The following is a 71,511-nucleotide window of genomic DNA, read 5'->3' as shown; positions in this document are numbered from 1 at the left end:
AACTCACGACCTCTTGTCTCGCGCGAGCTTTTCTTACCATTCCACCTATCCAACGCTTATGACTGGGTGAGAGATACATTTCTTTTGAAGTAACCCCTAGAGAAACATTTAGTACCGAGCCAAGCCACCGGCTGGTACTAAATGTCGCATAACACCGACCGGAGTACCGGCCGGTGGCTTGGCCCGGTACTAAAATAGTTATGGGGGCTTTCAAATTTGAACCCGGTACTAAAGTGGCGTCGAGACAACTTTAGTACCGGACCAAAACATGATCGGTACTAACGGCCGGGGACGAATCAGCCATTTTCTGGTAGTGCATAGAATTCAACTTTGAATGGAACTCATACTAGGCGGATGACCTTATACACTCTGTTCGGCTGGCTGCTGCTGGAGGCTGGTGCTGGTTTGTTGTGAGAGAAAATTACTGCTAGCTGGCTGGTGGCTGGTAGCTGGTGCTGGTTTGGTGTGAGAGAAAAATATTGTTGGCTGGTGCTGGTTTGGTGTGAAAGAAAAATATTATCGGCTGGTGCTGGAGCAGACCAGCAGAACAGAGTGATAAGGGCATGTCCAGTGTCTCAGCATTTTTACTCTGCCAAAACAGTAACATGTTAGTGTGTACATGTTCGTAGTGTACGCATCGGTATATGAGACCCGCCACTCAACAGATAGCCAACAAAAATATCATCTTCCGTATCCACGCGTCAGCTCTTTTGCTCATCCATGAAACTTAAAAGCGCCAGCTACTGGTTGGACTTTGTTCTCCCCTATGCTGCTGTGATTTTTAATCAAACTCGGTTCGACGCATCTGTAACATACATTTTTTGTTCTGATGCACACGATTCAACTCTCACAGTGTACACAGTTCGGTTTCGCAGCACAACGATTCGATTTTACCACGCGCTGGAGATGCCCTTAATATCGGATAAGACTATATTTTTTTAAAAAACACGTGCATAAATCATAGAAGTGCGCAAAATAATTGACGGGGTGGATGAAAGAAATTGACTCAAAATTTTTTAATTTATCCACTGCTAGCTGCTTCCAAAGGCTGAAGAACTAACAGAAGAATGGCGCTGTCAGCATGTAGAACACACGTCACAGAAGTTAGCTCGCCCGCTCGCCGAATGTGCAAGCAGCAGATCGGCAAACAGGGGGACCCATGCTGATGAGCAGCAGCAATGTGCCCACCACCGGTGAGCAAGTGTACTAGCTTTTCGTGTGGACTTCCAATTCAACCACGCAGGCAAAATGAAACCGATGGGAGCACGTCTTAAACCACTCCTGAAAGTGGAGTGTAGAATCAAACAATTTTAGTGGAGAACAATCTTTTCTGCTTGCTTAAATCTAAAGAAAGATGGATCGGAGAATAATTCGCTGCGCTTAGATGCTAAAAGAACCTGTAAAATTAAAGACGCAGAATAATTCGCTATGTTTAGATGCTAAACGAACATGTGATATCGATGATGGGAAATGTAAATCCACATGTGCTGATACCAAGCTCCTGTTTTGTTGGAGTTTTTTTTTCTCTCTTTTGAGAGCTTTAAGAGGGATCTATCACTACTGGAAACCGCTTATATGCCGAGTGCACTCGGCAGAGTTTTTGCCGAGTGCATTTAGGGGGTAGTGTGCTGGTGGGAGAGTTGACTATATATCAACCCACACAAAAAAAAATGTTCCGTCAGATTGTATCCAAATATCTGAAGAAGAAAAAATGTGAACTCAAAGAAAACTCCACACCACCAACTGCCAGTTCATGTTACGTGGTTGCAATTCAAGAGGAGGCCGGCCGGGAGTACAGAGGCGTTGCCAGGGAGAATCCGGCACGGGTGGTGTGACCCCAGTCCATTGGCTGTACGTGTCTGCCTTTTTCATGACACATTGAACAAGCAAGGGAGGTGCTTCCATGACAGCATAAGAGTACGACGAGACACCTGTTGAAAAACTTGGTCTTTTGCATGAGGACTATAAGTAACAGAAGAAGAAGTGTTCTGTAGCGGTAGTAATTTACCAAAACTTATTCTATACATGTATAGTACCTAAATTACATCAACCAGATACTGCTAGTAAGTACACTGGAAAGATGGTATCTGTACAGGAAGGACAACACCTGCTGGAGCATTCTCCTCGAGTATCCTAGCTACCCTCCCTCACAAACCACCAAGAGAAGCTCCACTGCTCTGCTACATGCCACCAAATCGAACTCCTAAAAAATCAAATCATATCCTATCTCCAAGAACAAAAAGACATCAAGTAGTAGAGAGTCTCTATAGACGATGACAGCATCCACCAAGAAACGCTCAACCCATAGGTGGTAGCAGTACCAGTACACTCTGAACCACATGATCGATCGAAATCTCACGCTCGTTCCAGGACCAGGAGATCGTCAGGCATGGCGCGGCGGCGTGGTGAGATCGATCGTCCGGGTGGAAGACGACGGAGCGATCGATCACCACCAGCCGTACACCACGCGGGAGCACTTACCCTTGATCCAGCTGACGCCGCGGCGCACCGACTCCCGGACCTTACCCTCCACGTCGTACGTCTTGTACACCACCAGCCGCTTCCGCCGCTGCAGCTCGGCGTCGTCCAGCGCCGCCGCCTTCTTGGCAGCAGGGACCGCGGCGGCCGGGGCGGCGGCGGCGGTGTCGTCCAGCGCGGCGAAGGACGGGGTGTACCCCCGGAGGTTCACGGACCGGCGGTTGGCGGAGGACCAGTTGGTGACGCTGCCGGAGCGCTTCAGCTGCCCGCCGGCGCCGTCGGCCGCGAGGGTGGGCCCGTAGGAGGCCGCGTAGGACGCGCTGTACGACCGCAGGTTCAGCCCCGGCGCCGGGCGGCCGGCGGCGACGCTCTTGGTGCTCCCGCTCCGCTGCACGTGCGGCGGCGGCACCGGGCGCGTCCACGAGCTCACGCTCCGGGCGCGCTGCACCCTCGACGCCGCCGGCGCCGGCCGCGCGTAGGAGGCGCTGTAGCTCCGGATGTCCGCCCCCGCCGCGCCGCCGTACATGCTTCCCCTCTCCGCGCACGACGCCGACCTCTCCATTGGCATCTCTCTCTCTCTCCCTCGCTCGCTCTGCTTCCCACGGCGCGCTCTGCTCGGCGACAAGCAGTGGCAATGGCGAGGACGCCGGCGCGGGAGGGGCGCCTCTTTATGGGCCAGCGCCGAGTGGCGTGGGGGCATATGCTCGGATCCGCTGCGGCCGCGGTACTGTGAGGTTCGCTGTGGGTGGTGAGCAACCCGTGCCGTTTTTCTCAGCTGTTGGATCGTGAAATTGACGGGTGGTGGCGATCCGTCCATGGAGGCTGTCGGATGTGAGAATTGACGGCTGAGATCGGGTGAGGGGCTCAATTTTCCTCGTCGCATTTATTGTGACACTAAGGCTGTCAATTTTGGGATCAAGGAGCTTGATGTGTGAGTGTCGCGGCTCAACGGCAGGGGACGTTAGGGTTGATTGTGCTTCAAGATGTGTGCAATGGACTGATGGTTTAACGAGAACACTGAATGAGGTAGCACAATTTTTGTGTTGTCTTGCTCCTAGATCTATATGTGGTTACATTCAAGTCCAGCATCCACAGAAGGGGCCTTTCTTCTCTTGGATGATGCTCTTTCGATCCATTTGGCGGATTCAGTAATTCGGGATAAAAATTCATTTTGTGGATCATGATGTCCTGCAGAACATAATCTCATTTTGTCCAATGATCAATAATCCAAGATCGCTAGAGGAACTATGCGGGTGGGTTTTTCAAAACATCTCAAATCGCAATAGAATTTTTGCAAATTTACCTTATATATTATATATCCTTATTCCCATAGTTATAGTACGTGTAGGCCTACAGTCATTGTCAATAAGGATGAGCCTTTTAACTTTTTAGGCTTGGGGGTAAGAGGCTGTGGTGGTTAGGAGCTTTGCTTGCTTTCTTTCTTTCTTTCTTCTCTCAAGTCGCAATAGAATTCTTTCTTCTCTCAAGAGGCTGTGGTGGTTAGGAGATTGCTTTCTTTCTTCTCTTGGTATTATTAGTAGTCTTTTAGCCTACTTCACTACTTGGGAGAGGATGGGCTTTGTTTTGTTTGTGAGTTGGTCAAAAAGGCCAAAAGAATGTTTCTCATCATTCTTACTATATTCATCACATCTATGAACGTGTTCTCTCATCAGATTCAGTGGTGGATGAAAAATAAAGGGAAAGGGAATGAACTTTTGACACTAGTAGTTTCATTTATGTTTTCAGAAGTGAAGGTAAAAATATTTCTCAACAGTACTTTGCTTTTGATAAACAGCCTCAGAGAACATAAAGTTGCCTTGTGATGTGTCATTTTAATCTAAAATGTGTCAAATTTCTCTAAAGGAAAAAATGTGACAAATCTGGATCAGAACAGTGAATGATGCAGAGACAAGATACAGGTCACGTATCAACCCTCCCTGCCTCTACCTGTAAGTCGTATGCTTCTTGCGACATCTTCATCTTACACTAGCCTTCCTCTTGTGTTCTTTAATTTGGTCTACTTCCGTATATATACGTAGTGATGAGATTTAATTATTTCAGCTGAAATGCTAGAGAATGCAGATCTAGGAGAAAGAAAAGTAGCTCACGCGAGATTTTGTATAATTTGCAGAACGGATGGTGATTGTATCTCTTCGCGGTACTTGCGCATCATAAAATGGCCTATCAGAGGATACAAGTTGTCTTGTAATGTCGTTTTGAGCTACAGATAACACAATTGGCGAAAACAAAGAAATGCTTCATTGAGAAATACAATTGGAGTATACTGTGCTACAAATTGACAAGTGCATATTTTCAATCTTCGGCATGAGTTATCTTTTCTGATTTAGATGCATCACAATAGCTATTACTAAGTAACTGCCTGTTCATGGTAATTGTTAAAAAAATGATTACACATCATTTTCAAACGAAATGTATGATAGGTAATTATTAAAAAATGATTACACATCATATTGCGGCCGGCTCCGGCGACGGCGCGGCGTCAGGGAGAGGAAGAGAGGGACGGCGGCGGCGGAGTGGGGGCGTCCGCCCGTGCCGCCCTGCGCGGGGGCGACTCGGGGGCTCTCCCTCAGTTGTCGGTACAACTACCCTGCAAAGCTAGCTTAGTAGCTTTTGGTTGCCGGTATACTACGAGAGGTCGCATCGGCATCGCATCGCACTCGGGGGCGTGGTTCAGCGCTCACCAGCGAGGCGACACCGGCCACCACGCGCGCGCGGCCGCCGGCCGTGTGCCTGTCGAGGCGAGGCATCATCAATGGAGCACGTACGTCGTGAGAGGACGAAAGGAGATGCCCGGCCGGCCGATAGGTGGAAAGCTAGCTACAGCCTTCAGCGCACGATGGACGGGAATGGATTCGTGTGGCGGAACCTGCAGCAGCGGCGCCGGGGAGCGCGACACACGTCTCGCCGGCCGGCCGGGGCGGTCACGGTCGGCGTGGCGTTGGGGCAAAGCGAACATGTGCCGTGGCAGCGCACCAACAGGAACGAGTCACTGCAGCTCTCCCTGGCCGATCTTCATAGCTTCTTGCTGTCGCGCCAGCTGGACACATGCATCCAACAGGAACATTCGGAAGAGAAGATAACTCGAGCTCGACCTCCTCGCCGCAAAGCGGTTCTAGCTGAAACAAATCAGATCAGATCAGATCGGATCGAATCGAATCGAACCCGCATCGTTTTCGCATGTTACGAGCACGAAACCCTGGCCATTTTAATTTTCCAAGCCCGCTTTTCCAGCAGTGGCTGTAGCTTTCCTGCTTTGTGACGAGAGGAAGGAGGAGCCAGCAGCGTGCAAACACGCACGCCTGCCTGCCTGCGCGTTGCGGGTTGCTTTGGCCGCGAAAGCGACGGAAGCCACCACGAATTCCCATCCCGGCTTCGGTTCTTCCTCAGCTGATGGCGACAGTGCCGCCGGAGCCACCAATGATCGCTGCTTGCTGGGGTGGCCACGGCGCATCGGCTGGCTGGGCTCGCACAATTCGCGAACCCAAATCAGCAGCCGGTACAGCGCTTACGAAGAAGTCCTCCCCTGCAGCGGCCATTATAGCTCGCTGGCCTGTCTGTCCTCATGCTCGATCGGCTGCCGACCTGGGTGGCGTCGGCAAAACCGGCGATGGCAGCCAGAACAAGACTGAACACTCATCAGTCAGAGGACTAGCTTTTTCGTCGATTTCCATCCGAGTAAGCTCAGTCACATCGATAATCTACCAACAACATTTCCAATTCGTTGGCGGTGTAGTGTGTGGTGGGGGTGGGGGGGGGGGGGGGTGAAAGCAATCAATCATGCACTGTCTTGTGTGATTGCCGGTCTGCGTCCTTGTTCATTGTTCTCGGCTCTGCCGACGTGTCTTGGCGCGGGACAAAACCGGCCGGCAGGGCGGCGACAGTGGCAGAGAGTGAACTGTGATCTCTAAAAAAAAAGTGTTTTTCTAAATCTGTATATGGAAATTTGTCGACACATCATCAATTTTGCTGACATGGCGAGAAAAGAGAAAGAGAGTTTCAAAGGAACAAGAGAGGAGTTTCATACCTTAACCGGCATAGTTACCCAGTTCTCAATCTTGATAATTGTGCTATGAAATTATAACTGAAACTAACCTCATATACCCATACTTTGTGTGGTAAAATCTACAAAACATCTTGTTTTTTGGATTGTATGTACAATAATATATCGTGTCCGATGGATTGTATGTACAACATATCGTGTCTGATACCGTCAAAAGACAAAGAGGTTTAAGACTTTAAGGTTTTTTGTGGTGGAAACTGTCCGCTCCGCTAGGTTCGAGTTCTTAACTTGGCACTGTTGCTCGTATTTTTCTGAATTTATTTCAGAATTTAACTGGCTCTATTTTTTCAGTGGTAGACGACGTGTCCGTCGATAGTGAGGTGCCAGCGGTGGCTTCATCAATTTTGAGAGTGTACCGGCTCAATCTTTCGGAAGTGCTCACAGAGATAGGATTGTGTGTATGTATTCATAAAGATGAGTGTACCTGTGTTTGTAAGCGTCTGCGTTTGTTATGTGTTTGAAAAAATTAGTCCCCTTCCCTCTCATTCTTTTTCTAATACTTATCTCTCTCTTATTCTTGGCGGCGAGCTGGCGGGTTCATTGTCTCTGATCTGCTGCCGACTTGGCGTGGGTGGGGACAAGACAAGACCGGTGAACTGTAGCCTGTAGGAGGAGAGCGATCGGTGCTAGCTAGTGAGCGAGTCCGTGGGCAGCGAATGTCCTCTATTGAAGCTGTAAACTAAACTGCGCCCGGTGCAGCCCCATCCTGAATTTACGACACGCGTCCGTCCAGTTGATCCGACGCTCGCGCGATCTGCAACTCCCAGGCATTTTTGAGCAAACCTACCCTCAGCTCCTCTACGCCCGGGCTCGGCTCGCCTTGCGGCGGCTCTCCGAACTGGACGCGCGGGCTAGCTGGGTGGTTCCCCATCTGCTGCCTCGCTTCGCCTCCGACGGCGACGGCCGGCGCTCCGTGCAAGGGGCAGCGTCCAGCTGTGAGGTCAAATTGTGACGGCCACTGGCCACGAGATGGAGCTCGGCCTCAGCCTGCCTGACAAGCTCCGAACCCACGACCATGGTGACCTCTTCTTGATGCTGTTGCTCACCTGCTACGGTTTCGTTTGGAGCTCGAGTTAGAGTTGTAGGCTGGTTGATTCGGTTCTGGTTAGGAATTTGAGTTCCTCGCATATGGATTTTGCTTCGTCAGATCAGAACTCAAAGCGCGGATTCAATTTTCCGTGCAGATTCAAACTGCTTGGTTTCTAGTTGAGAGGCTGCTCATGAAGTCATGAATTCCGCTTACGAGCCGCACCTACTACCTGATGCGGTGATGCCACACCCGGTGCGTACCCACCACGGGGACCAGGACGTCAAGTCGTCAATGATCTACACCGCAAAGGAGCAAATTGACATTCAGGAGAGCCGGAGAGCCGTCACGACGAGCGTGCGGCGACTGAGCCGAGCATAACACGCCTGGGAGCCGGAGACCGCGCGAGTGTCAGATCACGTGGACGGACGCGTGTTGTAAATCCAGGATGGGGCTGCACCAGGCGCAGTTTGCAGCCCGGCTGCAGAAGAAGGGGTCATCTTTTTTAGGATAGGAAAATCTCGTCTATTCTGGGATTTTTTTTCCGCTTGACGGGCCGGGGAGCTCGCTGTTTTCCGAACGCAATAAAACCACTTCCTGTGCGCTGAAAACGTTCGAGGCGATCCAACTGAAAACGGTCTAGGTCCCGTCGTCTCCAACTGCAACAGCCAACAGGCCGGGATGAAGTTCACACCTATCTAGTCAGACCACCATGAAATATCTTAGCAGAAGTAATTAAACCCAGCAGGGCCCACCATGATAGGGCTACGATCGATCCGTGTTCTTCAACCACATGCATGAATGCATCGCATCCTTCACGCGCACGCATGTCACCCGACCACGCGATGAACGAAATTAATGGAAGGCTGGAACAGCGAGTATTCTATTACTTATGTTCCAAATTATAGTTGGATTGAATATTTTGACTTTAAGTTTAATCACGTTCATCTTATTCAAAAATTTGTGCAAAATATCACTTTCTTGTGACTTGCTTTATCAATACAAGTTCTTAAAAAATAATTTAAATTTGACTATATTTGCACAAATTTTGAAACAGGCCTATAATTTAAAATGGAGGGAGTAACTCGAATCTGTCCATGGCTGTTCGGAGGGGTGCTACCTAGCTAAGGATGAAAACTGTCGGAAACGATCAGCAAAAGGCTCCATCACTTTCACTTTCATAATTTTTTTTATCAGAAACGAAAATGATACGATATTATCCGAAACAAAAACAGCATCGGTGTTATGGTAATTTTGGAAACAAAAATATACGATCGAGAATACATCGATAACGATTGAAACTCATTGAAACGATATTTTGGAAAACGATAAATATGTCAAACTATAGAGCACAACACTAACCATATGACTTGACACATTTCATTGGCAAGTAATGATTGTTAAGATATTAATCCAAGTATGCATTCATCCATGACATGTATCTCATTTCATAGTACTAAAAATTTAGATATTAATCTTGTCATCCATGAAACTATCCATAGTCTCATGAATTCAGATCATTAGGTTATGATTTAGAGTTAGGATGAATGAGTCATGACTCTCTAAAAATATGGATATGACATTTTAAAAATATAGATAGCAACGTGTGCTACTAATGTACATGAATACGGTATTTCTATCGGTAAAATACGGTAAAATACCACAAAAATACGATATTTCTCAAAAACGACCGGAAGATGCTCAAATCATTTTCGTTTTCACTTTCATATTACTTTACCATTTTTGTTTTTGTTTTTTTGGTTATTATTTTTATTTTCGTTTAGTTTTAAAAGTCGATAAAATTTTAAAAACGATTGTTGAAAATCGAAAACTATCATTTTCGTTTTCATCCCAATACCTAGCTATTATTCCCTGTGCATAACCGTTGGGGAGATTTTACACCTCCAAATAAAGGAGAGTAGTTGAGAGGTATATGAAGGGTAATAATTCCCCCACCAACGACAGCGACGTATCACGTATGCGTCGATAGATAGATATTTCTCAACACCAAATGAAATGCATGGTAGCTACATCGACATTCCAAAGAAAGAATGATTAGCTAATTGGCTTGTTATTAATTCGCGCTCAGCGGTTAGAACGTCCGGTGGTGGATCGATTGATGGAGTGGATGATCAATCCCGTCACGAAGCGTGGCCCGGCCCGGCCCGGTCGTTGCACGTTGACGGGATCGGAGCAGTGCCGTGCGTACCTATCCGCGGCCGGCGGAGGGAAGAAATACCTTTCGTTTTATGATCAAGTAACGTACTAGGAGTAGTACGTAGTACGGCAAGCAGTGATGTGCTGCATGTGCGGCAAAATTAGGTTCAAGGTCTTCATGGATTAATTAAGGAAAAAAAATTCGAATTACACCCTTAAACTATCATAGAAATTCAATTTTTAACTTTCAAGTTTCAATTATAAAACTAGATAACATAGGCCATCAAACCGTTGAAAACCGGATAAATTTGATCCTTGGGGTTGAAGCGTGGCCCGGCCCGGTCGTCATAATATTTGGTTGCTTATAATTATGTCTATTACTTTTGAATAATTAAATTCAAATAGAGCAAGAGTAGATAGGTTATATTTTTAGAAAGATTTTGATACTAGTTTCAAATTTTTCTAATTTAAAATGAATTAATTTTGATTTTTTATATCTAATTAGATCCAAATATTATGAAATACAAAAATTGGATATAAATAATTGAAAAATATCATGCAATAGATAGGCTATATTTTTAGAAAAGTTTTGATACCCGTTTCATATTTTTTCTAATTTAAAATATTTTTTATAATTTTTTAGGTTAAAATTGAATATTTCTAATTTTCATAAAATGGAAACCTATCTTCAAAACTAACTAAGAACTAAGAGGCAAAATTTGTCCGGTTTCAACAGTTGGATGACTTTTCCAATTCTGTAGTTAAAGGTTAAAAATTAAACTTTTATGATATTTCGAACGTGTAAACCGAACTTTCTCAATTAATTAATTAGTTTGGAGATCATCGATTTTACTATGCTGGGTTTCAATTTGCACTGGCTACAGCCGGCAATCATATCTCTCTTGTTCCATGTAGGTCGACCTCGCCTCCGAAGAGAGGTTGTCGGTCGGTGGCCCGGTGCCTGGCCACTGTTTCATCGCCGGCGAGTCGGCGACCCGGCCGGCGTCCTCCTTCACGCTAGCGGCGCCGTACCGCCGGCCGGATCTCATGTCGTGGCTTGTCGATCAGCACTGTTTAACCATCGTCCACCAAATGATCTGCTGCCTTTTCATCACACGCACCTGCAGGAAAATATCTTGGCATGGTATGGGGGGATGTACGGAGATCTTTATTTGTCCCAGTCACGCGCCGTCCATGCCAGATGCCGGCGGCCTGCCGGACGGCCGCCCACCGTGATGATGATCTAGAGTGCCAGGGTCAGGGCTGCCGCCGTGCGCGAAGGCAACGCTCGAGAGATCAAAGTAATTGCAAGTCCGGAGACGTACAGGTACCTGATCATCGCCTGGTTAGTAACTGACTATACTTGGCCAAACGGGCCGCCCAGTCATGGCACGGCAGTGCTGTCATGCTGTGCCATGCCCCTGGGCACGACAGCACCGCACAGCAGTGCTTAGCAGCGGGGCAGAGGCGGCCAACGCAGAGCATGGGGAGGAGGGGAAGCCGGATGATGGCGACGGCAGCCGCACAGGGCAACGGCGGCGGCCGGGGAGGCGGGGACGACATACGAAGACGGCAGCAGGGGGCGGCAGAGACGGCCGGCGCAGAGCATGGTGAGGAGGGGAGGCCCGATGACGGTGGCGGCGGCGGCCGGAGGAGGGGGGACGACCTGTGCTGGCGGCAACGATTGGAGGCAGGGCAGGGGTAAGTGCGGGTGAGTGGCAGGATCGGCGGCGGCGGCGGCGCATGAAGGGGGCGGCGGGGCTGCTGGTGGAGAGAGAAAGGGAGTGAAGAAGAATGAAGAATGTTAGGGTTTCTACGTTAATATGGGTTGTGGGCTGTTGATGGGTTAGATAGCTTTACGAGGTCTTTTTCATGCCTTTCCGTGCCAGCCCATTAAATGGGCATGTGCCGTGTGCCGCACATGCGGCCCAAACATGAGCACGGCATTGACCCGATTGGCCACGGGCCGGGCTGTTCTAGGACTGTGCTTTTTAAGGTTGTGCCAGCCCAGCAACCCATTTGGCCATCTATATAACTGACAGAGGTTAGCACGTCCAACATTTTTTTTATCGAGGGGAGACGTGCGACTGGATGAGTATGGGCCGTTTGACGGAATGCGTTATCGACCAGCTTCGCGACACCGGGCTCGTTTGCCTGATTGCCTCCATGGGATGCCTTTTTATTTCTATAATTATTTTAATCATTTTTTACAGAAATAGCCCCCTGGCGCCCCCGCCCTGGGTGACAGGCCCCCTGCCCTATAAAACCCCTTCTCCCCCTTTTTCCTACCTCATTTGCATCCACACGTGATTAGACATAGAGAGGTGAGGGGAGAAGGGGAAAGCAGCGAAGCTCTGCCGGAATATTTCCGTAGCACTTTCAGGTAATTATTTTTCACTTTCATATTTTATTTAGACTAAATATATAGTCATGGATGTAGTATTACTTTAATTAATAGAGTAGATTATTAATATAGTAGTATTTTAGTAATATTATTTTAATTAATACAGTAGATTATTATTTTAGTAGTATTACTTTAATTAATAGAGAGTAGATTATTATTTTAGTACTATTATTTTAATTAATAGAGTAGATTAAAATAATAGAGTAGATTACTATTACTTTACTTAATAGAGTAGATTATTAATATAGTTGTATTTTAGTATTTTAGTAATATTACTTTAATTAATACAGTAGATTATTATTTGAGTAGTATTATTTTAATTAATAGAGTTAATTGCTAAAAATAAAAAATGGATTTAGCTCTATAGAAAATAAAAATAATTAAAAATCTAGAAAATTCTCGGAAAACTCTAACGATGGATAGACACTTTTTAAAAGATATTCACATCCTAAAATTAAATATTTGGGGTGTGAAAAGGAGAGGGCTTGCCTAAAAAATGGGCCCATATCTCAGTGTGATTTCTTCCTTCTCGGATCTTAAGTGCTCACGTATAAATTTGGGTTTACCCTCTCTATTATTCTCTCTTCCCGGGTGTTCAAAACCACCATCGACATTCCAGCTCTGTACCTGCTGAGGTACCTACTATACTATGATTTTGCTGAACAATGTGCATTTGAAGGATCATCTATTTATGTGCAGCTCTTTTTAGTAAACTTTGAAGTTAGGATGGTCAGATGGTGGTGTGTGGTACCTGTATTCAACTTTATTATCATAAGTGATCGATGATTCAGAGTTCAAAAGTTAATTGGGGAGTCATCCAGTGATGCAATGATTTTACAAATCTATGCTTCAGGATAAGATCATCGGCTAGATAAATTCACTACTCTCATTATACAAATTGTCTCGTTCTCGCGAGTGACTTAAGAAGCATTCAAATAAGTTATGACATAGATAACAAGTCTTCAAAGGGTCGTGGCACTTGTGCTTCGAAATCAAGCCCAGCAAGCACCATGGCTTTCAACTGATCTCCGCAATGGTACGTGCTCGTTTCGCACAGATCCGGTGCGGATACTCTATGTTGGTCTGGCATATGGAAAATTGTTGTCTGTAAAGTGTACTGCCATGTAGTACTGGATTTCTGTGAGTTGCATGGTCGCCAGCCCCTACTTTCAATGTGATGCCCTCTTCACTATGTGTGTGGACGTATTAGGCTGATTTGTTTTGCTACAACATCTCACAACAACCATCAGGCACCACATACTAGTTGTGTAAAGGCCATTGAAACCATCAGACTCAAGAATATGGCTAACAAGATATGATCGTAGCTTCGCCGATCAACTTTATTTACATCGGAAGCATGCATTGTTCAACAAAATTTATAGTGACTGATGTTGTGTAGTGTAGCCACACTATATAAGCCAGGCAGATCATCCATTTTTGGTCCTGTGGTCATGCCTATATTGTTACGCTTGCACATCTATCTCATGCTAGAATTTCCGAGCAATGCTCCTTTGTATGAAAACTTACAAGGATCGTGAAGAAATATAGTAATTCGTTTTGCTTTTATTATCATTAATTTTATTGGGCGCACCATGCTGCCACAGCTCCACGCACATGCTCCGTCCCTGAAACCGGAGGAAGAGCTTTCATTGTGCCTACTTGTACAAACAGCACTAGTACTCTGTCTCCGGCTGACAGGATTCAGCGTGCAGGGGCGGAGCCAGGATGGCGTTTTTTTCATTGTTAGGGGGGGCCAACCATATAAATTTATCTAAAAATTTAATCAAAATTTAAATTTGCAGTGTAAATTTGGGGATGATAGGGGGGCCAGGCCCCTGCCCGCCCCCCCCTGTCTCCGCCCCTGTCAGCGTGTGTCGTTGCCTCTCATTTCCTCTCATAATACTAACAGTGACTTGTTCTTGAGTAGCTCAAGCAGCCATTCATAAAGATTACAGACTGCATACATTAAGTAACTGGGATTTAGGATCACCTTTCTCCACTGCCATTGCCACAATCAGAATATTTGGGAAGGGAAAGCGCTATGAGTTCATCTACGTTTCTCTCCCCGCTGCTGGGAAAGGTCACCGCGACCATCTTGCCCATGTTCACCTCTCGTCTGCTGCGCCTTCATTCCCAGCTACAAAGAAGTCAGAATTCCTGCCATTTTGTTTTTTTAGAAAAAAACTGACTTTGGTAGTAGGCACCAAACGGTCCTTAGATTCATGAATGCCCATGACAGTTGAATGACAAAATGTAGTTCATGTATGACTTCTGCAACGGCATTTGCATGCATGGTTAGAACCATGCGTATATGCCCCCGTACTTTGGATGCCACTCAAAGCGTTCCATAAGTTGGTTTTTAATCTTGGGAATTCTTCTGTTTTTGTTCATTTGGTCCACGGGGACACATACTCTGAAAGTCTCAATGGAGCATCGGAGGAAACAGGGGAACCGCAGTATTTGCGTAAGTCTTATTTCTGTGCGTTGTTTTGGTACAGATGGGTTTTGGTTGCACAATTTGGCTCAGGTGATGGATGTGATACGGCAGCCGGAACTGTGTGCCTCTATTGGGCTCGTCATACCGTACTCTGAAAGTGGTTAGCAATGCTTTTAGTCAGAGATCTCCTTAGGCTGTCTCCAAGGGTGTTACTCATCACTGTAGCGTGCATCAACGTAGCGTGAGGAGAGGGGTACTGTAGCTACACTGATTAACACTGTAGTAGACACTGTTTACAGAGTGGAGTTTGAAATGAGGATGAGGATGGGGAGTGTTGTTGGAGATAGCCTTATGGTTCGCCTAGTATACTCTTGTCTTCAAGCTGGTCACCCACAAAGTGTTAGTAACTCAGACTAGCTGCTGTCTCTTCCGAAAGAAATCAGTTGTGTAGATGATAACAGAGGTCTGCAGCAAGCCCATCAGCTGCCGCAGCAGTGACTTGGCGTGGTTCTGTGTGATGAGCTGATGATGTTCCCCAAGATCTGCATCCGGTTCCAGTCTGCAACGTTACATTGATGCGAACAATTCCTTACTTTAACCGTTGATCACAATTGATTCTCAACTTGCAATGCGTGGCGATCGAGTCCAAGATGCTTCCTTGGCAGTGAGGACGACTGACGAGCAGGGTGCCAGGGTGCGGTTCGCGGTGGCGGCCATGCGGAGCGCCCCCTTCAACCTGCCGTCGATGCCGTTCAGGGCGACCACCAAGCTGGGGTCGTGCATCCGGACGATGTCCCGTGCTGGCGTAGATGGTCTGCAGCTGCAGGACACGGGCACCTCGGAGCGCGACGGCCCGGACAGCGCGACGATGCCGAGGATGAAGATCTTGAACCGCCGGTCCTTGCACACCACCTTGGCCCACCTGAGCACCGTCGGCCTCCTCGTAGGGGCAGTGCCCGCCGCCGGACACGTCACACGACGATGAGGTACGCCTTGTGCCGGGCCGTGGCAGGCACTCTGAGTAGACATGGGCAAAAGTCGGGTCAAGTCGAGTTCGGATTGGGTCAAAGTCGGATCACGGGTTGCATATGACCATCCGTGTCCATCCCACGCCTAACACCAGGTCGGGTCGGGTTGGCCCATACATCCTCCATGGACGCGTCGGGTCGGGTTTTTTTTCGGGTTGGGTCGGGTTTTTTGGTCTTGGGTCAGGTTTTTATTGGGTTCGGTCGGGTTTTGGGTCAAAAATCATGGTCCACACCCGGCCCGTTGATTGTTGCGGGTCAAAAAATACGGCCCGCGCCTGCCCATTGCGTTGCTCGGGTCGGATCGGATCGTGTTTTTTTCAAGCAGGTTGGGTCAGGTTGGTCGGGTCGGGTGACCCATCCCTAAGAGAGCGATGCGGTGAGGTGAGGTGAGGTGAGGTGAGGTGAGGGGAGGCGCGGCGGCAATGCGAACGCGGAGGCAGACCAGATGTCAGATGACACCATGGGGAGATGCTTTGGATGCCGCCAACCGCGATCGCGACGGCGTGGCGAGCAGGAAAGCGCGCGCGGGAGGTTCGGGTTGGACGGTACCGTCACGGCCTGGGTTACGATGGGCCGTTGGATCAGGAGGGTGCGGCCACGATTCGACAAGACGGACTGAATAGTAGCATCGCCAAGGCCGGGCGGCGGCCCAGTTAGGTAAGCCCACCTTACCTTTTGTTGAGCACCATAGAGAGATCTGCCCAGTTAGGTAAGCCCACCTTACCTTTTTGTTGAGCCCCATAGAGAGATCTGCTGCTGGTTTGCAGCCGTCAATGAAATTTTTTTCCCACCTTCCAGTGTTTGAGATCAGTACAAACAGCTACAGCTATTGGATCTACATCCAAACCCTAGCTCCCTCTCTCCTTAACCTTTCTCTCCTCTCTCCCTCCTATGCCCGCCGCCGCTGCGCACTGGCCGCCGCCGCCGCGCACTGGCCGCCGCCGGCCGCCTCCTCATGCCGCACACCGCGGGGCCCACCGCCGCTGTGCTCGCCGCTGCTGCGCTCCGTGCCGCCGCCTCCAGCGCGGGCGTGCCGCCGCGGTTGGCTTGCCGGAGCTCCAGCGCTGCCAGCCGACACGCTCCTGCACAGGCCCGCCGGAGCTCCGGCGCCGCCACCCACCGCTCACCGCCGACGTCGGAGAAGATCGGAAAAAAATGTTGAACCTCAACATTTTTAAAATGTTGATTTAATATTTTCAAAATATTGATTCAACATTTTCAAAATATTAGTTTATCATTTTTTAGTAAAATATTGAACGAACCATCTGTTGGGTCTTGGTGGGCTTTATTGATGAGTTGGTTAACCATCCACCAATTGTATATATCTTCCGGAAGTTTTTTTCTTCCCCACCTTCTAGTGTTTGAGATTCATGCAATCATTTACTACCATTGAATCTACACACCCAAGCCCTAGCCCCTCCCGTGCTCCATTCCTCCCGTGCCCCGTCGCCACCCCACTAGGCCCGCAGCCGCCGCCCCTAGGCCACGGCCGTGCCGTGGCCGCCGCACACCTCCGCCCTTCGGTCGCCGCAGCGCCATTGCCGCCGCGCGCCTCCACCCTCGGCTATCACTGCACCATGGCCGTCATCCCCTGGCTGCCGCGCCGCCATGGTTGGGCCGCCACACGCCACCAGGTCGCCGGTGAAGAAGGAACCTAGGTGGTTCAACATTTTAATAATTTATCATTTTATCTTTTAATATTTACAATTTCAATATTTTATCTATATAGTTTCAACATTTTGAAGTCAAATATTGAACATGTTTAAGAAAAAATATTGAATATGTTTGCAGCATGTAATTGGACCAGATAAACTTTAAAGATAAATAGCTTATCTACCTTCCACAAGATGTATACAAGCGTCCTTAACCATCTTCCACCGGAGACATAGGAGCCTCCGTTTGCAGCTTACTGCCCCTCGCGCTCGTCGTCTTGGTCGTCGTCGACAAGCAGGCAAAGCCTCCGTGGTGCTTGGCGCGACCGTGCGCATGTGGGAGCACGAGAGGTCGACTGCGCAGCCTGCATGCGGCCAATGGACTACTCTTCTGACAACCGTAGTCACCGTCAATATTTTTTTTTTTGAAGACCAGGCGAAACTGCCCTGCTCCATTCCAAACGAGCAAATCCGAGCCCGGGAACGGCGTGGCGATTGTTAGAACAAGACTTGACTGTAGGTGTCCAAACGTTATTTGAATTCGATGAGTGCGCTCAGAAGACAGTAGTTCTTGTGTGACTTCAGCAACTTATTTTGCTTCCTCACCAAACGGGAATCAACACTCAGATAATGTCAAATTGCTGTGATGATAGATTATACAAGTTTAAATCTCATCGAACATAACTAGGATTGACTTCCAATATTTCTCACAGCATTTCCCGCTCAGTTGTTTCTAATTTATTCCGAAACATCTTTTAACACCATGCAGATTATTTATTAATTCCTAGCTGTGTGTTGAGCTTTGTTTATTCTTTTTCCTTCTTAGTTTATCATGTTTCGTAAGCCGCGGCTTACTCCTTGTAGTTGTAATCTTTCTATCCTCTTAATAAAAAACGTGCTAAGCACGATTGTAAAAAAAAAAATCCCTAGCTACCTCCTCATCGCTGTTCAGCTTGTCAGAATGCTCCTCGTTTTCCTTTGAGAATACATAAATTTAACATTAGATTTAGGAATGAAAGATATGGCTTAGAGCGAGCATTAAAAAAATGCCAGGTGGAATATTTGAGTGAAACTGAAGGAAACAGAAAAGGCAAATGTAAACATGCTACATGCCCAAAGTAAACATCGATAGCATGAATGTGTTTTCCCTTTAGCAATCAGAGCTTTTACATTGGAGATCTCTCTCTCAAAGAATATGCATGTAAGAAATCATTCATTCAGAAAACGTGACCCATTTTTAATATGATGTGCAGGAGCGTGCATGAGAAAAATGTGGTGATTAACAGTTAGAAGGTTCTCGCCCAGAGTTGGTTTGGTGATTAGGGTACCGATGGCATGAACCTTCTAATCCATGGCTTTGCACCTATTTGCCTGAAATACATCTCTACCAATTTATGAAGTTTTTCCTTTCAAGTTCATGCACATCCTAGGCATATATCCAACCAATCATTATTACCATATACTGTCCCCCGTACATCTAACCAAACATGATACATCTCTACCATGTTATCTGGAAAACCTTGTGTGCTTAGGCTGATGAATCCCATTCAACTTTGTACAACAACCTATGCACTGCCATCGATTCATATCGAATTTTCTCAAAGGTTTTAGTTGCCAATAACGTGGACGATACTACTACAATATAATAAACATTTGTACATGCGCCTCTTTTACTGCACAAGCGGTTAACATCAACCATCTATGATCCAAGTACACCAAGAGGGTCCCATTGACGCATGGACAGCGTCTAGAAATGTATTTCCCGAGGGGGCACACAAGCTTAAGCCCAACACCTCTCCTCTAGAAATAGAAATATTTTTAGAGGCATTTTCCATAAGCTAGAAATCTTCATATTTAGAGGCCAGTCGTCTTACGTCGGGCATGCAAATGCATTTTCAGGACTTGTTGATGAGGACCAGGGTGGTCACCCTTAGATGATGAGTGATTGACAACATTATGTGGATTTGATGTATCTCTTGGCTCATGATGTGCAGGTATAGGATGCGACATGGCGGTCGACGGCATGAGGTGAAGGTCAAGCGAAAGGTTCATACCGATGGATCAAGGGCGGTGAAGGGTGAACGCGAGTAGACTTTGACTGAGGGACCCGAGGAGTCCGGATAGAGTCATGGGCAGTCCACGTGGTGCACGGAAGAGTAAGAGTACATGGACATGATGAAGACGGCGTTGGCTAAGTTAGGGAGGAAGGCGATGGTGAGTTCGAGTAGCACTACTATAGAAATCTTTACCGAGGTGGTCAAAAAGCATTAACCGAGGCGGTTTTGCTGCCCGCCTCGGTTAATAAAAAAAAATTAAAAAAGAAAAAGCCCGCCGATTCCAACACGGGCCCACCGAGCCCATCCGCCGCCGCCGGATCCCGCCGATGCGTCCTGCCGGTCTGCTGCGCCCGCTCCATGAAGGAGGGCCGCTTCCGCCGCTCGCACAGGGCCGCCGCCGCTTCTCGCATGCCACCTCAACCTCGCCATGGAGGAGGAGGAGGAGCGCCCGCACGCCGCGTGCTGCGTGCCCGTGCCCGACGCGCCACCGGTGCTCCTCTTAGTTGGATCCGTCGCCACGGGCGTGCCTCCTGGCCGGATCCGCTGCCATAGGGGCCCTACCTGGTTGGATCCGCCGCCTTCGGGCCGCCGCGTGCGAAGTGCTGCCGCCGCGGCCGCCCACACCGCGCGCTCGGGCCCCACGCGCCGCCATGGGGACCGGAGCACCGCGCGGAGGAAGAAGGGGTGGCGTTGGGTGACGGAGAGAGAGGGGCCGCGCTGGTGGACGGAGAGGGAGGGGCGGCGGCACTGGCTGAGGGAGGCTGAGGGGGAGTGAGGAGAGGAATGAGTGTCACAAACCCTAAGGTCTTATGTGTGATATATATAAGCGCTCGTAATTGGGCCTTTTGGGCTAGGTTGGGCCTATTTTACCGAGGCGATTGAGTTACATTGCCCACCTCGGTTAACTATTAACCAAGGTTGTTACGTTAGGATGACCACCTCGGTTAATATATATTAACCGTGGTGGTCACTGTAAGAGTGCCCGCCTCGATTAATCAATTTTGCGAGATGTTTTTTGGTAACCGCTTCAGTTAATAAAAAATGACCGCCCGGTCCAGACATAACCGTGGCGGTTAAAAATCGTGCCCGCCTCCGAGGCCATTTTTAAAGGTTGCGGTTAATAGTTTTTGTAGTAATGTAGGCTGCCCATGCAGCCTGAGCGTGAAAGATCTTGAAGGCGTCGTGGCACTTGGCAGGAGATCAGACACATGTTGGCATTGGAGGCGGCAGGTTTACTGGTTTGGGTCTCAAAACCGGGCGCGGCCAGGTTTGCCGGTTTGGGCCTCAAAACCAAGGGCGCATCCGGTGCGGCCGAATGGCGGTTGCGAAGGGCACGTGGCGTCATCGCGATGATTACATCGAGGTGAAGCGAAGTTGTGAAGGCGGCACGTCCGTTCGGTGGTCTAGTAAAAGTTGGACGGTTTTACCCCTAGAGGGTATTTGGGTTGTGTGCTTCATGTAAGGGTGTTTTGGTCTTTTGGCCAGACGTGGTGGGGTGGGGAGGTGGCTGGCGCCTGCGGGTAGGGAGAGGGGGAGGGGGATTAGGGTTGGGGCATGGGTGGGTGCAGTTATATACGCCTGGGCCTGACTGGGCCTAATGGGCCAGACGTGGATGGGTGGGGGAGCTGGTTCGGTTGGACCAGCTCGCACGTCAACCCTACGGTCGGAGCTGGGGAGCACAGAGTGTAGGGTAGAAGTGCTAGGTGCGGTCAAAGTGCACGTTGAGTCGTTGAGGGTAGTAAAAATATACATTTTTCTTTTGAATTTGATGACACCCAAAATTGGCATAAGTCAGGTTTGCTAGGGAATCTGGGCAAAAATATACATTTTCCTTTTGAATTTGTTGACACCCAAAATTAGAATAAGTCAGGTTTGCTAGGCAATCTGGACAAACCGATCAAACCGGTCATATAAACCGGTCAGACTGGTCTTGAAAATATTGTCAAATTAATAATTGGACTGCACCATTGCGTAGATCTCGTTGAGATGATCGAAATCCAAATATAGAACGTCCAATTTGGAGTTCGGATGAGAAAGTTATGCCTTCATGAAGACTTGCACCTCGGTCTAACCGGTCAGACCGGTCCAGGGGCGGTCAGACCGGCTCAGGGACTGGTCAGACCGGTCCAAAATGCCCAATTTGAGTTAGGAGTTGTATTTTGACACGGGATTTATAAGGGTTTCAACTTCTAATGGGTACAGATCACCCCACCCTATAAATATAAAGGGTTACGGCCGATTGATGGTATCCCCGATCGAATCAACACATTTATCATACTTTTTATCTCTGAGGAATGTGCAGTACTCACTTCTGGTTGTGATGAGTGAATTGTCAGCCGTGCGGTATGATCGTGTGCTTGGTCTTTGGTTGCAGGTACACGGGCGTCGAGTGTCGACGGAGAGTTGCCGTGGAGGAGCTCAGGCCGGGCGGCAGCTGTGGCGTCCACTCCTGGATTGAGGACGCGAGCACCGACGGATGGCAGGTTTCTTGGTTTACACCACAAAACCAAGTAGGAGGGCGGTGGTCGAAGACGCCAAGTCGTGGAGGCACTGGCGTCGGTCTCGGGACTGACGGAGTCACGGACGTCGACTGCATCTAGGGCCTTACTACGGGCGAGGAGGTGACTGGCGTCGGGGGGCGTCTAGGGCCGTCAGCAAGCCGAGGCGGGAACGGCGTCAAGGGCCACGGCGTGGAGGCAGGAATCTTCTCACGCGTGGAGTTTTTGCAGTTTTCACAAAACTGGCCACCTCACCGGGTTTCGCGGACCCTCCAAAACCGCAGATCAGATCTGCATCGACGTGGCGGCATCGCGGAGAAGGCTTTGAGTCGAAGAAAGAAACTCCGGCGTTCGATGAGATCTTGTACCTTTTTCCAGTTTTGCCCCTACGGGCCTTTTAGGTTGTAGTATAGGGTGGAGGACATTTCTGGGAGGAACCGGTCTGACCGGTTGTGTCAACCGGTCTGACCGGTCACCCCCGTGGGTGGATATGTACCCCTCACCTGCCCCTTGGCTAGGTGAGCCTCGTGAGTCTGGAGTCTTTTCTGTTTCTTCCTGCTCCTTCCTCCTTCTCTAGGGTTAGGCCAAGGTCTCCAATGTATAGGAGGATTAGGTTATAGCTAATCTCTCCATTTGAAGTTGGTGGATGATAGGGTGGAGGCTTAGCTCTTGTATAGGTGAATTCCTCTAATTAATAAAGATTGAATTCTGTGCACATGAGTTCCCTTTGAGCTGAGTTCTCGTTTCTCCCTCTCATCTTTTGGATTTTGCTTGATTTCCTCTCTTTTGGTGTGTTTCGGGATCAAGCCCTTGAATTCGTGGTTTATGGGACTCTTTGTGGTGATTCCTATCCATCTAGCTTAGTGCTAAATCCACGATAATCACGAGTTCCTCGGATTGGAGTTTTTCGCGTTCTAGAGAAAATCCTATTTTACTCCCTTTCCCCACGAATTTCTTGTGATCCTTTTGGTTTTAGGAAGAATCCTTTTGTGGAGGGGTTCGTCTTCAACCCAGGAATCCCTCTGCAAAGTTTGAGAAACTTTGGTTGTGATTTGATTGATCTATCTTCGAATTCTCCACTGGTTCGCGGGCTGGAATTTTGTTTCTGGGCAGAGGCGGTCTGACCGGATGGATAGACCGGTCTGACCGACCTCCAGAGGCGGTCTGACCGGTGTGTGACCAGTGACAGTGTTTGATCACTGGTTTCTCAATTTGCTTCCGCGTTGCTTCCTAAGGTGATTCTTGTGGGTGTAGCTCCTCAATAGCTATTTCCCCTTTCACCTAGGTTTCGAGGGTTTGGGTGCGCACTTGGGATATAGGCCGTCGTTTAAATTTCGAAAGAAATTTTAATCGGCTCCCATTCACCCCCTCTAGTCGCCTGTTCGGTCCCTCAATCTCCTAACCCTAGCTTTTCCAACCCCATCTATTGTTCTTCTTGCATCTCTACAGTGTTCGAGGGCGTTATGAGTGGTTTGCCAATCTCAAGACAACCCTAGATCTGCAAGCTACAACCAGATCCATCCCGAGCTCGTGGTTCTAGGTTTTTGCGGCGTCTCTGCTCCAACCAGTCCGACCGGTGGGAGCAACCGGTCTGACCGGTCTACGTGAGGCTTCGCTGGTGAAGATTGACTGCGATCTGTGTGTGCTAGCGCATTCGTGTGTTGACTAGATTTGCGTCAACATATTTTGGCGACTCCGCTAGGGACGAAAAAATCACCATCGGCGAATATGGCCGGTGAAGATCAAGGCAAGTTTAAGGTCGACCCCAAGAACGCCAACGACATCAAGTACGTTGACCTGCCGAGGGGCAACGTCAGGCTTTTGAGATCCAGCTCGAGGAGATGAGAGCCAAAGCCAGAAGGATGCTGATCTCATGCTACGAGAGGACTCGGCAAGACGTGATCGAGAGGGAGAAATTTTTTATGCCGACTCTCTCATCTAAAACTTCATCTACCTCTATGAGCAATGTAAGCGATCTGCCCTCTGATTTTGTTAAAAAAAATTAATGGTTACGTTAGCTAAGAAATACGATGAGTCATAACAGTTTACACAGAACTTGCTCATTAATATTGATGAAAAAATTCAATCGTTGGAAAAGGGCAAAAAGGTACATAATAGTTATTCTACGAAAACCCTTAATTCCAGTTCATCGGCAACACCCACATCTAAATCACAACTGTTGTACGGTACGCCGTCAAACTATTTTGCTGGGTAGTCACCGCCGCCATGTTCGGCCCTAACAAGCATGGCCGAACTGGTCAGACCGGTCCAACCGACCGGTGCGATGGTGGCCAGCCCGGCAACACCAACACCGATTTCTTCAATTCTTTATTCGGATGGCCCTAGCCGAATGAGTGAATTGGCAAATCTTGCTTTGTCATATACTACTATAGTGTGCAGTGTACCGTCTATTCCTCCGCAAGGATCGTGTGTCTATTATGGGCCGATTCCGGATGATATGCATAGTGATTTGTTAAAGCATACACCCATTAGTTCTGTACAGACGATGGCACAAACACATCCCATCACACATCGTCTAGCTTCTAACGCACAAACATCTACAAGTAGAAATTACAAAGCTGATCTTACTAGACTAAAAGAAGATCTGGCTAATATGTTTAAAGCCAAACTCGGAGTGGATATGGGTAGATCTTGTTTATATCAAAAACCATATCCCGATGACTTTGATTTGGTTTCTTATCCTGTTGGCTGGCGTGTTTCTGATTTTATAAAATTCAGCGGTGATGATAATAGAACAACTTGGGAACACATTTGTCAATATGTGGCCCAACTTGGAGAAGCTAGTTCTAGCAATGCTTTGTGTGTTCGTTTATTTTCTTTGTCTTTGACAGGAATAGCTTTTTCTTGATTTTCTTTGTTGCCTCCAAATCCAGTCCACTCTTGGAACGAATTAGAACAAAGATTCCATGATCATTTTTATAGTTGAGTCAATGAAGCGAAAGTAACAGATTTGACATCAATTAGACAGGGCAGAGATGAGTCTATCCATGATTACTTTAGAAGATTTAAAGATGTAAAAAATTGATGTTTTAATTTGTCAATTTCTGAAAGAGATTTGGCTAGTTTGGCCATTGGTGGTTTATGTTGTCATTTTAAAGAAGAGCTTGAAGAATTTTAGTATTATTCAATTAATCAATTACAAATTAGAGCTTTAAACCAAGAGTATAAATTTAATAAAGCCAAAGAAAGTTGTGAATCTTATCAGTCCAACACACAAGTTTAGTGTGAATCCAATGGTTCGGACGATGAGAAGAAGAAAGTTTATGTTGCTAAGTTTGTATGGCCATCTGAGGCTATGCCATATTCTTGTCCATCGCTTAGGCCGATTAAAAAGAATCGGTGGGAAGAAGCTTGTTTCACTTTTGATGTTTCTAAGTGTGATCGCATATTTGATGAATTGCTTAGAAGTGAAAACATCAAGTTATCTCATGCCATACCGCTGCTTGAGGAATTGAAGCAGCGTGCATATTGTAAGTGGCATAATTTGTTTTCTCATGCAACTAATGACTGCAATGTGTTTCCTCCACATATACAATCGGTCATTAATGACGAACGATTGGCTTTGCCTAAGTTGCAAGTTGACGAAGCTCCCTTCTCTGTTCATACGCAAAGGTTCTCATTCTGCCAGAACAAGCCAAAGGAGCTAAAGGAAAGAATGTGATCATTGGTGAGGAGAGGTTGAAGAATGTCAATGACAAGATTCTGGCCAGGGAAGTAGTGCTGCAAAATACTCCTGATGGAAAGGAGTCATTGAAAATTACTATCAAAGCTTCAAGACCCGGGGGTAAGAGAGTTCCTCGCGAGACACAGGTTGGCCTATTGCCCAGGCACGACCGGTCAGACCGGTTGCTTCAACAGGTTAGACCGGTCAGGCACAGAGCTGACCCAAAACTTTCAAGCCTAAGCGTCCGGAAGTGGGTACTTGGAAGGTGAATGAATCAAAGGTGCAGGGAAGAGTTGTAAAGCAGAAACCCACATTTGATCAATTGCTGAACAATTACACAAAGGCCGTTCCAAAAGATCGGCCGCTAAAAAAGAAACCAAGGTCACCTCTGCGCCAAGGCAAACTTGGAGAATTTAGAAAGTTCAGAGGTGATGTCACCACTTTGTTCTCTACTCAGAAGGTGTACGCTACTATGCCATGGGCGCCAACGGCATCAGATTCTTCTTGTCCAACATAGGAGCATGAATGGGTTTCGATACAATGCTATCCGATGCCGCATCCACCATCTCACCAGAGGGGAGGAGGCTTCAGAAGACTTGTGTTTGACAGGATGTCACGACTGGTGCAAGACCGATTGGGTTCTTACCAATCAGGTCAAAGGCAACAACTCACACCAATCAGACTGGTTTCCGACCGGTCCGACCGGTCTCGGTAGGGATCAGCCCATCTTCATCCTCCAAGATAGGAATATCGTGTCAAGGAGAAGGAGGAGATATAGATCATGAAGGTGGGTCCAGTGAAGACTATAGCTAGTGATGTCATGCAGATTGGTCTGACTGGTACAGTCAACCAGTCTGACCGCCCCAAATAACCGGTTAGACCAGTTGAGCCTTCAGTTCGACAGAAAGCTGAATCAGTAGCACCAGTTTTGGCTCTTTGCGATGGAGAAACACGACAGGCATTCTCAATAAATGGTGATGAGGATTTAGTGGATTATGAGGCTACACCAAGAACGCAACAATATGAAGCTCAACGAGCCTTTAATGTTCGGGGCGCAAAATATTGGCGAATGATAATTTACCTCATGAAGCTTTTATTCAGTAAATCGGTTTGCAAAAGGTGCTCAAAGCTTTGATTATGTTTTGAGATCTTGAGCCGATTGAAAGATTTGACACTAGCAAATAAGGTCGAATTAATTTTTTTTTAATTCGAGCTAGAAAGTTTGCAAACCGTCGGTAAGGGCATGTAGAGGTATCTGATGGTGCGTGCTGAAGATATATAGATATGAAGGTGCAAGATTTACACTCTAAAACAATGGGCATCAGGTCACCATGTGCAAAAGATATTTTCGAAGACCGATATTTTGCAACACGAGGGGGCACATCCTGGATAAGGATGGCAACGGGTCGGGTTCGGATCGGGTGGAGTCTCCGTGCACCCAAAACCGAAACCCGAAATCGAAACCCGAACCCGAACCCGAAACCGATTCGGGTGGAAATCCATCACCAAAACCAAACCCGCGGATACCCGAAACCCGAATGGATACCCGAAACCCGCGGATAAATATACACATATTCACATGTATAAATAAGAGGCAACAAATAATAAATATTTTCATGAGTCAACTTTCAATAAATTTAATAGTCTAAGTAAACAAGTTATCATTAACATATTATAAAACATGAGTTTTAATTCCAAATGATTTATTTTGAATATCCATTGGATATCCACGGGTGGAAACCAAAACCCGAAACCGAACCCGAAACCAAACCCAAACCCGAACTTGAAAACCGTGGGCGAAAAACCAACCCCAAACCCGAAACCCGAAAAACCGAAACCCGCGGATACCCGCACTGAACCCGATCCGCTGCCATCTGGGATCCTGGACAAACCGGTCGAACCATCATAGACACCGATCTGACTGGTAGGGCTGCTAATTCGGCTATTGGAGTTTCATAATATGTTGAGGTCGAGGTTAGTAGTTAGAAAGCTTGTTGTTGGATATTTGCATATCCAAGGTGCATTGAAAGATCAGGTGAAAGCAAACAATAGGGGTTCAAGAGTAATCTAGTCATCATCAAGTATAGAACTAAAGTCAAATATTGAGTAGAATTGAATGAAATGACCAATATGCATTCATCATCGGCGAAGACCCGTTTCATCATCAAGGCCGAAGTCATAGTGTTGACATCATTTTTTTGGCACGTGTCAATCTGTTGAGCAAGCGGCCAATGATGAGTGGGCCGGCGCTGGATCAGGAGGAGAGGAGAGAGCATATTGGGCTTTTGGGTCAGAGGAGGCGTCGCAACCGATGGAGCTATGGAAGGAGCTGGTGAATGAAGTCAGCAAGTTATCTTTTAGATTTTCTGTCGTTGGTTTAGGCAGTTTTGTTTCGTGATTTCCAAGTTTGTAATCTCGCCGTATCGGCAAGGGAGGTTAGGGTTAGGCTATAAATAGCTGACCTCCGTCATTTGTAAACTTTAATCAACCACATCCAAACACAAAGACCTTTACATTCAAATCCATCTACCTTTCCGCAAGGCGACTTCGCCCTAGTTGTAGTAGTTTTTTCCTTTACGAGTTCTTCATAGCCGGTATGTTCCATCGCTTGTTGAAAAGTTCTGAGTAGACTTGCGTAGATGGGTTCAGGTTGACGATGCATCGCTTCTTCCTCCGTCTATGGCGCTCAAAGTTATCGAGCATGCTAGATCCATCCAACGGGATTTAGCTGTTCACCACTTACCGAGCATGTTGGATCTATCCGGCGGGATCTGACTGTTCACCAGTTATCGAGCTCTCTGGATCCATACGGCGGGGTCTGGTTTCTCACCCAGTTAATTCGATCCATTAGTCTAACTTGTTGTTGCTTTTACCAGCAGTTATCGATGTGCGCTTAGACCTTGTTAGGTTGACTCATCTAATCTAGCTTGTTTTGAGCTTGCATCATAAGTTATCCAGACTAGATCTGCTCGCTATCAACTTTTATTGTGTCGCTCTGACCACAGCCGATCGGGGTTGAATCTAGGTGTTGTCTGCAGGTTGTATCGTCACGGGCGTGGCTTGTTTTCCTGCAAATCAGCTGTACGATAGCCGATCCGCGCGTGCCACTGATATCGGTTGGCTAGCCGATAGCCCTCGGAATTTAACGTCTATCATCCTTGTTAATTGCAGGTCAAATTGACTGGCACGCCGAGCGCACCGTATGCGCGCCAATTGGGTTTGGTAAGACGGAGCAAAGCAGATCTCCCCAGCCCTAGCATACGTGGAGCGTGAGAGTCCCCTACGGTGGGATTTTCACTTCAACACATAGATAGGCCTGGGCTACTTCCTATATATTCGGCTACTATGTTTTGTTGTATCAATCAAACCAAAGTAGCTGAGGGGCTACTGTTGGGGAATAGCCCAGCCTATATTGTAATGGGCCACATGTGGTGGTCCAAGGGTATATTTGTAAATATTGTACTCACCAGAGGACCGGAGGCAAACTGCCATCTCCCTCTCCTCCTATATATATATAGCTGACCCAAAGGGTGGGGCTCTCTATTGAGCTCTTCTCACTTCTCTCGTTTTGTGTGTCTTCGGTGCCCTCTCTCTGCTGCTTGATGGATTCACATCCTCAACAATGAAGAGAACAAAACGATTGGTACAGATAATTGCACCTAAAATGCATGCAGAAAATTAAGAAAGACATCTATTGAATCTAAGTATATTACAAAACTAGTTACATCAATATGCAAACTGACTTTGGATCACCAATTCAAAAGATTTCCACCACCAAATATCAATTGGGCCTCCTCCCACTAACCAAGCAAAACCTTCTCATCCCTTGAGCTCCCTACTGCATAGTTAGAGCCCGTTTGGCACAGCTCTAAATCTGAAATTACAATGTCTGATTGATTTCGTTCTCATTTTTCAATTGATTTTTCAACAATATTTCTCAATGTTTGTCGTACCCTTTTCCAGCCAGGTTTTGGTACAGGCCCTTGCTGACGTTTCATAGCCTCATTTGTAAAAAAAAACAGAAAAAGTGACTGAAAACAGCTCGGAAAAATAGCAGGTTGTTAAGTTGTCACCCCCAAAAAAAATGTTTCAATAAAAATCATAAATGTCCTGGAATATTTTACCAAATACTTTGGGACAAATCACAAATCTTCCGGAATATTTGACCAAATGTTCCGGAACAAATCACAAATGTTCCTTAACATTTTATTTTTCTACATACAAAAAAAAAGAAAACAAAAAACTGGCTGGCGGCGAGCACCGGAGGCACCGCCACAGGCCCACAGCCGCAGAAGAGCTCCACCGTACCACGGGTGAGTTTGGCCACATCTGCCCTGCCGGCAAGCTCCGGGCTCCCACAGCACAATACACCGCCCACCGTCATGTTCTCAAGTCCCCGCGACCGTGCTCCCTCCCTCCGCGGTCGCTGGCGAACTCGACGGTGAGCTCAACGCAATCGTACCGCCACCTCCGTTGGGGCTGAGGCAATGAGGAAGATAAAGGAAACACCGTTGGATCTAGGGTTGGCACGAATACCAAAGCTATCGCACTCGTGGTTAAAAATAGGACGCCCTGTAAATCGGAAAAGATGCACAAGGGAAATTAATCAGAAACCTGACAAATCGCTAGGATTTGTTTTGTTGACTACTAGTAACAGGCAAACAATTCCGAGAAGAAAAAAGAATCGTGGCGTGCGCGCAGGTGCAGCGAGATCCGACGCGAGAAAGCACGCAGCATGGACACGCGGAAACTACCTCGTGGTCCCCCTGACGACCTCCTCTCCCGTATCAAGACCGGCAATCGGACTCGGACGCAACGTGTGGCTCAGGAGCAAGTGAAGACTGTACAGTAGTTGCGGACGCTTCGTTGATTCAAAAAAAATCTGAATGCGCTTCGGATTAAAGAGCGGATCACCTCCTCGTCTGGAGGACGGTTTCCTCGCAACAAGTCGCATGGCCAACCATTCACGGCGACAACTTCCTTCGCCCCTCGCAGCGGGGCAGCCATGTGTACCACACTGCACATCTAGCAGCTCAGCGCAACGTTCCCAGTCTCCGCCGCCTACGCGTGCTAGCTACGACTAACAACTGAGGAGAGCTAGTGCCGTGGCGTACTTATGGTAGCGAGCATGGCGAGGCTTGTGCTGCCGGCGGCGTGCGCCATGGCGACTGCGGCGGTGTTGCTGGCCGTGGCGGCGCCCGCGGACGGCAGCGTGGTGGAGTCCATCATCACGCAGGACGTGTACAGCGCCATGCTGCCCAACCTCCACAACTCCTCCTGCCCAGCCAGCGGGTTCTACACATACGACGCCTTCATCCAGGCCGCCGCCTTCTTCCCCGGCTTCGGCACCACCGGCGGCGGCGACGAGTACAACAGGCGCGAGCTCGCCGCCTTCTTCGGCCAGACCTCCCACGAGACCACCGGTTTCATGCATATGCTGCGGCAGCTTCTTCGTGTTCTGGCTCATTTAATTAGTGCCCCGGTTTTGCTGTGAACTGACGCGTGCGTACGTGCAGGTGGCACGAGGGGCGCCGCCGACCAGTTCCAGTGGGGGTACTGCTTCAAGGAAGAGGTCAGCAAGTCCACCTCTCCTCCCGACTACGGACGGGGACCGATTCTCTTGACAGGGTAAGTGAAAATCACTGTGCTCACAGCAAAAACATGGTTATTCATAGTTCATACACACACACATGCAAATATCATATATATGTGTCTCTATCTAAATAGACGTATATACACATGATATATATGTATACTTTGTGGTGGGCCATGCATAGAATAATTTATTCTATAGTCACCTAAATCTACTATTACGAGTGTTATGATACATTACTATCACATTTACGATTGGATGACATTATAAATCTCTAGTTGCGGTGTCATAAATCTCCGTGTTCATTGTCTTAAATTTTAATGCGAATTTATAGATGGCCATAGAATATCACTTCCACATATAAATTTATGGTACAGGTTCTTGGATAAATTGCGTTAAGATTTACCGTAGGGGATAGTAAATCTTCTATCACGATGTCGTAAATTTACACCTAATTTTATGGTTGGCTATAGAATATCATTTTCTTATATATAATCTGTGGCTGGCCACAGAATAACTTATTCAATATCTACCCAAATTTACTCTCATTTACAACATGGTAAACACATATATTTATGATACATGTATTACGATAAAGTTACGAGCGCATTATACGACAAGACAATACAAATACCCATGCTGATGTTGTAAATCAATGTGTTCAATGTCTGTGTATGTGTATTTTTTTAATGTGCTATTCTACACCCTAGGTGTAGTGGTTATTCTACACCTATCGGTATATGAGCTAAACTATTGAAAAAATTTCAGTATTAACTACTGAGTCCGACTACTGACGAACCACTACTGAACGATGTCCAGTAGTGACGCGCATTATATTCAGTAGTTCAGCATTGTTTAGTTCAGTATTTGGTACTTGATGTAGAGTTAAGGTTACACAAAACAACAAATTAAATGTAGCCCAATGTATTTAAATAAGACAACAATTTCAGGTCATCTTTATCACTAACAATATGAATAACATGTCTTTTTTTTAACCACAAGTGTTTGGTTGCAACACACATATAGCATGAGCATTCATTAATCGTGGCATGGATATAACACAAGTATCAGCATATAAGTCATTTTTATCATAAGGAATAGCAAACAAATCATCTTGTGATAAAGACAGATCAAGCGAAGGTTCCACTAATATTTGCTCTATCATAATATGATTGGTGAAAAATTTCAGCACGTCAAGAGAACTCTCACCTTCTGTGAGTGTAGAAGCATGGTCATTACCTTTGCTCTCATATGCAGTGGCGGTCAAAGGTGTATCATGACGTGAAAGTCTAGAATGTTCACATGAGGCGATGATGATCACACCACGCTCTTCCTCATCCTGCGTGGTTGAATGTCCAATAAATCGTTGTTTCTCAACTTTTTCGACCGAGTAGAAAGACCGGAAATGAGCTTATTCAACTCCTCCAACTTCCTATCCATGTATGCGGAATTTTTTCTCCAAATAATAGTATTTTAGTGGAAAATCGTAAAAATAGAAGTTGTTTGAAAAAATTGCAAAACTAGTAGTTTGTCGCCGTGTAGACAAGGGACCTGTCACCATTTCAAATGGCGACAGGCACATGTCACCACTGCAAATGGCGACACGACCAATCGCCTCTTGAAGTGGCGACATGATTCTGCATGCCCTCTCATTCCCTCTCTCTGCATGCACTCTTGTTCTCTGTTTCTCTCTCACACACATGATTCGGCATGCATGCATGCACTCTCGTTCTCTCTCACACACACATACATTGCTGACTACAGGAATCTGCATGCATGCATTTGCTCTATTTCTCTCTCTCTCACACACACATACACTGCTGACTAGAGTTTACTTCACTCTTTTTCTCTCACACACTACTGAGTGCAGAGGAATCCGCATGCATGTAGCAGCTGCAAATGCACGGCTGGCAAGATGTCGCCAGCAGGGTTTGAAATTTCGGCGAAATTTCGCCGAAATTCGGCGAAAAATTTAGTTTTCGCTACTTACCGGGAAAAAAAATTCGGTATTTTTCGGAAAATTTCGTTTGAAAATTCAAAATTCAAAAAATTTCGGCCAAAAGTCACCAAAATTCGCCGAAATTTACCGAAATTTCGGAACGAAATTTCGTTTCCGCTAAACACCGGGATTTGCAACGAAACCGAAATGGTTAACCCTGGTCGCCAGTTGAAGTGGCAACATGTGCCTATCGCCATTTAAACTGGCGGCAGGTATACTTGTCCACATTTAAACGTGTACAGGTGGCTAGCTGCCACGTATGCCTGTCGCCATTTGACATGGCAACAAGTCCTTGTCGCCATTTTCAAGTGGCGACAGACTGTTTTTTTTGCAATTTTTTTAAACATATCTATTTTTATAATTTTACATTAAAATACTATTATTTGGGGAAAAAATCCACGCTCATTGATAACCCACTATTGAAGCACTCTCTTGTACACACAAATATTAAAATCCTTAGGTGACTCAACTCCTTTTATGTGACATGGTTAGAAGAAAGAAAACGACAACATAAAAGTATTATCCCTATCAACTAATTGACGATGGAACAAAAACGGAAGTCGATCACACACTATAAAGCGTCTTACTACGCGCTTGCAAGTGTTCTTACCAAAGCAACAGAGGAACAATCGGTGCGGCCTGTTTGTTATACCTCCTATAGCTTGAGTGTAATAGTTGCAAGGTGAACTAGTACTGATAAGAAGTATATATGTGGAGCTTAGGAGGCTAAAATATATGTAGGAAGGATTAGCAATAATAAAATCCAAAAATTGTAAGACTAAAGTAGCCCAAAGCTAGTCTATATATGTCGCCGGCCTAAACTCATCCGAGACCTAGTTCAAACAAGCAATGGATATAACTCAACAGAGGGACTTAAGAAACGCACGCACTTCTGATTTTTCTTTTCTTTTCTTTTCTTTCCTCTTATTTTCTTTTGGGGTGCGGCCATTTCTTTATTTTTCGTTTTGCACCTCTTTATCTTTTGCTTATTTCTCTTTTTTTCAATAACAGAAAGTGCCACAAGAATTTACATGTACAACCAACACAAACTCTTAAAGTAGGAGGGGGGGATCTGCCTATCACTCTTTGCAGATATCTGCACGAAATTTCTGCAAATATATGAAAGACAAGGCAATTGGGTGTTTCTTTATTTTTCTTTTTGCACCTCTTTGTCTTTTGCTTATTTCTCTTTTTTTCAATAACAGAAAGTACCACAAGAATTTACATGTACAATGTACAACCAACACAAACTCTTAAAGTAGGGGGAAAATCTGCCTATCACTCTTTGCGGATATCTGCACGAAGTTTCTGCAAATATATGAAAGACAAGGCAATTGGGCAAAACTGAACAAAAGCTGCAACAATTATTTATAAATTGGCACTAGTTAGCAGCACCTCATGTGATCATTTTTTGTTCACAGATTTGCATGGACTCTCACAACATAGAGATACGACTTGGCTCAAACCGAATTGAACAAAACCTAGACACAACAAAAACAACAACACAACGAGGGACTAAAATTTGGAAATGTAATCTGGGAAGAAAGAATTGTAGCAGCACAAAGGGGTTATAGGAAAGGGGAAACAATTTTTCTAGGGCTTCTTGTGGACTCTAGGTAATTGAATAGAATGAAGCTAAAAGGAAAAATAGTGGACAATCTTCCGAGAGGTATGATAAGTTTGATTGCGGACGTCAAGATTTAGGTCCTCTAACAAGACTTCATTCGAATACTAAGCAACCATTACACCGCTACTCTTTATAAGAGAGTTTTAGGTCGTGCATGACACCCTGGATGCACCCCTAGGGCTGTAACACGATACATGGGCGAACGGCCCAAAAGATGATGTGGCAGCATCCTAAGGGCAGCCACAATGTGCTCAAAAAGTGGTCATTATGCATTAAATGCTCCCTGGAAAACCGGCTATATACATTGTCCAAGTAGTCATTATAGCATTCATTGATAAAGTGGTCCTTATGCATATGAACCGGCCACAAGAAGTAAAATAGATTACTTTTTGAAGTTCACTGCTACAAATGAATATAAAAGTACAACGGTTGGTTGATCGGAAGTCTCTCACGGCACAGGAGGTTGACAACGAGAATTATTTTTTTCTCTATGGGGCCCGCATTAATTCCCACCCGGTCCTTTACCATTGTGACGGTGGACATTTCACTATGGACAGCTGTTGTGGGACCCACGCTTAAGGACTGCATGGTCCTTTGACATTGCTGTTGCCCTAACAGATTATGTATTTCCACTTTTCTGTCTACTTCGAACAAATTTGCGGCTGAAACCGGTGTCATTAGACTCCTTGAAATATATTTCTGTTGTTATAAAGAACATATAAAATAGAGCTCATATGTCACATGGGCATCGGTTTTGGTGTGGGTGCTCATGGACTCCGACGTGGACATAAACTTGGGTTTTTTTTGGGCCTCCGCCTTGTTGACTCAAAATGAATTAGTCTTGACCCTCCTTCTTGACTTGAACACCCTAGATGGCCTCCTACAAATCCGTACCATTCTCTAAGCATGATGTATGCATAGATGTCATGTCCTCATAAAAAGACGGCATTGGCTAAGCAGTGTTCACATTTTGGCTACCCCCACCACCCCACCATCACCAATTACTTCTAGAATTTTTACTAATTTTTGACACTAGATAGATAGAGATATAATTAGGGAAACCCAATGCATGGTTGATTTTAAAAGGTAGTTTTGGTATTAATAACTTATTAGTTATAAAATTACCCCTATGATACAAATGATATCTTTAAATAATACCTCGATATTAAAGAAAAAATATTATTAGATCAATCTAAACCGTTGGAGGTAAAATATGGAGAGCTCACGTATATTTGAGGGTACAGTAAAATTTCACATTTCGTCGCCTTGGTCCAAGAATTCGTTGTGTCATCGTCTTTGTATAGCTTATGCGCATAAAAACCTGACGTGGCAATGCATTTCCATGGCCAACTGGACCTACATGCGATTGCAGGCAGGCCAACTACCAGCAGGCCGGGGATGCGCTGGGCCTGGACCTGGTGGGCAACCCGGATCTGGTGTCTTCAGACCCCGTGATCTCCTTCAAGACGGCCATCTGGTTCTGGTGGACAGCGCAGGGGAAGAACGAGCCGTCGTGCCACGACGTCGTCGTGGAGAACTGGACGCCCTCCCACGCCGACCCCGCCGCGGGGCGGGTCCCGGGGTACGGCGTGATCACCAACATCTTCAACGGCGGGATCGAGTGCGGCCGCGGGCCCAACGACGCCAACATCGACCGCATTGGCTACTACCAGCGCTACTGCGACATGTTCGACGTCGCCGCCGGTGATAACCTCGACCGCTACACCCAGGAGCCTTTCTGATGTTCAGTAATTGATGAACATGTTGGTGATATGCCCAAGAGCTCATCATCACAATACGGTTTAAAGGCCCAAAAGGATATTGATCTAAGAAGAATTAGGGTTAGTAATAGGCCTATGAGATAGAAGCCCATTAGTACGCCCTATATATACGAGGGAGGGGCTAAGGGGGGAGACCCTGAGCTGCGCCACCTCCCTAGCCGCCGCCCTTGCCGTGCGTGCGGTGCTAGCACACCGACGCCCGGCGTTTCATCCCCGTACGTGTGGACTCCGTGGAGGCGCTGCTGCGACTGCTGCGCTGATCGGCTGCTGGGATCAAGTACGAGGAGCTCGGTTCGTGGGACGTGATCGACTACTTCCTCTACATCGACGCGCGACTTCTTCCGCTGCGCTGCGCGTCTAGTGGTAACGATCTATGATCTTCTACTCGCAAGCGTCTTGGGTATATGCGGTAGTGGTGCTAGCGTAGCCTACCCGTTTACCTTCAGAACAATCGTGGGAGCTACTGCATATATACAGATATATGTATACTCAACCTCAAATGAATGGCATACGTATGTTTGTGTGCCAATGTGCCGTGCATGATGTATGCTTCAATAGACTAAAGATGTGCTCAAGCATGCATGTTACTGTATTTATCAGTACAGTAGAAGATTACTTGATCATCGTATATGATCTATTCCGATAACAAACATAATCAACACAGAAGTTTGCACACAAATCAACTGATGATAAATCGGTAGCTCTCGTGTCCCGACATCAAACGGGATGGGAGATTTCACGTCGAACGCCCCAATGGTCGGGTGCAACATAAAAAAGACAGTTTGCAACACTAAAAGCTAACACTTAAAACATCAGAAATCGCGCAACAAATTAGCAAAAAAAAATCATCCGCTCAGCAGCTCAACTCCCGCCACAACAAATTTTGATGTTACAGGCAACATCACCCCGATTTGCAATACTTGCAACATTATCCGTCCGTCTCAATATGGAGAAACAATAATATCCGCAGCATTGAAAAATGTCTTTTGCAAAATAAAATAGTATGATGAAAAATAACGTCTCACTTGATCTCATGAGATCCAATTCTCACCGCAACAAGGGAGCATGTTGCATGCACATCGCTTGCAACATTGTGGAAATGTATATGCAACACCAAAAAGTATCTTTTGTAACATCGAAAAATATCAGTCGCAAAAATTAACAACAGATGCAAAAATCAACAACTAGAACATCACAACAAGTCGAAAACATCCCAATGAAATTTTGCAATATTCAATGAAGCACTTGCGGCATACGTGTGAAACAGCTAAAACATTTGGAACACATATTGCAGCATATGCTTAAAACACAACATCATGTCGTTAGTTGGGCGAGCGGAATCCCGCCAGTGTGCACGATGGCAATGCAGCTGTGCACCACGCCGCCGCCAAGGCGGAGCGCTGGTGGAGGTAGAGGCGCTAACGTGCCGGCCTGCATCGGAGGGGGATGTGCAAAATCCGTGTTAGTGGTTTATTTCTTTCACTCTGAGAAACACAAGCAACTCTAGCAGCAGGTTGGCGGCAAAAAATGTTGGATCCTCTAACTGTTTACGCTTCAAATATTCTAGCAAAGTTTGTGCACCATTGGATTCTAAATACTTCTTGCGCTCATGACCATTCGCATTGTTGCAATCCATCCGTGAGAATGGTACTTTGTCAGCTCCTCCATAGAACTCCTTCAAGAACTCATACACCTGAGCTGACTTCATTCCTGCTTCCCTTATCTGTCCAATTAACTTTTTGTCCGCCTCTTGAACACTTCATTGGGACCTCAACTTTTCTCTTTTATTTGGACTAATAAGGTAATGATTGTGCTCAAGTACAACCTTTTGCACTATTCAAATCCCCTCTTTGTTGACACTAAATTGAACACAAGCATTGCAATTTGTTCTTGTAGTGTCCTTTGATGACTTACTTTCTCGCTGACCTTGGTTACCGCAAACAAAATATTTCTGACGTAAAGTCTGATATCCTCGTAGCTTTGAATGGCTCTTTCTAATACTAAAGCCAATGTGACCGGCATAGGTGTTGTACATATCAAAAACTTTCTTCTCTAATTCGAAAGTCATTCCAACTTCAGGAACAATCAGAGTTTTCACAACTTCATCAATCACATGAGATGTAATGGAAGGAACGGGACTATCATTGCCATCAGTGTTGGAACAAGTAGAGTCGATGTGGTCTACTTCCATGGCAGTTGACAAGTTCTGTGCAATAAAACATGATCAGATAGGTTAAAATATATGATAAACATCACGACTAATAAATTAGACCATGATGACCTTACCTGTGTTGTGTTTGCTTTGGTTCCACAACCATAAAATGATCGCGGTCTCATCAACAATATCCTCCACCTCAGCCTGATCCTTGGATCCTTCTTCCAGCGCCTGTTGGCGGCCGTTATCTATGGCGCAAAGGCCACTGCAGTATTGTGAGACCATCTCGAGTGCCTGATCATCATGGGAGTGCTGGGCCATGACAAAGAAAGGCGTGTGCCGTCAGAACTGTCGCTGGCGATCTGATCATGTGTGCAATGTGCAGATGCGTTGAAGGAGCTGCGTGCCTGGTCTGCTCCTCGAACGGCAGGAAAGTTGCCACTCGCCACCGAGCCGCTGCTGCAAGAACAGCAGCTGTGCCAGCAACGCCGCTCTGCACGGCACAGGCTTTGCGGCGGATGAAGGCGAAGGCGGCGGCGATGGGAGGACATGAAGAAAGATACAGGCTCTATACAGGAGCTCTCGGCTCTGTCCGGAGCTAATGCATCTAGCCGAGCCGAGCTGCAGCGTTTGACGAAGGGTGGAGCCGAGAAAAGCCTTGCCGTCTGATCCGTTCCGTGCCCACGAAACAATATTTGGGGGCGGGTCCTCACCGGATGCACTTTGGGGGTTGTCCCTACCCAATTTTTTTTCCAATAAGCCCAATTTTTTTTTTTGCAAGCCACAAATTACAGGAGCAAGAGGTACAGTTGGGCACCACCAAAAAAATAGAAAACACGACACACAGCGAGCAGAAGGGACGTCTCAAGTTTTACAAGATTTGCTGACAAACATGGTAAAGAAAAGCTCTACTACTCTATTACAATTATCAGTGGGGGAGAAATTCTCTATAAATTTTTTAGTGATGTCTCCGCGTTAGAGATGCAAATTTAGCTACATGGATGTCTGCCGTCTCTATTTTGCCTTTTTTAAATAGTGGAAGTTTTGTACTTCCTCCATATTGTAATGGATGTCGTTTCGGATTAAAGTGTAAAATATTTAACTTATGATAAATTCAAAATGACTTCCTTTATACTATGGAGGGAGCAGGGGCACATAAAAAATCTATAAAAAGAGATAGGAATTCAGTAGTACGTGACCCTACTACGAAAATTCTCCGATCGAAAAATCTTAACTTCTACCTAGATTACAACCACATATATGGTCCACGACGTGTACGTACACATGTGGTGTGCGTTCTCCGCTCCGCTGGGCTGCAGACTGGCCGGCTGGTCGAAGTCCTCAAGCTTGACTCCTCAGTCGTCACTCGTTTTTCAGAGAAAAGAGTCAATGTAACCCATCGAGCACGGCTCGCTCGTAGCAGAAGAGGCTTCGTGCACTAGCTGCTGCTGACGAACAAACGCGCTTATTTACCGCCGATTATTCCGTTATTCCTCTGTTCCGACCTATCTGCGTGCCTGAGCTTTGCGCGTTGGCTGCCATGGCGGCGGCGGCGACAGGTGGCGGCAGAAGGCTGGCGTTAGCGGCCACGCTGCTCTGCGCCGCTGCCGCTCTGGTCGCCGCACAGGAGGCATCCGGCGTGCGCGCCACCTACCTATTCTACCGCGCGAAGCAGAACAGTTGGGACCTGGCCGCCGCCGGAGTGTACTGCGCCAAGTGGGATGCTGACGAGCCACTGTCATGGCGCAAGGAGTACGGCTGGACGGCCTTCTGCGGCCCCGTTGGACCCGCAGGCAAGGACGCCTGCGGTAAGTGCCTCATGGTATGATCTTATTAATAATCAATCGTTTTAGGCAAACTATATATATATTATTTGGGGATCTATCTATGCTGTAGGTGACGAACAGTAATGCGACGGGCGCAGCCATCACAGTGAGGATCGTGGACCAGTGCAGCAACGGTGGGCTGTCCATGGACTACGACACGGCCTTCAGCAAGATCGACAAGGGCGGACAGGGCTACAAGAACGGCCACCTCACCGTCAAGTATCAGTTCGTCAACTGCAGCGGTGGTGCCGTGGCGCCGGCGGCAGACCCGGCAGCTATTGTGCCACCAACGCCGGGAGTAGTGCCCAGCGAGCGACATAAAAGTAAGCAAGGGCAAAGCCAAATTTTCCACATTCAATTGAAAGGATCAAGTAAAACTTGCTGATGTAATAATAAAACTCCCAACTTTGCCATACTCGAGTTAGTTCTAGAGATTCCACACCTTATATTTCTTTTATTAATGGAGTCCTCGTGGGAATTTCACTGCCCACAGTTATGTGTAATTCATTATTACCCATATCATCAAACTGTAAAATACATTAACTATACAGATATGTGAAATTATTAATTACTACAGATATGTGAAATTATTAATTACTCCTTGTTATCATTTAAGTTTTAGGGCGCAGGGGCAAAGTTCTGGTCATCGCCTTGGTTGTTCCACTAGCTGCATCTTTTTTGTGCCTGGTGTCGTTTTTTAGATACAGAAGTCACCAGAATGGTAAGCTACATACTACCGCTACTATACTCGCTTCCCTCAAGACATTGAACTTCAATTTGGTACGATGCAATATGCTCGGATCGATATAATATAGGCAAAGCTACAAAGGACAAGGCTAAGATAAACGTTCAGAAGGATGGAGCACTAGTTTGGGAACTAGAAGGAACAAGTTCAGGATTCACTATTTATGAATTGTCCCAAGTATTGGAGGCTACATGTAACTTCTCAGAAGAAAATAAACTTGGGCAAGGAGGTTTTGGTCCTGTTTTCAAGGTAAGATAATGCGTTTGCATATGTCCGTGGATTAAGGGTGTATTTAGTTCTGCTTTTGAAACTGCTTTTGTTTTTCGAAAAGTCAAAAGCTAACCAAACACACTGGTCTCCAAAAGCTGCTTTTTTTTGTTAAAGCTGCTTTTACTCTAGTACAAAACTGAAAGCAGCTTTCCTCCTGCTTTTACCTGCTGTGGAGGTGGGCAACTTCAAAAAAATTACCTACCCACCACCTTCAAAAAGTTAATGGTTTTTGAACTTCTTCGCAGCTCACAGCCTACGGCAGCTTTTCCACAGCTTACAGCTCACAGCAATTTTTTCAAAAGCCACAGCTCAACCAAACACACTCTAAAAATACAGTTTATGCATATTTAGAAATTAGAGCATCTCTAGCAGGACATGTAAATCACTTTTTTAATTAAAAAAAAGAGTGCTAAAACTCGTTCCCAACAGAGCAGCTAAAGTCGTGGACTCGCTTTCTCCTTCTGCGTCCCGGAAAAGCCGGTAGGAATTTTTGCCGATGCCCCGCGGCTCGCCATCCCACCTCCCGCATGGTCCCGCCCTCTCTCCCGTGCCCTCTCCCGCGCCGCCGCCGCCGCGCTCCCATTGCTCGCGGGCCGCGAGCTCCGGCAGCCGCCGCGCCTCCCTACTCGCCGGTTCCGAGCTTCACCGGCAGCAAGCTCCGCCGGCCAAATCCCTGGCCTCCGCTTCACCATCCCCAAATTCCTCCCATCCGAAGCTCTCTTACCTCCCTAGCTCCCTTCCCAGCCCCTCATATCTGAGCTCCGGCCCTTGCACGGCCGGGTATCGAGGATTCCTCGGCCGCCGGCCATCCTTGGCCCTCGAGATCCATTCGTCGTCGATTTCACCCCTCCGACCGCTGTTTTCTTCGTCCAGAGGCTCAAATCGAACCTAGGTGAGGCGTTGATGCCCGTGCTCTCCTTGTTCTTGCGAGTTCCGCTAGTTTCCGCGCTTGTTTCGAGCGCCGCCGCCAAGCTGCCGCCCGCCGCAGACTGCCCCTGCGCCGCCCCCGCGTTGCGCCGCCGCGCGCGCCGGCTCCGTCCGGCTGCGCTTACCGCCGCACCGCCCTGCCCTGCCGCCTGTTGTCCTTGCCGCCGGCGAGCTGCAAGTGGAAAGGAGGGAGGGGCCGGCCATGGAAACGGTGGGCGGAGATGAGAGGGAGAGGGATGACGCGTGGGGCTCACGTGCCAGTGTCTGCGTGCGTGGAGAGTTGAATAAATGGATAGGTAGTTTGTTGGAGGGTCCAATAAAATAGAAAGACAATTTTAGTCAAATGACTAGCTAAATGAGAATTTAGCTAGTTTCATTTGTCTAAGCTCTTGGAGATGCTCTTAGGCACTTTATTTAAGATGCTCGGAGCTAGCTATTTTCCCCAACGATTGCAAGTATTGGATGTTTGTTGCAGTTACTAATAAAAACGTACTAGAAGTTGTATTCTGAAAATCCCTTAGTGTTATTATGGACAAATACCTATATATTTTCTCAGTGCGTGTCATGGCCTGGTTATAGAAGATAAATCAAGTTACAAGAAATAGCACAACAAAAGATTATCACTGATCCACTTCATTTGAATTCCTCTCCAGGGCCAGTTTCCAGATGGGTTGGAGATAGCAGTTAAGAGACTTGCTTCACATTCCGGACAAGGTTTCACCGAGTTCAAAAATGAAATTCAGCTCGTAGCCAAGCTCCAGCACACAAATCTGGTCCGGCTCTTAGGATTCTGCTCCCACGGAGAGGAGAAAATACTCATCTACGAATATTTGCCAAATAAAAGCTTGGACTTCTTTATTTTTGGTACTTTTGATACAGAAACATGGTACAAGTTCTGGGTTCTTGAAGATGTTTTTTCTTCTAATAATATATCTATATTTAACTGCTTTGCAGATGAAACAAGGAGAGCTTTACTTTACTGGACTAAACGCTTAGCAATAATAGAAGGGATAGCACAAGGACTCCTATATTTGCATAAGCACTCTAGACTACGGGTTATCCATAGAGATCTTAAAGCAAGCAACATTCTTCTGGACCATGAAATGAACCCCAAAATTTCAGATTTTGGGCTTGCTAAGATATTTAGCACAAATGATTTGGAAGGAAACACAAGAAGGATTGCTGGAACATAGTAAGATTTTCTTACAATCAAGGCTATTACAAAAAGCCTACAAATACAACAATCTGACCAAGAAGTTTTCTTTATACATCAATTCAGTGGCTATATGGCTCCTGAGTACGCTTCGGAGGGCATCTTCTCGATCAAATCCGATGTGTTTAGTTTTGGTGTGCTAATTCTTGAGATTGTGAGTGGGAAAAAAACATCAAGTTACCATCGATATGGAGACTTCATCAACCTTCTTGGACATGTAAGTCTTTTCATTATTTTGATCTACAAACAATTTTGTATCTCTAATGTCTGAAAATCAAGAAATGCAAAATTTGAAGGCCGTCACATGGCACCACTGGGAGTACTGATTTAGGATTAATGCTTTCTGCCTTTTTAGGAGAGCATATGAGCACTAATAAATCTACCACTGGGAGTACTAGGATTTGTGCTTTGCACCTTTTTAGCAGTGCATATGGGCAGTAATAAATCTACTCTTTTTTTTCCTCATCCAGCAATATATCATTATATATTTTGTCATCTTTTCTTTGGTAGGCATGGCAGTTGTGGAAAGATGGATTGTGGCTTCAACTTGTGGATGAATTATTAGATGTTGAGTGCCATACGCTAGCGATAATGAGATGTATTAACATCGCCTTATTGTGTGTGCAAGAGAACGCATCTGATCGGCCCACCATGTCAGATGTGGTTACAATGCTAAGCAGCGAGACTATGACCCTGTCTGAGCCTAAGCACCCAGCATATTTCCACGTAATGGTCACAACAGTAGAGGCATCAACAGTTGTGATGCCATGTACTGCTAACGTTGTCACAGTGTCCGACCTAGATGGCAGGTAATTTTATATTTTCGCTCCAAATCATGTCAAAATATTTTGTATTGTATGCTGCTCCTTTCAAAGATTTATCTTTTTGAGCTTTTCATTTATCAATTTTTTAACGAGAATCGCATGTTTGTTGATGCCAATTGTTTATGCTAGACAGCTGAAATTCAAAGAGTAAATCTTTAAATAACACTGACCATGCTTCAGGAGAGGCTTTTGGCCATTTCCCATCACTGCAGAGCGTCATTAAAAAAAATTCTGATTGGAATAAAGGAACCTCTGTAGCCTTCTGTAGTTTCTCTATGATACATACGCCTCCTCTTGTACGCTGTCTACACGGTACTCTCGTAGTAAAAACTGCTGACAGCTGTATGTAAGAGCCAGTTTTTAGTGACGGGCATCATCGTCCAAATTAAAGGAGATGGACCTAATGGCATCTAAAGCAGTTTAAACCAGTGTTTTAAATAGCGAGCTATAGCGTCACAATAGCGGTTTTCACGGAGCTGCTGCTATGATCACTGCAGTACAAAATAGCGCGCTATAGCGGGCAATAGCAGTGCTAATAGCGTTTTGAGGACCCTGCCATTAAATCCTATAGCCCGCTATTTAAAATGTTGGTTTAGACAGTAGTTGTCTATTTGACATACACAGATAGCTAAATAAACAGCTTTACAATAGTTTAGATATTTGTTGTCTGTTTAGCTGTCTATGTGATACTTAATACATACTTGATGTTGTTTTGCATGGGAGCACGAGCTAGAGCAGTAAACGAGATAGTAGACAGCAACACACTTTTTTCTCATTTAATGATGACCACATCAGCTTATTTTGCTTGTGTGGACTTGTATAGACGGCTGCTATCTAATTGTTGTACGTGCCCCAAGGCTGTAACCCTTGAAGCTTCCAGACTGCACATTTCCAGACTGCACTCTAAACTCTAAACTTTAGGTTCCAGATTTCAAATTCCAAGGACATTTCAAATTGGGCACTTTGGCTCCAAATTCGGAGCTCTTTCCAAATTTGTAAGACCAGAATTCAAATTTGTGACTTTGGTTCAAAATTTAGAGCTCTTTCCAAACCTGGGACCAAAATTCAAATTTGGAACACATTTCAAATTTGTGACATTGGCTTCCAAATTTGTGACCAGAATTCAAATTTTCAGCGCATTTTGAATTTGGCACTGTGGTTCCAAATTTAGAGCAGTTTTGAAATTTGGACTAGAATTGAAATGTTGAGAACATTTTAAATTTGGCAATTTGGCTCCAAATTTGGAGCAATTTTGGATTTTGAGACCAAACTTCAAATTTCGAGCACACTTAAAATTTTGAACTTTGGCTCCAAATTTGGAGCTCTTTCTAAATCTGGGACCAGTTTTCAAATCTGGAGCTCTTTCAAAATTTGGGACATGGGCTCCTTTGGGACCAAAATTCAAATTTCGAGCATATTCAAATTTTTGATCGATCAATCCATGAAATGGAACCAGTAGAGCCATGGGTTAAAAGAAATTTAATACCTCGCACGCCAATCTGGCTCATCAAGTTAATCCTTTTAGGAACTGATGATGGGCTATGTCACCTTTATCTGAAATACTAGGTGATTTCCCCGCGCATTGCCGCAGGATTTTAGGAAGTTTTCGATAAGTTGTGACTAAAGATGCAAAATATTTTTTTAAAATAAAAGAATCTAGAGAGTATGCAACATTACAATGTAGTACTTAGATTTAGGTTGTTGAAAATATGAAACAGTAGATTTTCGAATAAAGAAAACTTGTCGTAGAGCTGATGAACACATGGATGAAATTAATAAAATAGAACTGATATTTATATCAAAATAGATAAATATTGCTTAACACACAATGGTATACCACTTGGCTTATTAGAGGTATAATCATAATGGTAGACGGCATACATGTGTCAACGTTTAACAACCCTTTCATCTTATCAAATAGACCTTTTACCAATCGAATAAAATAACAAAATTTACATGAATTTGTACATATAAAGAATGGATCCAATCCCGGGCCAGAAGAGACATAGATCCGTGTCTTTATAAAGAATGGATCCAATCCCGGCACGGGCGACCGGCGGCCAGCGCAGACCCCTGTGGCCCAGGCGGGGTCGCCGGCGCGGCTAGGCCAGCAGCGCCCGGCGGCCACGGGCACAGCAGCGTGCCGGCGGCCAGGCCACCCTCGCAGCGCGGCACTGCAGATTCCTCGAGCAGTACCGCGACGAGCCGACGCCCAGGCCTCCGTCGAGCCCTCTGCTGCCCCTTCATCAACGCTGCTCGCTGCAGCGAGCCGCGCCGTCCCTTTCATCGACGCCCAGCACCTGTTTTGATGGAAGGTCTCCAAGTCCTCTCAAAGCCACAGCCGACACCTTTGTGTATCCTTTGTGCCCGGACGACCTTCTGTGTGTTCTGTGATGCATTGTTACGATGATGTATGTGAGCACATACATGCTATCTCTCTCGTTTCCATGCCATCTTGCTTGTTCCGAGTACCCTACAGATCGACGAACCATCTCCTGTCGGCGCGAAGGCCGTGAAGCGACTGCCTCGGCCGGTGATGCCAGACAGGTGGCACTCTCGTAGACCATTCGGTTGTATGGTTTCGTTCATCGGATTTACCTTGTCGTGTCTAACACCTCTGTGTTGATTGCGAGGTAAATCGGGTGATCAACTGATCATGGACTCTGCCGCCGAATCGTTGCTCCACTGATTCCTTCCGTTGGACCCCGTCCACTTGAATTGGTGAGCCCTCTTCCCGTAAACCTAAACATCTAAGCTATTCCCTACTCGAGACTGGCACTTCGATGGATCGAAGTCCCATTTTCTTGGGCAGGCACACACCTTTCTTTTTTTTTTTTCCCTGTGAACAAAAAAGTATTAAGATGAACACACGGTAATCAACGTACAGACTATATTTGTTTTGTTACCTTAGCATGAGGTTGTAGCTCCCTGGCAACTCCCAAATCGTCGATCCAACTTTTGCTGTTTTCTTCTGCACTCAACTCCAACAACTTTCTAGTATTTGCACTATATAGCTATTGATAGAGAAAACTCCTATTATCTAGAAGAATTTCATTTAGCTGAAATTTTAGGGAGCATCTAAAAGAGTACTGCCCTGTTTGAAATGGAAAAATTAACATGGCTAGAGAAAGGGGCACTCGTCCCGGCGTTAGTACCGACTGCAATTTGAGCTGGTACTAACGCGCGCAGTTAGCACCGGTCCGCAACAACAGTGCCTAGGGGAGCATTTTAGTACCAGTTAGTGGCTCCAACCGGTTCTAAATAAGCTCCTCCGACAGCAGCTAGATTCCCTAGAGGCAGTTTAGTATTGATTTTAGCCTCCAACTGGTATTAAACTGCCTTGATGCAACTTAGTATAGACTGGTGGTTCCAACTGGTACTAAATACCCAGACACACTAAAAGGCAACAGCTTCTTCCTCCCCGAGCCCGAGTAGCTCATTTGTTTGCCATCTTCCCTTGTTCATCCATAGCGCCATAGAGAAGGTGTTGCTCATTTTCTCAAGTTTTGTGGGGATTACACTTATCCAAGTGCGTCAAAGGTTAGCTTCTTCATCCTCTCTTTTTGATGGTCTTTATGCTTCATTTCATGCTCCATAGTTATAGAAATTTGTGATTTTTAAAGAGTGAGAATGAGCACGATATTTTTGATTTATGTATTGATTTGAGATGTATAGAACTGATGACTTGAATTTGAGAGAAGATTTATTGGATAGGTTGAATGTGGGTAATTTATAGTGATTTTTTCAATTATTTTTAAGAGACATGGTTAGCATCGTAGTTGGTATTCTTTTAGGAGATTTTGGTTTTATACACGTATGTTATAGATAAATTTCAATTTGAATGTTTATGTGAATGTGAAATATTAAATTTAATAATTATTGAAAGTGAAATTGATGTGTTGTTGACTAAATTGTGCTAGATGTAATAATATTGTCGTTTCATCATATTAAGGAAGATGTGCATCTTTTATTATAGTTCCAGTGAATTAAATTGCTCATCCAATAAAAAAATATTATTGTAGATGGACCAACAATGGATGTATGGCGATCGGTGCACCATGGCATGGATTAATGATCTGAAGTTTTTTCTCGATGTGTCTGAGACCCACAAGTCATAGAAAGGTTTTCCCATACACCTCATCATCAGTATTCAACCTGCTTACTGTCTATATGATATACGTAGGGAGGATAAGGCTTATAAGATGGTGGACGCTATGTACCTCAAGTTCTATAAGATTATCTTGAACGCTATATTAGCCTCATAAATTCAAAAATATAAGTTACTATAGCATTCTATATCTAGGTAATTCTCAGAAAATTATGTAAGAAGTTTAAGATATTTGGCATGTTGGAGACATCTTCTTTCCATCATCTTTAATATAAATTTTGCTACTGCAATTTATAGTTTAGACAATATGTCTATTGTCTTATTACCATATGTCTTTAAAATCATTTTATTTTATTTAAAACTTATATGCCCGTAGCATCCCACGGGTCTTTACCTAGTAAATATAACGGGTTACGGCCAGTGGCGGATCTAGGATTGTACCACAGGGTATACCGCGAAGATTTTTTCCAGATACAATCAAGTATAATCAATTCATGAAAATGGCATCATCCATATATAATCCCATTAAAAATTTCAACATTAGACATAATTTTCTATGCAATAATAAAAATAAATTATCAAGTCTTAGATTCAACAATCAAGGGAACATATTATGTCTAAAATATGCATAAAAGAAGCTTACATGTCTACAGTAGTTCAAGCAGATGCAATTTCTTTCCTCTTCGTAATTAATAATAATAATTCTACAAATACAATACGCAAGGTGCAGCATTAGCATTACCGATGATTAATTCTAAGAAAATAAAATCAGATAGGGTGGCTGCAGTTTCAAAAGTATTGTTACATATGTGTGGATTAAAAAAATCAAAATTAATATAACTATTATAAGGACTATATAACTTCTCAGTTTTGACTATGTGTTGTCGGTCGAAACCCACCGGCGAGCAGCGACAGGCAACACGAGGAGACGGGAGGCTTCCGGGGCGCTGGCTGGCACTGGTCCCTCGGTCAACGGTCCAGATCTTGGCACACGCCTATTGCTTCCGCAGTCGCAGGGCGTGCCACCTGACCTATACTTGATCAGGAAGGTGCAAAACGTGTTTCAGTGATTCGCCTGCATGCATAGACACATGTAAACATTAGTCCGAGCCACTGTCGGCTCCCCGGGACGACTCTTGCATCGGCTTTAAAGAGCCGATCGAGTCCCGGTGTCAGTCAGATCTATATATCTAGATATTAATAAATGAAGCATATAACTGTAATAACTTGCTGCAATTATATTCAGTTAATCCAATCCACGATGGTAAAAGCTTCACTGCTAGATCGGAACATCCTGCATGTAATTAGGCCTAACGAACGTGATAGATAGCTAAACTTTAACCAGAATGGAGGCCTAAGAAATAGCAAGAGCCGATTCCCGGATCAATCCCCACTAAGACTAAAGCAAAGCATCTACTACATCGCCGGAACATCCAATCCGTTTGCAAGACCTAATCTAGCAGATATTACGCCAATTCTTATAGAATAAGAACAAACCATAACAGATTGGATCTACTAAACGGAACGCAACAAGGCGTTACTCCTGCACGACTAATTCCGCATGACAAGAACTAGTACAAGATTGAAAATATGTTCGTGCATGAATAACATGATATTTGCAGATGATAAGCGTGTGAGCACATGATAAATCTACTAAAACATGCTGCAAACACCAGGATAACTAGCATTACTCGCCATCAAAAATGCTTCAGCACGAGTAATACCAAAGGTAAAAGCAAGAACAATGCTGCCTTGATTGAAAGAAACGATCAAGGCAGCATGGCGCTTACTTGGATGAAACCCTAGAAATAGGGGTGGCGGTGCGCCGTGGTTTGTTGTTGCTGAACGTGAATGATGTCCTCCTTTCACAAATATCAAAGGGTACATATTTATAGTCCGTAGACTTAAAACACAATCTAAACTACCACGTCCATATCGGACTCTACCCTAACTGAACTGGACCAAATCTAAAGATATATGGCCCACATGGCCCAAATGCTCGTGTAGGAGCCAATCCACAAGCCTTCTTAAATTTCTACACTAAGCCCAACTTGCTCCTGGCCCATTAATTAACCCTGTTAATTTATGGCGATAACACATGGCCCCATGGTTTTGGCAATGATAGTTCCAAAACCATTCTATTGCTCCATCTTCCCATTGCACCATCTTCCCGTTGTTGTTCATTAAAATGCACTAAACATTCCCGGAAGACGCCTTTGCGGCTGGCTCTTCGAAAAATGTGAAAATGCCGATCCATCTTCCGTCCTCCGGCCTTTTTAAGCTCACCTTAAATCATCCCAATTCACCGCAACCCACTGTCTCAGCCAACAGAACAGCCAAACCTCGAATAGCCAAGGCCATCTCTTCCTCCTCCACATCCAACTCAGTCGAGTCGAGCTTCTCCCCCTCCTATTCCTCTTCCTCGACCTCCCTCTCAGCCTCCTCCATCGACTCAATCCCCGAAAGCAGAGAGCCGACGCCGGAGCATGACCCGATAGCAGCGCACGAGGCGCTCGCTCCTCTGCACTGGAATGCAGAGGACTTCAATTTCGGGGTCATCTCCAAGCGCGATGAACCCCAGACAGAGGGCAAAGACCTCAAATCCCTGCTCGGAGGGGAAATGGAGGAGAGCGAGGACGACAAGTTCTCGTGGGACCGGGTCAACTCCTCCTTAGAAGAGGAGATCGACTCCTCCTCCGACTCTACGGCCGGGAAGGCCTTCCGCTTCCTCGGGTCCTCTGAGGAAGGGTCCGAGGAAGAAGATGATGACGGCGGCGGCGGCTACGACAGCGGCAATGACACCAGCGGCGGTAGCAGCAACGACGACACCGGCGGCGGCGGCGACGACGACAGCGATGGCGGGAGTACGCCGGCGCGAAGCCCCAAGCGCCGTAGGTACCTAGGTACCTACTGGTGGTAGACGTAGGAGTAGCAGTAGGACTGTAGGAACAACCCGAGCCAAAGATTCGTACTCGAATCGGCTCCTTCATTGTAAAATTCCCTGTTCAATTAATGAAATTTCCTTTTCCAAATTTCGTACTTGAATAATCCGAAAAAGCCGATGGCATCGCATCGGACTTTACCAACGTCTGAGAGTCGATAGAATTCAAACTCGAAAGTAGTCCGAATAAGGATAGAACACCACTTCCGCTTCGAGTCCACCTCAGATAGACATCGTGACTCCAAGCGTATCTTCAGAACCTCGCTCCATAAATCCAAGCAAGAAACGCATCAAACCCCGAACCAGAGCCCACAAAATAACTCAAACCCTAAGGCAACAAATCTGAACCATGGCGAGCTCTGAAATTCAGACACCAAGATCCCCAATTGCGGACACGGCGATTTACGGCCTGAAGGTAACTTTCGGCCTTCCCTCTTAATTTCCTTTTAGTTCATCAAGCCACTGAATTTAATGAACTATTAAATCATAACACCGTATTAATTTCTGGATTACTGAACTCCAGGTGTCGGATATTCTCTTGCCACATCCTTCCAATCCCAAATCTTTCTATCTTGGCCCACAAACACATGAAAATCCCGTAGATTTAATTTCTTGTGAAGCAAATAGGATCCCCTTTGTAAGCCAAAACCCATGTCTTTAGGCAAGCCCTGGGTCCCCTGCTGCAGCAAATCGATCCTGAGTATGTGATCCCTAAGGAAGAGGTATCGAATCTGCATGTCACCCTCTCTGAACCTTCTTTTGATTCATTTAGCTAACTCTGCCCATTCTCCTTGCAGAAACAAGACGGTCCAGAACCAGTGACCAGCAACGGTGAACCGTTCCATTTCTTCCAGACTACTCCTGACGTTCTCTTTTGCAAGAGGTCCCTGCCAATGAAAACAGTAATACTGAAAGCTCAGCCAGACTCACCTCAGTCGGCTTCTAGGCTGAGACCAATCTCTAGGAGCGCTGCCCCGCGAGTTCCGACCAAGAAGAGAAAGATAACCACAAAACGAGTCGTCAAGAGAACAGCAAAACCTTTCTCAGATCCGTCGGAGCCCGACACCAGCCAGGTAATCCACTCTCTCCGAGATTTCTTCATTAAGCACATGTACTCCGGTTGATTGAAACGCTTTCCCCAGGATGCAAGTGAGGATACCATCAGCATGGGGAGTCCGACGCCATAGGTGATTACGGCCTCAAGAAGCAATTGTTGTCCCAGCAGACGCCCGTAGCAAAGGGACCACAACGGCTGACGCTACAATGGAAGTTCATACTAAACAAGCTGGGACCCCCGAGGCTCCGTTGGAGGTCCGTGCCGAGCATGCGGACACAGCCAATACTCCTGCTGCTACCTCCAACCCAATCGAGCCGATCGCACCCGGACCAGCTTTTACTTCTTCAAGACAGGTAACACTATGTGAGCCGATTTGAATCAGCCGATAACTCAGTTGATGGATCTTGCTCCCAAACTAACTCCAATATCTTTGCAGGGCTTCGACTTTCGGATTTGCTATCATTTGACCCGGCATCAATGGGTCTCTCTGCCCCTGGCGCAAAGACACCATCACTTCATCAGCCGATTGACCTTGCGGATCAGCTCCAACACATCAAAGGTCTGCTATAGGCTCCGATCAGCACCCTGGTCGATGACTCTGGTGAGATAAAGCATGTTCTCGAGCAAATAGAATTCCAGCTCCCAGAGTCGCTTCGGGTCAAGCTCTGGCCAGCGGCCACCTTCCTTTCTTCCGGGCAGAGGTGAAAGCAGCACAGCACAGGATAGAGGTGCATCCCTCCCAAACTTCTCTGAAAGTTGACATTGCTTAGAGGTGCGCGACACTCAACCAGAAGAAGGCGACTCTGGACGCCAAAGCCGACATCTCTGCTAGCATCAAGCGACTCGATCTCCTGGAGAAAGAATTGGCAGATCTCGAAGAAAAGGTCCGCACCACCTAGAGGCTCATCCAAGAAAAGAAGGCTTCGATCGCGAACTCCAAGCAAGAAACTCAAGAAATGACCGAGCAGATACGAGTGGAGTTCGCAGAGATATGCACCTTGAGTCAGCAGATCGTCACAGGCGATGACAAGGATGATGAAGCAATCATAGCACGAGCCGACGCTGTCCGCACAGAAGCCATCCATGCCATAGAAGAGTTCTTGAACTAGTAGAATAGTCCATGAAACATTTAATACCGCCTATTAAATCTGGAACTTGTACCTGTCAAACATATTTTTAGTCGATGGTTAAACATCGGCTGACTTGGTCAGTCTTAAGCAAAATTTCTTATATCACATAGCCAATTCACTGTATTGGCTTCCTTCTCTCTCTCTTCTTTTTTTTACTGGTCAACTCAACGTGTTGGCCTCTCTCTCTTTTTTTACTGGCCAACTCAATGTGTTGGTCTCTCTCTTCTTTTTTTATTGGCCAACTCAATGTGTTGGCCTCTCTCTTCTTCTTTTTTATTGGCCAACTCAATGTGTTGGCCTCTCTCTTCTTTTTTTATATGTATAGTCGGATGGTTCTCATCGGCTTTCATCACTCACTTTCCCACATGCTTGGCAAATACTTCTTGAGGTGTTGGCCATTGACGGCCACAGGAAACTTGACACCATCCAGTTCCTCAAGCATGTACGCATTTCCAAGTAGGACTTGATCAACCTTATAGGGCCCATGCCAATTTGTAGACCACTTGCCGTACTTCTTGTCTTTGGTTCCCAATGGTAGCATCGCCTCCCAAACCAAGTCTCCGGCCTGGAACTCTTTTGGTCTGACCTTTTTGTTGTATGCACGAGCAACTTTGGCCTTATTTTCCTTGATTTTCTCCAGCGACCAAAGCCTCAGCTCCGTGAGATCCTCCACATTGTCGCTCATCAAGGCTGCGTATTCCTTAGCTGATAGATCATTTTGGAACTCAACGCGCCTTGACCCAGCTGTAATCTCCCACGGCAACACTGTGTCTTGACCATAGACCAAATGATACAGCGATGTCTTGGTAGATCCATGGCACGAAATGTGGTATGCCCACAACGCCTCTGACAACACCTCATGCCAGCGCCTAGGATGCTCATCGATCTTTCTCTTGATCAGCTTGATGAGGCTCTGGTTAGATGCTTCAGCCTGTCCATTAGTTTGGACATAATATGGGGATGGTCTGATCAACTTGAACCCCATGTCATCGGCAAACTTTCTGAACTCTGCCGATATAAAGACCGATCCTCCATTGGTCATGATGGTATGAGGAATCCCGAATCTATAGATGATGTGCTCTTTCACAAAATTAATCACATGTTTTGTTGCCACTGATCTCATAGGTATCGCCTCCACCCATTTCGTGAAATAATCCGTGACAGCCAAAACCCATTGGTGGCCTTTTTTGGATGGCGGGTTGATCTGGCCAATCATATCTATGGCCCATCCTCTGAACGGCCATGGCTTGATGATGGAATTCAATACTGAGGCCGGCACCATCTGAATCTTGCCGAACCTCTGACATGCCTGACATCCCTTGTAATACTTGAAACAATCTTCAAGTATGGTAGGCCAATAATATCCCGATCGCCTAATCAGCCACTTCATCTTATGAGCCGATTGGTGCGTGCCGCAGGCTCCCTCGTGAACCTCATGTAAAAGCCGATTTGACTCCGAAGGCCCCAGAAATTTGAGCAGCAGTCCTTCTAACGTCCTGTAGAACATGTTATCCCCTATCAGAACATACTTCATAGCCTTGAATCTTATCCATCTGGATGCCCCCTAAGCCGAATCCTTCAAGTAATTGAAGATATCGGCTCTCCAGTCACCAGGTTCTAGAAACTGAACCTCGACGTCAACGCCATCGGCTGTTTTCTTGTACCTAGAGGCCATCTGCGCCAAACTGTTGGCCTCTTTGTTCAGTGTAATATATGATGAAGCTTTGAACATGTAAAAAATAAACAGAGGCACAGCTTCTCAACCTCAGGATACCTGGTCTCGGCGTCCAACATATGCCTGCTGAGGTAGAACACAACCGTCTCCTGATCGTCATGCTTCTGAACTAGCACCAAGGCGATAGATGTGTCACCCACGGATAGGTACACGTAGAAGGGTCTATCTTGTTATGAAGGAACCAACACTGGAGGTTTCGACAAGTATTCTTTGATTTCATCGAAAGGTTAATGCTGCTCTGCCCCACAGCGAAATTCGTCATCGGACTTGATCTTCACCAGACCCATGAATGGCTCTATACTTCCAGACAGATTGGAGATGAATCGTCTGACAAAGTTGATTTTGCCGATGAGCTTCTGCAACTCCTTCTTTGTAGTGGGTGGCTTCATCGTCCTCACGGCTTCTTGACTCTTTAAGCCAATCTCAATTCCTCGTTCATGCACTAGGAATCCCAAGAACTGACCGGCTGATACACCAAAGGCACATTTCTTTGGGTTCATTCTGAGCCCAAACTTCCGAGTCCGCTCCAAGACCTGACGCAAATCTTCCAGATGCCCCCCCAATCGATGCGGATTTGACCACGACATCATCAATGTAGATTTCCACCAACTTGCCGATGAGATCATGAAAAATGTAGTTCATGGCACGTTGATATATTGCACCGGAATTTTTCAATCCGAAGGTCATAACCACATACTCGAACAAGCCGACCGCGCCGGGTACTCTGAATGCGGTCTTGTGCACATCATCCGGGGCCATAAAGATCTGATTGTAGCTGGCATTTCCATCCATAAAGCTCAACATCTTATGACTGGCGGCCGCGTTGATCAATGTTTCCGCGACAGGTATCGGATACTCGTCCTTTGGCGTTGCTCTATTGAGGTCTCTGAAATCTATGCAAACCCTCCATCGGCCATCTTTCTTCTGCATAGGGACCACACTGGAGATCCATTCAGCATAGCGACATGGCCTGATGAACCCTGCATTCCAACATCTTTTGCACCTCTTTCTTAACTTCTTCTAGAACTTCGGCCTTCATCTGGCGTGCCCGTTGTTGAAATGGCCGAAATCCGTTCTTGAGCGGGAGTCGATGCTCGACGATGCTTCTATCCAGACCGGGCATCTCCGTACAATCCCATGCGAAGCAATCCCGATATTCTTTCAATAGTGTTATCATCGGCTCTCGCAGGCTCGAGGCTAAATTTTTGCTAATAAATGTCGGCCGCGGCTTATCCCCGGGACCGATGTCGATTTCTTCTAGATCATCAGCTGACGTAAACCCGAATCCCAACTTGCCGTCGCCTGTTAAGTCGACGGTGAACGCAAACAACTCGTCGTCGCCTGCCAAGTCAATGGTGAAGACAGAAAAATAACCAAAGAAAAATTTTGGCCAACTGCATGGGCCGGCCGTTCTTGTATAGCCATAGTCATCCATTATTGTACATCCATTAATTAGCCGACTGCAAGAGTAGGCTATCTTTGGTACACGACTACATGAACTCAACTCAAAACAGGATTTGAACATTTTTTGGGGCTGATCGCTGGGATCGGCCTCTAAGAACTCGCCACACTGGGTGGTGTGCCGTAAAGTGTCTACTCCGTGAGGCCAGTGGATAAGACAAGCCTGAATCCGTTTTTTGTAGCCTCGATCTGATCACAATCTTCCAGCACAACTCCGGAGATCGGCTCTTCTCCTTCAGCGTCCCACGCGTTCATATCCGTGAGCGAGACTTCGCTGGAGTCGTCTGCAGGGACCACCTCCACTTCGTCGCCATACTATTGGACCAAACACTGATGCATTGTGGAAGGAACATAGCAATTGGCATGAATCCAATCTCTCCCAAGCAGCATTGTGTATGTGCTTTTGCTGTTGACGATGAAGAATGAGGTTGGAACGGTCTTGCGGCCAACTGTCAACTCTACACTGAAGACCCCCTTCACCTCTGTTCACTGACCGTTGAAGTCGTTGAGCATAACATTGGTCTTGATGTGGTCAGCAGCAGAACGACCCAACCGGCACAGAACTGAATATGGCATCAAGTTAACTGCAGCACCAGTGTCGACCAACATCCTGTTGACCGGCTTGCCATCGATGAGACCCTTGATATATAGGCCCTTAAGATGCTTGTAGCTCTTCTCCTTGGGCTTCTCAAATATAATCGGCTGCAGGCCGAGGTCCAACTATGCAACAGCCAACTCTTCAGGTTGAGGCACCCGATATTCCAATGGGAGCACGAACATCATGTTCACATCAGCCGATGGCTTCTTATCGGCTTTCGACTACTTGACGCGCCACTTCTTCTTTGGGGCGCGCCGCTCTTCCTTCTGCGGGCGCCTGACTTGCTCCACAAGATCCAAACGCGTTTTCCTTAGCACGTCGAGGTATTATCCTTTTGCCTCTTCCAAGTAGCGTAGGCGTTGTACCCTACGCTTCTGCGAGCGGCTGAGCCCGTCGGGACACCATCGCGGCCGGTGGTACTTGTCCTCTTCCAGCTCGGGATCATCTTCAGGTGGCCGCGTAGTACAACCATCGCGACCCACTTTGGGTCCCAAGCGCTGGAATACCAAAGTCCCGCTCGACTGGCGTCCCCAGGGCCTACACTCCAGACAGTCATCAATAGTAGGCAATCGGCTCATACCGGAATTCCAGCAGTACTTGAAGAACGGGCAGTGCCAGTGATCGCGTATGGCCTGTCATCTTCCCAGCGTTCATCCTATGCGGTGCTCGTACTCTTCTTCTTCCAATCCATACCAGCGACGTAGCATGTACATATATTCATATTTCTCAAGAAGCTGGGATTTGATTGCGGATGTGGCGCACTTGTTCTTCGGTGATGTTCTGCCGCTCTGCCTTGTCTTCAATATAGGGCCGTTTGCCAGAAATGTCCTCTCTCTTCTGCTTGTCATGGAGGCATATAGGTCCCGCCATGTTGATCTGAAATGCGAAATTCTGGCACTCCCTTCCAAGATCTGACAGCTCTACCATGTTAGCTTGCGGGAATGGCTGACTGTCAACCTTCATCGTATGCTGTGCCAGAATAAATCGGTCTTGCTCAAGAGCCGATTGCACCTGTCGACGTAGCTCCTTGCAATCGTTCGTGGCATGGGTGAACAAGTGGTGCCACTTACAGTATGGCCTTCCTTATAGCTCTTGTGTCGTCGGGAACTTGTGATTCTCTGGAAGCTTCAACTGCTTTTCTTTGAGCAGCAGATTGAATATATGCTCCACCTTGGACACATCAAAGTCAAAGCCCTTTACAGGTCCCTTTTGCTTGACCCACTTGCACGGAACGGGGTTTGCCCCCCGAGTCCACTCTGCCACTACCACTTCTTCTTCTTCGCCAGACTCATCAGAATCATCTGCCTGGGCCATATTCACCTGGCGCTTGAACTTTTCTTGGTACAGCTCAGGGTAATAGCGTTCATATGTCGTGAGCTTCTGCATCATGTGCGCTAGAGAGTTGAATTCCAACTGGAAAGCCAGATCCTTGATCGGCTTTGCGAGGCCCAGAACTACCAAGTCGACTGCCTCCTTTTCAGTAATGCGTGATGAGTAACACCGATTCTTGACCTCTCTAAAGCGCTGCACGTATTCTGAGACAATTTCCCCTCGCTTCTGCCTGACTTGTGCAAGGTCGGCAATCCCAGCTTCTGCGTCCTCCGTGTGGTACTGGATATGGAACTGATCTTCCAGCTGCTTCCAGGTACGGATCGAATCCGGAGCCAATGACGTGTACCATCCGAACGCTGGACCCGTTAGAGACTGGCAGAAGAATCAGACCCGCAGAGGATTCGACACAGAGATCATCCCGAGCTGCGTCAGGTACCGGCTCACATGCTCGATGGAGCTAGATCCCTCCGATCCATTGAACTTGGTGAACTCAAGGGAGCCGATACTTGGGTGGTAATGGGATCGAGTGGTATTCGCTTGGGTACGGCTTGGAATTGCCGATTGCCTTCCTCTTGGGCAGTATGCCGAACTGATCTCTCAGTATCACGCTGATCTGCTCCACACCGAGAACTCCTAGGGCCGAGGGTTCAGTACTCGGCCCGGTAGCGTACTTCGCTAGCCATGCTTTCTTCTCTGCATCAGTTCCGGAAGTTGCTGCACTCGTCAGTTGCCTCGGGCGCGTCTGGTTGACGTTGTTGGGGATGTAGACACAAGTGTAGCAATGCGGGATTTCCTGGGGCGGCTCGCTCAGAAACTGGCCCTCTCCGGGATCACCGCCGATCTTGTAGACGACATAGATCGGCGAACTCTGTGGCTCTGGAGATGCGAGTGAGTATGGAAATGGTGGCCTGGATTGAAGTGCAGCTTCTCCTCTGTGACTCCCCAGGACTGGTCCTGATGGGGAGTACTGGTTCTTGATCACCTCATGAACGACATGATGAGCCACGCGTTCGATCTCATTCATCAGGCTTTCAGAGTGCCGATGGAGTGAGTGAGCCACCATGTAGTTCATCTCCTGGCGCAAGGCTCTGGTACTCTCCTCTGATGGAACGGACAGATCTATATTGTCAAGAGCGCCTTCAGAAGAGAACCCCCTCCACCTGATGCCATGGTGGTGGGTCCTCTCAAAAGAGCCGATGAGATCGGTTTCAAACTGAGCTTTGATTTCATCATATTCCTGCTTGTATTCAGGAGTTAGCTCTTCATACGTGACGGGTTTGGTGGACGGTGGATCCGGCGCTTGATTCTGAGATCCGGTCATCCCAGCGGTTGACGTCGTTGTCGATGAAGGTCCCACCGAGCGTGCCAGAATGTGTTGTGGGTCGAAACCCACCGGCGAGCAGCGACAGGCAACATGAGGAGCCGGGAGGCTGCCGGGGCGCTGGCTGGCACCGGTCCCTCGACCAGCGGTCCAGATCCTGGCACACGCCTATTGCTTCAGAGTCGCAGGGCGTGCCACCTGACCTATACCTGATTAGGAAGGTGCAAAACGTGTTTTAGTGATTCGACTGCATGTATAGACACGTGTAAATATTAGTCCGAGCCACTGTCGGCTCCCCGGGACGACTCTTGCATCGGCTTTAAAGAGCCGATCGAGTCCCGGTGTCAGTCAGATCTATATATCCTGATATTAATAAATGAAGCATATAACTGTAATAACTTGCTGCAATTACATTCAGTTAATCCAATCCACGATGGTAAAAACTTTACTGCTAGATCGGAACATCCTACACGTAATTAGGCCTAACGAACATGATAGATAGCTAAACTTTAACCAGAATGGAGGCCTAAGAAATAGCAAGAGCCGATTCCCGGATCAATCCCCACAAAGACTAAAGCAAGGCATCTACTACATCGTCGAAACATCCAATCCGTTTGTAAGGCCTAATCTAGCAGATATTACGCCAATTCTTATAGAATAAGAACAAACCATAACAGATTGGATCTACTAAACGGAACGCAACAAGGCATTACTCCTGCACGACTAATTCCGCATGATAAGAACTAGTACAAGATTGAAAATGTGATCGTGCATGAATAACATGATATTTGCAAATGATAAGCTTTTAAGCACATGATAAATCTACTAAAACATACTGCAAACACCAGGATAACTAGCATTACTCGCCATCAAAAATGCTTCAGCACGAGTAATACCAAAGGTAAAAGCAAGAACAATGCTGTCTTGATCGCAAGAAACGATCAAGGCAGCATGGCACTTGGATGAAACCCTAGAAACAGGGGTGGCGGTGCGCCGTGGTTTGTTGTTGCTGAACGTGAATGACGTCCTCCTTTCACAAATGTCAAAGGGTACGTATTTAGAGTCCGTAGACTTAAAACACAATCTAAACTATCATGTCCATATCGGACTCTACCCTAACCGAACTGAACCAAATCTAAAGATACATGGCCCACATAGCATAAATGCTCGCGCAGGAGTCAATTCACAAGCCTTCTTAAATTTCTACACTAAACTCAACTTGCTCGTGGCCCATTAATTAACCCTGTTAATTTATGACGATATTAATTAACACTGTTAATTTATGACGATAACACTATGTAAGCAGTAAATGACCGAAGATAAAGCGGATATGATGGCATGGAAAATTTGATCAGTATCAATCTTTATCTAAGTTGTTCAGTGGGGAAGCCAAGATCAATTTGACCATGGTGCACTCTCCATTGTAAAGAAGGAAGCTAGTATACTTCTTATATGGTAAGATTCAATCAAGTACTAGTCGGTGTACCAGTTGGTGTCGACGGTGTAGGAGCTTGACGCAGCAGCAACAAGGCGCTCGTCGGGGTGAAGTTCTCGTCGTAGCGGTGTCAGCAGTCGACGGCCAGATGGCCCTTCTTGTAGCAGACTTGGCAGCGAGGTCGGCTGTCGTTGTCCTGCGCGGCAGGCCAGCAGGAGCAAGGCGGCGTACGATGGGCTGTGGGATCGTGGCGTTTGTTATCTCTGACCACTAATCCCCAACCTCCAGTTTTGGTTCTCAAATCATAGGCACCATCAATATTGATCTTGTACAAATCTTGTGCAGGAGGTTTCCATGATTGCTCAAGAGAAGATTTGACTACCCTCTCACTAACAGCACCCAGCTTTTCAAATTCCTGCAAGAAAAACGTTACAGAACTCTGAACTTCAGCAGGACTTTGCAATCTCCCACCATCATTTGCTCTGTTTCTTACTGACCACCATCTCCATAGGAATACAATTACATTCAACTATTTATTCTTCTCCAGTTTCCAGATCTTGTTAATAGTTTCCTTCCCTGATTGACAGCTCAATAACTCAACTCTAACATCTTCCATATTCATGTGGCGCCAACAGTGTTTTACATATTTGCATTTGAAAAAGATATGTCCACAGTCCTCATCCAGCCTTTTACAGGCAGGACACAGAGTATATAACTGAACACCACGCCTTGCCACATTTCTCCTTGTTGGTAGGCTATTATGAGCAAATCTCCATAAAAATATCTTAACTTTGTTAGCAGCTTTTAATAACCATATTTTAAACCAATTAAATTGGCCTTCATCACCTGCTTCATTCCTTGATGATGACACATCCTGCTCTGTTCTCTCTTTGCCACAGCAAGCTTATATGCAGATTTAACTGAAAATAAACCTTTGCCATTATAATGCCATGCCGGCCAATCCTCCATCTGTTCATCTATAGGAATCTCTAAGATTACCGCAGCATCTTCTGGCCAAAAGGTGTCATGAATTAGCTGCTCGTCCCATTCACCTGACACTGGGTTAATGAGCTCACTTACTTCAGTCAGCAGCGAAGGACCCCTTGGTGTGATTGGTTTTCTTGTGGTCCCCTGGCAACCATGGGTCCTCCCAAATATTCACGCTTTCACCGTTACCAATACGCCAAATAATCCTATCTTTTAACAGCTCAACCCCTCTTAAAATACTTCTCCATGCATATGATATACCCGGCCGTGAAGCACATTGGAGAATGTTTGAGTTTGGAAAATATCGTGCCTTCAAAATTTGTCCACATAATGTGCTGTTTGTTCCTTTTATTGAGTTCATTCCACACTGGCCATTTCTTTCCTACACACATGTGTGTGACTGTAATTAACGTTGACGGAGGAGGCAGAGGGCTCGTTTGGCAAAGTGGGTCGACATCCCATAAAAAAAAAGTGGAACGTCCCATCAGAAAAAGGATGCTCTGCCAATTTATTTGGAAAAGAGAGCTCTTGTCACACCCTGAAATTTTTGGATTTCAGGATGTGATTAAAATTAAAAATAAAACAACAATTTTCTCATAATTTTAAAATTTTCGCAACATTTATTTTTCTTCACAGGGAATTTAGTAAAAATAAATAATAAATTGGTTGTTTTTCTAAATCTAAATGAGGCTGTTTGTTTGCATTCATGCAGCTTTGCATTGTTTTATTGCTTGTGGTTTGATTTGAATTTAAATTCGTGGAGTTTAAATTCAAATCGAATTTGTTGAATCTTTTTGCAAAAAGAAAAAAATAGAAAAAACATTTTCGGCCAAACCAGCAATCCGGCCCGTTTCTTCCCTTGGCGCGCAAGCCAAGAACTCTCAACCACCCCTATATAAGCACCGACCCTCCCCCTCCTAATCCCCTGCTTATTTTTCCTTGCGCCGTGCGTCTGCAACGCCGCCGGCCCTAGGCTAACGCATCCCCCATCACATCGCGCGTTGCCGCCGCCAGCAAGCCGCCGCCGGATGCCATCTGAACTCGTCGCGCCCTCCTCCTGCACAGCCGGCGCCGTCACCCTTTTGGCCGCGCCTGCATGCCCCGCGCGTCCTTCTGCTGCCGCCCGTGCAAGTCGCCCCTGTGACCTGCGTCTTCGCCATGTACTGCCGCCGGGAGGGTCGGCCACGAGCGGACCGCCACCACCGCATCAGAACCATTGCCGGGCTTTGCTGCATCGACTCGCCGTGCCGAGCTGCACCAGCTACGCACGTCCCCATCGCTCATCTAGCACCAGAGCTCCGCCGCCGTTCGAAGGATAGAGCCACCGCCGCAGAACACTGCTGCCGATTCGTCGCCGTTGTTGGTACTCCGCCACCGGTGAGCACAACCACGTGATCCCATCGAGCTTCTCTCTCGATTTCTCACCTTGGCCGAACTTCTCGCAGCCCGGATCACCGTCAAATTTGGAAGTCAGAGCTGCCGGTCGTAAGCTCCACGAAGAACAGAGCAGGAGCTCTGTCGTTTTTGCGTACAGCCCCCTGGTGAATCCTTTTATCCTTTCCATAGTTTTTCTATCTTGGCCGTTTCACCTTAAGATCCCTAGATCTATTAGGTCCTTACGAATCAGTCCAAACCCATCCACTTTTATAGATCTAACCCTAGACTTTTACCTTTTCGCGGACATTGCTGGTTGTGTTTTGCGAATCTTCTCTGCTAGTCCCTGTTGGCTATAGTTAATCACGTATAGATCCCTAGAACCTTGTTTTAGCCACAACTTTTCTGTTTTAGCTCCGTTTTCCGTGTTTCTTACGTTGTCGTAATCGTAACAATGAGCCCTATCCTTTAGTACGCTCTTTTAAAGCCTTTCTTTTATTTTGGTGTATTCTTCTTAGATGTATCTTCTTGTTTGCTTTGTATGTTTGCCCAATGATTGTTCTGAGTAGAAGGATCATTGTTCGAAGTTTGAAGATCAAGTTTTCCAAGTGAGCAAAAGCTGAAGAGTAGTAAAAGTACCTTTTTCGTTGGAGAAAGGCAAGTGACCCTAACCATACTTCTGTCTATGCTTATTTATGAGAATACTTGATTTAATTGGAACATGGAGAACCACCCAAGAAAACCGTACAACCACAATACTATATGGCTCTGGTCTTGGCTAAGTAATTAGATGAACTATATGTTGTGTTGGGGTTGTTTGCTTGGTAGTTATGAGTTTGTGTTGTGGAGCGGGTGAAGAAAGCTGTGTCTTCTGAGGGACCGCAACGGCAGGGACCAACACATACATATAGGGATTCTTTGTAAAGGCCTCGTAGCGTCCCTATGCAATCACACCTCGAAAGTGTGGTATTGTGCCTGATCTGCACATATGCATGGTTGGGTTTAAAGTTCTTCGGAACTTTTACGCGAATTGTGGTGAAAGTGTACAACCTCTGCAGAGTTAAAACTAACCGGTTAGTCGTGCTCACGGTCAAGAGCGGCTTGGACCCTCACATGATTAATAAACTTAAAGATGGATTTAAATTATTTTCTCGTTATTTCTTGTGGCCTTGCTGAGTACCAACCATAAGTGTACTCACTCTTGCTTACTGCTGCTCAGAAGGAAAAGTTGCTGTGAATTCTTTTGAAGATGTTGCTGAGTTCTAGGCGTACGCAAACCCCAGTCGATTGCCTGTGAAGTTTGAAGCCTTCGTTTCCAGGATAAGCTGTATAACTCCGATAGTCTTTTAATTGTTTTATTTTCTCTTTTACGTGATACTGTTACTGATTATTCACTTATAATATTTCTATATGTATGAAACTTGATCCTGGCATACATATAGCTATGTGTTCGGTTTTGTCCTTAAAACCGGGTGTGACAGAAGTGGTATCAGAGCTGTATCGACTGTAGGACGTAAGCCTAGATAGCAAAGGTCACTTCCTAAGATCTATTTTGTCACAAAAGCAATTCCTACTTTACCCTTGATCTCTTTGGTGAATATTCTCACTCCTTGACCATTTTCATTTCTAAATCAGCCTTGATAACTCACCTTCCTCACCTGACTCTCTTTTCAATTGCACTTCTTTATTTTGCAAATGTTAGCTCCTCAATCCGTCTATTTATTTATTTTCCTGGATCACTTCTTGATTTCGATCATACCTCCCCCTTGATGTATGATTTTCCAAATTTCATCCAGCTCACCTCCTTTTGATACACTGGTGAAGTTGTTCCTTGAAATTCTTTTTAACTTACCTTTTTGGACCTATCTCCCATTTGCTTTATTCACAATGTGCTCAGTGTCTCTCCTTTCTTTCCAAATAAATGCCGCTTTGGATTCATCCCTTGATTCTTGATTCCAAAGTATCTCTTCTGGTTTCAAAAATACATAGATGATTCGTGCCACGTATCCTAATGCCTGTCCCAGTCATATGAAGATCCAAGTCATCTGAAGAATAGAGCTGATAATTCATCATAAGGAGTCAAGTCGAAGCAATTGGAAACTATATCACCTGCTCACATTCTAGCTCATATTGGATGAAGAATTCAGAGCACTACCAAAGAATCAAGTTTGATCAAGATTGAGACACTCTCACTACTACAACAATACAAAGATTGGAGCCAATGCTGGACAAATTGAAGGAGGCACATGTCATCAATGACAAAGCTGGAAGATATAACCATGCTTAGGGTACCCCTTGAAGACCTATTAACAACGTTTAGCATCGTCTTTGACTGTGTTGACTGGTGGAATTAGGTGTTTGCATGATGATGCTTGACTTTATGACCTTGTCTGATTCGTTTCTTTGTAATGACTGTTGGTGTATTGTGGGTCTTCTATCTACAATGACATAAGTTGCCTAGATGGGTTCTTCTTTTATACCTCCCCCTCCTTGTTATCCTCTGTCTTTCTACCTAATCCTTTTGAGGATGTCGAGAAGGAAGTTTATGGTGACGCTAACAGCAATACTAGCAACCTCCAAGCATCTGCAATGGTCATCAACAAATGAAAGTTGTTGAAGCATGGAATAATGAAAAGCGTAAGAGAAACTTTGAAGCACCAAAGCCACTCCAAAAAGAACAACATGAGATTAGTAAGACTCCAGGAACATGTCAATGCTGTGAGCATTATGGTCGTCTGTGCCTCCAAGAAGATAGCTTAATGACAACGGAAGCAAGACAACATTACCATTCAGAGATCAACAGAAAGTTATCTGCCCAAGATCCAGTCCTAGAAGGAGCCGCCCAAGATGAAGACCGTACTCAGACTATAAACCTCGAGGATTGGAGTATCTCTTTCAAAGAGTTTCAGCCTAAAAGAAGCAAGCAGCATAAGAAATAAATTAGTAAAACAAGCCAAGAGAAGGGCCAATGAAGCCAATGAAAGAATGGATGGTTAAAGTAGGAGTTAGACTGAGTATCCATAAAGTGTTTGATGTGAGTTGCAGAGAATAAAGAAGCATATATGCAGAGGTATTGTAAGAGGAAAAGATCAAGAAGAAAATTTAATGTGTGTTGGATGCTATCCACCGAAACCTTTGTCTCTTGCTAGCCTTGTGAATCTCGGGTCGAGATTCCTTTTAAGGGGGGTAGTTCTGTCATACCCTGAAATTTTTGGATTTCAGGATGTGATTAAAATTAAAAATAAAACAACAATTTTCTCATAATTTTAAAATTTTCGCAACATTTATTTTTCTTCACAGGTAATTTAGTAAAAATAAATAATAAATTGGTTGTTTTTCTAAATCTAAATGAGGCTGTTTGTTTGCATTCATACAACTTTGCATTGTTTTATTGCTTGTGGTTTGATTTGAATTTAAATTCATGGAGTTTAAATTCAAATCGAATTTGTTGAATCTTTTTGCAAAAAGAAAAAAATAGGAAAAACCTTTTCGGCCCAAACCAGCAGTCCGGCCCGTTTCTTCCCTTGGCACGCAAGCCAAGAACTCTCAACCACCCCTATATAAGCACCGCCCCTCCCCCTCCTAATCCCCTGCTTATTTTTCCTTGCGCCGTGCGTCTGCAACGCCGCCGACCCTAGGCTAACGCGTCCCCCATCACATCGCGCGTTGCCGCCGCCAGCAAGCCGCCGCCGGACGCCATCTGAACTCGTCGCGCCCTCCTCCTGCACAGCCGGCGCCGTCGCCCTTTTGGCCGCGCCTGCATGCCCCGCGTGTCCTTCTGCTGCCGCCCGTGCAAGTCGCCCATGTGACCTGCGTCTTCGCCATGTACTGCCGCCGGGAGGGTCGGCCACGAGCGGACCGCCACCACCGCATCAGAACTACCGCCGGGCTTTGCTGCATTGACTCGCCGTGCCGAGCTGCACCAGCTCGTCCCCATCGCTCATCTAGCACCGGAGCTCCGCCGCCGTTCGAAGGACAGAGCCACCGCCACAGAACACTGCTGCCGATTCGTCGCCGTTGTTGGTACTCCGCCACCGGTGAGCACAACCACGTGATCCCATCGAGCTTCTCTCTCGATTTCTCACCTTGGCCGAACTTCTTGTAGCCCGGATCACCGTCAAATTTGGAAGTCAGAGCTGCCGGTCGTAAGCTCCACGAAGAACAGAGCAGGAGCTCTGTTGTTTTTGCGTACAGCCCCCTGGTGAATCCTTTTATCATTTCCATAGTTTTTCTATCTTTGTCGTTTCACCTTAAGATCCCTAGATCTATTAGGTCCTTATGAATCAGTCCAAACCCAACCACTTTTATAGATCTAACCCTAGACTTTTACCTTTTCGCGGACACTGTTGGTTGTGTTTTGCGAATCTTCTCTGCTAGTCCCTGTTGGCTATAGTTAATCACGTATAGATCCCTAGAACCTTGTTTTAGCCATAACTTTTCCGTTTTAGCTCCGTTTTCCGTATTTCTTACGTTGTCGTAACCGTAACAATGAGCCCTATCCTTTAGTACGCTCTTTTAAAGCCTTTTTTTATTTTGGTGTATTCTTCTTAGATGTATCTTCTTGTTTGCTTTGTATGTTTGCCCGATGATTGTTCTGAATAGAAGGATCATTGTTCGAAGTTTGAAGATCAAGTTTTCCATGTGAGCAAAAGCTGAAGAGCAGTAAGAGTACCTTTTTCGTTGGAGAAAGGCAAGTGGCCCTAACCATACTTCTATCTATGTTTATTTATGAGAATACTTGATTTAATTGGAACATGGAGAACCACCCAAGAAAACCGTACAACCACAATACTATATGGCTCTGGTCTTGGCTAAGTAATTAGATGAACTATATGTTGTGTTGGGGTTGTTTGCTTGGTGGTTATGAGTTTGTGTTGTGGAGCGGGTGAAGGAAGCTATGTCTTCTGAGGGACCGCAACGGCAGGGACCAACACATACATATAGGGATTCTTTGTAAAGGCCTCGTAGCGTCCCTATGCAATCACACCTCGGAAGTGTGGTATTGTGCCTGATCAGCACATATGCGTGGTTGGGTTCAAAGTTCTTCGGAACTTTTACGCGAATTGTGGTGAAAGTGTACAACCTCTGCAGAGTTAAAACTAACCGGTTAGTCGTGCTCACGGTCAAGAGCGGCTTGGACCCTCACATGATTAATAAACTTAAAGATGGATTTAAATCATTTTCTGGTTATTTCTTGTGGCCTTACTGAGTACCAACCATAAGTGTACTCACCCTTGCTTACTGTTGCTCAGAAGGAAAAGTTGATGTGAAGTCTTTTGAAGATGTTGCTGAGTTCTAGGCGTACGCAAGCCCCAGTCGATTGCCTGTGAAGTTTGAAGCCTTGGTTTTCAGGATAAGCTGTATAACTCCGATAGTCTTTTAATTGTTTTATTTTCTCTTTTACGTGATACTGTTACTGATTATTCACTTATAATGTCTCTATATGTATGAAACTTGATCCTGGCATACATATAGCTATGCATTCGGTTTTGTCCTTAAAACTGGGTGTGACAGCTCTTATTTCGACAAGGATCTACTCAGAACTCGAGCGCCCTTCTAATATTAAGAGACAACAACCAATCCTAAAGCTTGAGCCGCAACATTGTTTTAACCTATATGCAGGTCAAACTACTGGAACACAAGAAACATAACTGTTTGTGAAGAAAGGAATTCTCTTATCTTCTCATGTGGCTCTTCCTATATCTTTCCCAATTCCCATCTTTGTTTTGAGCAGCCCAACTCTTCGACTTCAATCAGGGCTCGTTGCATACCTTTTCTCTTCTTCACAATTTGTTGCTACAATCAATGAACTACTCCACACACTGCAGCCTCAACGTCAAGCTTGCTCGATGCACAGAGTCAGACACCACTGATCTCCACTTGTGGCGTGGAGCCACGCTTTCTGCTGCTGAGAACATGGTATGCTTGTATGTTTTGCTCCAACATCCCATAAGACCACAACAGCATTAGTTGGGTAGTATAACCCACTACACAGTTACCAGGTTGGATTGATTGTTGGAGTAATACATGGTTTTGAACAAGAACAGCGCGTGTCTGTAGCTTCACTAGGTCTTTATTTATATCAGCCTACAGCTCATCTTGAATTTTATTGCACCAGTCATGCATGGATGTATGTATCATTTGTTTTCCGCATCTGTTGCATGATTTTTTATCACGACCAGATCACCTTTTGCATGAGTATTATTATTGTGACACGCCGGCCCATTTCTCATTATTTTCTTTGGCAAAATAGCCATTTTAGTCCCTCAATTTTACTGTAAGACTCAAATTCATCCCTCAACTTTCAAATTGACCTATAATCTCTTAACTTTCATTCTAGGGTCATACATGATGACGACATCAACACCAACGATACATCGACACCGACATCACCGCCGCTTGGACCTATTACTCATGCTCGTGCCCGTCAACTCCATCATCAGGTAAGCTCATTCTTAAGCTTTTGTCCATTATATTTCGATGATGGAAACGCGCATGCTTCTGTTTTGCTTAGGTGTAATGGAGAGGATAAAAAGGTGAGGGAATTCGCATGGGCTGGATTCGGACAGTAGGATGGCACCAACTTGTGACAACGGTCAAGACTTCATTAAGACGATACTTCGGAGTATCCGGGCTGCCGATCGGGTGTCTGAACCTATGTCTGGAGTATCCGAACGTATACCCGAAGTATCCGGGTTTGTCGATTGGATGTGACATATGCTCAAAGTATCCGAGTTTTTCAGTCCATGGTACTGCACCACCCTATTTTGGCCCAATGGACCGTGTATCCAGTTGAGCCTTTTAACGACGCATCTTGGGGGGTAGAGGATGACTCCTGGAATCCTCTGGTTGCCCTCCCTTATACTTATACCCCCAGCTGCCACCATGAAGGGGTTGGGTTTTGTTTCACAAAGTTAGCCATCACTACTTGCTAGGAGCGCGCATGTTCATCGAACCGACCGTCTTCTAGCATTCGGAATCCCATATTTCGATCAATTCAGATTGCGTTCTTGATTCCCTCTTACGATTTCATTGCTTGTTTACTTGTTCTTGCGAGTTCTTCGATTTGCTTGCAGGACGGGTGCCCTCGTGGCCGGTGTCGCGCATCGCAAGGCGTGGCGACCAGGGAGGAAGTGTATCGGTTGCTAAGGCGCAGGTTCCTTTGGTTGCTGAAGTTGGACCACCAACGTCTCCTCTTTCCCCCCAAATCGAGTTATCCAGTTCGGCCTCACTGAAAGATCGAGAAATCCCCTACGGGTTCTCATCAATACATGTTCTTATGCTAATATTATACTTCGTAATAACATGAGATAAATTCAAAAAAGTCCTTTTTACCATTGGCTTCTTATTCCCCTTCTTAATTACCACTCTTCATGCACCCGCAATACAATAAGATGCATGGATAAATAAAAATTTATATTCCAAATTTAACACTTATGATGTTTAGCTCCTAAATGCATTGATGCTCATGCTACTACACTGATTTGCTTGCATTGCTAAATATTCTTTTAGTAATAATAAACTGTTGAGAAATTTAGAAGGGAAAAGAGACAAAGGTAAATAAGACT

At 46.0% G+C, this 71,511-nt stretch overlaps 4 protein-coding genes and 1 long non-coding RNA gene across 8 annotated transcripts; 4 read left to right on the top strand and 1 right to left on the bottom strand.

Moving 5' to 3' along the window:
- Positions 1 to 1,969: 1,969 nt before the first annotated feature.
- Positions 1,970 to 3,145, bottom strand: LOC120694559. Its single transcript, XM_039977728.1, has one exon. It carries the CDS (start codon positions 3,044 to 3,046, stop codon positions 2,447 to 2,449), a length of 600 nt encoding a protein of 199 aa, XP_039833662.1. The 5' UTR covers positions 3,047 to 3,145; the 3' UTR covers positions 1,970 to 2,446.
- A 27,262-nt stretch (positions 3,146 to 30,407) lies between these two features.
- On the top strand, positions 30,408 to 39,793 carry LOC120694541 (chitinase 8-like). 4 transcript variants are annotated; one of them, XM_039977700.1, is made up of 4 exons: positions 30,412 to 30,921; positions 31,018 to 31,132; positions 36,096 to 36,484; positions 36,954 to 37,132. In XM_039977700.1, the coding sequence occupies exons 1-3, from the start codon at positions 30,621 to 30,623 to the stop codon at positions 36,463 to 36,465; spliced, it is 786 nt and encodes a 261-aa protein (XP_039833634.1). In that variant the 5' UTR covers positions 30,412 to 30,620; the 3' UTR covers positions 36,466 to 36,484; positions 36,954 to 37,132. The 4 variants fall into 4 exon arrangements, with proteins under 4 accessions (XP_039833651.1, XP_039833645.1, XP_039833634.1 ...); XM_039977692.1 differs by having other exon boundaries at positions 30,412 to 30,927; positions 31,021 to 31,132; XM_039977717.1 differs by lacking the exons at positions 36,096 to 36,484; positions 36,954 to 37,132 and adding an exon at positions 39,045 to 39,793 and having other exon boundaries at positions 30,408 to 30,921.
- Positions 39,794 to 40,218: 425 nt separating this feature from the next.
- On the top strand, positions 40,219 to 44,627 carry LOC120694536 (G-type lectin S-receptor-like serine/threonine-protein kinase At4g03230). Its single transcript, XM_039977685.1, has 8 exons — positions 40,219 to 40,481; positions 40,556 to 40,808; positions 41,102 to 41,206; positions 41,301 to 41,479; positions 43,081 to 43,291; positions 43,382 to 43,619; positions 43,707 to 43,857; positions 44,151 to 44,627. Exons 1-8 carry the CDS (start codon positions 40,479 to 40,481, stop codon positions 44,451 to 44,453), a joined length of 1,443 nt encoding a protein of 480 aa, XP_039833619.1. The 5' UTR covers positions 40,219 to 40,478; the 3' UTR covers positions 44,454 to 44,627.
- A 2,184-nt stretch (positions 44,628 to 46,811) lies between these two features.
- On the top strand, positions 46,812 to 48,830 carry LOC120651297. The gene is made up of 2 exons (XR_005666101.1): positions 46,812 to 47,185; positions 48,487 to 48,830. It is a non-coding gene; the product is annotated as an uncharacterized LOC120651297 (long non-coding RNA).
- A 1,987-nt stretch (positions 48,831 to 50,817) lies between these two features.
- On the top strand, positions 50,818 to 51,492 carry LOC120652506 (suppressor protein SRP40-like). The gene has a single exon (XM_039930364.1). The coding sequence runs from the start codon at positions 50,818 to 50,820 to the stop codon at positions 51,490 to 51,492; it is 675 nt and encodes a 224-aa protein (XP_039786298.1).
- Positions 51,493 to 71,511: the final 20,019 nt, after the last annotated feature.

Source organism: Panicum virgatum, chromosome 1K, assembly GCF_016808335.1.
Source record: "Panicum virgatum strain AP13 chromosome 1K, P.virgatum_v5, whole genome shotgun sequence".
Taxonomy (NCBI): Eukaryota; Viridiplantae; Streptophyta; class Magnoliopsida; order Poales; family Poaceae; genus Panicum; species Panicum virgatum.
The sequence above is the reverse complement of the archived record's forward strand: the minus strand, read 5'-3'. Positions and strand labels throughout refer to the sequence as shown.

Coding starts and splice junctions, on each gene's coding strand:
- LOC120694559 (XM_039977728.1), bottom strand. CDS start 3,046: ATGCCAATGGAGAGGTCGGCGTCGTGCGCGGAGAGGGGAAGCATGTAC.
- LOC120694541 (XM_039977692.1), top strand. CDS start 30,621: ATGGTAGCGAGCATGGCGAGGCTTGTGCTGCCGGCGGCGTGCGCCATG. Junction 30,928..31,020: donor GACCTCCCACGAGACCACCG/GTTTCATGCATA, acceptor GCGTACGTGCAG/GTGGCACGAGGGGCGCCGCC. Junction 31,133..36,095: donor GGACCGATTCTCTTGACAGG/GTAAGTGAAAAT, acceptor ATGCGATTGCAG/GCAGGCCAACTACCAGCAGG.
- LOC120694536 (XM_039977685.1), top strand. Junction 41,480..43,080: donor GTTTTGGTCCTGTTTTCAAG/GTAAGATAATGC, acceptor ATTCCTCTCCAG/GGCCAGTTTCCAGATGGGTT. Junction 43,620..43,706: donor AGAAGGATTGCTGGAACATA/GTAAGATTTTCT, acceptor ACATCAATTCAG/TGGCTATATGGCTCCTGAGT.
- LOC120652506 (XM_039930364.1), top strand. CDS start 50,818: ATGCCGATCCATCTTCCGTCCTCCGGCCTTTTTAAGCTCACCTTAAAT.